Genomic DNA, 50,619 nt, shown 5'->3' with positions numbered 1-50,619 from the left:
GTAGGATTGCCAACAGCATCGCGTGCCGCAGAAGCTCGAGCTTAGAGACCGTGCTCGGTGCAACGCTCGACCAATCATCGGTCTTTCGTCCAATATACCTCCTTTATGATTGGTGGAGGTGCTGGGTAACCCCTCAACTCTACCATCCTGGGACTCCGCACTCGGACGCTAACTTCCACCATGCCAGACTCTGAACCACAGACTCTCCCGTCACCGCCCGTTCTCTGCGCTGGGGCTATCCGCCAGCGGGATCCTATACCATCTTCAGCGGGACCGACGACAACGACGTTGAAGATTGGCTTGCGTCGTATATATACGAGCGGGTACGTAAGCGCTCATAACAAATGGGACGACTCGACCAAGCTAACCAGCGTCGCTTTCTATCTCGCGGGCGTGGCCCATCTCTGGTTCAGGAACCATGAGGCGGATTTCCGAACATGGTCTGCGTTCAAAACAGCCTTTACAGAAGTATTTGACCGTCCCGCCGTCCGCGAACTTCGAGCTGAGTAGCGCACTTGCGCACACGCGCGCAGGTAACTGGTGAAACATTCACCAGTTACATCGAAGACGTTGTCGATTTGTGCAAACGCGTCAATGCCACCATGTCGGAAGCGGACCGAATTAAGCACATCACGAAAGGCATTGATGATGATGCTTTCCAAATGCTCCTGGCCAAGAGCCCGAACAGTGTTGCCGACGTTATTACCATCTGTCAGAGCTACGACGAGCTACGACGAGCTACGCAAGCAGAGAGCTTTGAGGAGGCCTTCTCCTGCAACCGATGCGTATATCTCTAGTCTGGCCATTGGTTCCGACCAGGCGTCGCTGCTCACGCAGATCAAAGCCTTTGTCCGCGAAGAAGTCGCACGACAGTTGTCCCTGCAGGTACCCTTCACCCAGGTGCCTGCCAGTCCATTGCCTATAGCTTCCACTCTGCGCAACGTTATTCAAGGGGAAGTCGCTGAAGCACTGCCGGTTGCGCCCCAGTAGCCGCTTGTGGCCGCTCCGCTCACGTATGCTGCGGTAGCTGCCAGGCCACGCCACGAGCCGGTACCAGCTTTTTCAGCAGCCGATGCGCCGTCCTCCTCCTCCCGTCTCGTGGGTCGGCGCTCCTGTTGCCAACCCGTGGCACACGCACGACAATCGGCCTATATGCTTCGCATGTAGATATCCCGGACACGTCGCTAGGTTCTGCCACCGCGTGCAAACGTTCGGCAATGATCTACAGGCGCTGATCGTTACCCGGTCGAGTCCAATGCTGACTACACTCCATCCGACCCACCGCGAACACGTACTCCGATTGATCGTCCTCATTTCGACCATCGCCGCTCGCCATCCCCGCGACGCCGGTCGCTTTCACCGATGCGTCGGCGGCCCGTATTTAGCGACGAGGGAAACTAGACGACGCAGTTCCCGAGGCAAGAACTGCGCCAGCATCGAAATGCCCAAGTCCTCGTTCCTTGCCTGCCAATGTTATTGACGTGTTTGTTGAAGGTGTCGCTACAGTCGCTCTACTCGATACCGGCGCAGCTGCTTCTGTTATGGATGATAAATTTTGCCCATCACTTCGTAAGATGGTGACGACGCCTAGCTCTTTCTGGATTGTCACTTCGGACTGCAAGTTCTCAACCCATCGAACCAACCGCAGCCTGTACGCCTCGCGGGAAGATTCAAGACGTTATGTATATACACCGTAGAGTTTGTAGTACTATCATCGTGCTCCCACGCAATAATTCTGGGATGGGATTTTCTGTCTCGCCACAACGCTGTCATCGATTGCGCTCGCGCTGAGGTTGAATTCTTTCAACTCAGTGACCTCGCCTTCATAGATCCTCATTCTCCCGCTAAACTTGTAGTCAAGGAAGACACCAGTATACCGCCAGGCTCATCGTCGCAACCGCGGAGTCGTCCACGTCCAGCGGCTCAAGCCGTATCATGAATCTGTGCCCTCATCTTCAGACTAAATCGCCAGGATGGCTCCTTTTTCCGATGGGGCAATTGTAATGAAGAAGAACGCCTGGACTTAGACAGCAGGATTGCCAACAGCATCGCGTGCCGCAGAAGCTCGAGCTTAAGAGATTGTGCTCGGTGCAACGCTCGACCCGTCATCGGTCTTTCGTCCAATAAACCTCCTTTATCATATATATATCCGTGTGTGTGCGTGCCTGCGTGTGCACTGAACAACAAAATTCTACACACGCCCGGAAGCGCAATAATTCTCTGGGCAGCCTCTCGCGTGGTGTCACGGGCGCCAAACAGAGCACGCAAGAGACACCCCGACGAATCTGTCTACCAAGTAGCCCAAATTTATTTCAGTTCATGGATATATATCTGCAAGTGCTCACGTAGGCCTCTGCTTTTTCTTCAATGCATTATTTGAGAATTGGCAGCAGAAACTACACGTGCAGAACAGCGAAATACTGCGGGTCGCGTCAGCCAACCGTAAAAGAGAACCGGAAAAACAAGGCTCCTCCCATTGTCCGCCTCCAATCGCCCTCCGCGCGATGCCGACCGAATGGAAGCTTGACGGAAGGTCTATTGTAGTGTGTCACAAAATATGGGTAGCCTCTCCTCCCTTCCCTGGAGCTCGGGCAGCTCACTACCGCCGACCGCTACCGAATCGATACCACGTCAACGATTTACTACTTCGCGCAACGTTTTATAACATGCACAATTTTGAGTTCACTTCATTCTATAAGTTATTTCGTGTCAGAAACAAAGTGTACCCGATTTTTGTGTCGCCGTCAGCGGCGAAGAGGCCAGCGTCTCGACCAGGAAAAAAAAAAAAAAAAAAAGCGCCGGGACGATCGGAGCGCTTGCTCGCCGGCCCCGCCCCGCCGGCTCTACCACGTGACCGTGACGTACACGCTGGCGGCGCTGTCATTGGCTGCGGCCGTCGGACCGATCGGGCAGTCGTACGATTATATCCAAAAGTTGGTCGCATGCGGCGCCGGCGATAGGTTGGTCGCATGCGGCGCCGGATCGCCGGCGCCGCATGCGACCAACCTGTTGGATATAGTCGTACGACTGCCCGATCGGTCGGGCGACCGCAGCCAATGACAGCGCCGCCAGCGTGTACGTCATGGTCACGTGGTAGAGCCGGCGGGGCGGGGCCAGCGAGCAAGCGCTTCGATCGTCCCGGCGCTTTTTTTTTTTTTTTTTTGCCGCACGCGCCGCATGCGGCAGATGTTGAGAACTTGTTGAGTGCGGCGGCCGATGAGGCGCGTCGCACGACGGATCGCACGCAAAATCGCACCGTGTGTCTTGCGCTTTACGCGCGTGCGTGGGTCATTGTTAGATAAGGGCCATTATTTAGCATCGGTCAAGTTCTTCAAACGAGTCACATTCCAATTATCGTGCGCGATCCGGTAACCATGTTACCAGACCCGTCAAAAAGGGTTGGCGATCCCACCCTCGTGTGCCGCGCTTGACGCTTTTGTCTCCCCTCTACGTGACGCTTCCCGAAAAACCGCTGGACGCCGGCACGGTTCGAGGTCGTTGACCCCCGTCACACGAAAAGCTGCCTTGCTACAGTGTAATGTCGTTCGAGAACCACCCGTCCCCTCCAGCGCCTCTGAGCGCCTACCAGGCGAGGAGGAAACGCCGGACCAAGGCAGCCATCGGAGAAGAGAGCCCTCGGAGTGTCCCCATTGGCCGAACATGAGATGCCACTTCACGGGCTCTATATACGATTGGAAGAAGATGACCTCTGCAAGGTCCTCGACGATTGGATGAAAATTACGACACCTGTACAGGCTCGACGATTGGCTGAAAATGACGGGACCACGACGGACTGAAGGGGTCAGGAAAGGTCGAGAAGAGAGACGTTCTGCTTGTCGTGGGTCGCCGCGTGCGATTTGCTGCCGGACGTAACGATGACTCTTTCACTGTTAAATGCGTAAGCATTTCTATGGTTACCCAACGAAAAAAAATTGTCCGTGTGTCCGTCCGTCCGTCTTATCCGTAAGACGATCGCTTTCAAGATAGAGCCCTCAGCGGCGAGAGACTTTACCTTGGTGCTGCCTGTCGCTTCAACGCCAACGACTTTACCTTGGTGCTGCCAGCTGCAAGTCCGGGAAATGTGCGTCTGCTTTTTTGTGTACGTACGACAATCGCTTTGCATACAGCATAACGATACCTTGTAGATGAAGTATATAACTTGTAGATGAAGTAGTTCTTGCGCTATTCTCGTTTCCTCGTAGTCCCACTAATAATAAGGTTGTACAAGCATCATGTCAAGGTGTACGCGACAGTGTACGGGAGGCCAGCAGAAAAAATCTGCGAGAACAGTTTGACAAGCCTGCAGGCCGCGCGCATTGGCAGCTTGCAGCAACAGGAAAGCAAAGGCGGCGCCAAGAAAAATCTTGGCGCCGCCTTTGTTCCGTCAAGCTCGAAAAGGGTCCCTGCTACGTCAACAAGTTTGGAACGCGCTCACGGAGTGGCGCAACTAATGGACAATTTCTTATTTCTTGGAACGATAGATCACAATCGAAAGCTTGGAAATATAGTGCGCATCAACCTTCAGCCTTTTCCTTCACTTTATTTATTTATTTATTTATTATTATTTATTTATTTATTTATTTATTTACAATACTGCCGCTCTCGTTCGAGAGCATAATAGGTGGGCATATTGAGGGTACATTGTACAATAAAAATGATTAATATTTATATATATACATGCATGGGAATATGCAATTCCAACATACATATTCCACACATATTTACGCGCGTGATTGCGACACTTTATACAGTAACATACATGAGGGAAAAAAGTGTTCTCTGAGTAGTACATATACGCTTAATTAAAAAAAAAAAAAACGAGAGCCTACAATAAAATTTAACATGCAAAAAAAAAACACACAAAAAGAAAGGCAATCAAATGAATAAAATACGTACATTCTTCACGATCATACAGTCTGCTTGTTCAAATGCGTAAACATGCTGGTTAGTGCCTCTACTTTCGTGCGGAACTCAGACAGAGTGTTAGCGCTTGTTATATCGCGATCTAATTAGTTCCATTTCCGTATTGCAAATGAAAAAAAAAGTGTTTTGAATGCGTCGACCGTGTGAGAATATTCTGCCAATGTATACAGATGCTTATGTCGGCTTTCACATTATTGTGAATAAGCGACATATTTGGACTGGTCAATTTTATAACCTATTTTTTTTTTACTTATTACCACATCCGAACCCATTCCAGTGGTTTTTGAGTGTTAATCTTTTTTATTCGCTGAGTCACTGTAATTTTGCTGAGTCATGCTCATGACTTCTACCATCATCCTTTAGTGTTTCCTTCACTTAGTACCCACGTCCGAACCCATTCCAGTGGTTTTTGAGTGTTAATCTTTTTTTTCGCTGAGTCACTGTCATTTCTTTGTCAGGTCATGCTCATTATTGAGTCGTTATTGTATTCTACTATCCTTATCGTTACTATCATAACCATACTTGCATCCATTACCATCACTAATTCTCTATTCTTTGCCGACTTTGGGGTTTTTTTCGACTCATTTCCCCGCTTTGTCACGCTCATTATCATATTTAATTTAATGACTATCATGGTCATTTATCGTTATTTATTTTCCTCATGTAATTACCTATCGATTGATATATAATGTTATGTGGTTTGTGATGATCTTAGTGAGTTATCAATTTTTGTACATATTTTTTACCGATTTTTTGTCCCCCCAATTTTGGCTCCATTTTTTCAAGGTCACCTCAAAACGAGACATATAAGACTTTCGCTTTAGTACAGTGACCGTGTTGTTCCGTTTTCCGTACTTCGTGATGGTCTAAAGTGTGCCGATAGAACGAATGAATGAGCTACAGGCTTTCGTTTCACAGGCTGCGTTTGCACAGTGAAGCCGTGCGACACCAAATATCCCAGCAAATATACCCTCAAACTTCATTCCCCTTCTGTCAATCTGCCTGTGCCAGACTGGAACGTAACGAATCGCACGTAATTAATGGTAATCAATTACATTTTTACTAATTTTGTAATTTATAGATAACACACGGTAACGATCCCTGTAATTCAATCACGCATTAATTAATTACACATAACCAGTTATACTTTATTCACGAAACAAGCTGTAACAGGCGACGCATCTTTGAGCACTTAAATCTTGCGGAAATTACATTAAAATGCACGCGGCCTGCATGTGACAATTTCCGAACAGATGAAAACATCATCATTGATTTGCTCTTTCCTATACAACCAACCTCCAGCAGATTTGCACACGTATCTACAAGTACGACCTCCAAGCTTTTTTTTTTTTTTTTTGTATATAATATATATTTTTCTCTCTTGGAAGCGCTTTTAAGCGGCCTTCATAGGCGGTTTAAGAGCTGCTGCCCATTTCTTCATCGCTTAGTGCCGTCTCTGATTTCTCTCACATAGAAGTTCTTGGCCGTTAAACGCATATGATATTATCTGTTTGATATGTGACTCATATACACCTCTTTCTGCAATTAAAACACATTATCATTATTTTTAGGGCTGAATAATATGCAGCTTTATTTTAAATTACATTACGGATTAAATTACCTCCCTCCAGCGCGCACATCGAGCGAGATTTTAGTGTCGTTGCTGGTGCTTTCGCACGAAAACGACGGTAGGTAACAAACGTAAAATTTTAAATGAAGATAAACGAATTGTGAAGGGTTACAGCCAGGCCAGCTTGTTCTTTTTACTGTATTTGTGCAGTGTCAATACACGTTGGGAGGAAACTAACGTAAAACTAAGACATTTTAGTAATTGTTTAATTACTTTCGGGGGCTTTTTTTTTTTCTACTGTAACATGTACAAATATAGCCTACGCCTCCTGAAAGTGGCTTTCCCGCAGAGCTTCGTCGTCCAGTGGCAGAGCTTTGCAAATATTACGGGGGGGGGGGGGGGGCAATTTTGTGGCGAAAATCTCGAGTAATAATTATATATCGTTGTCACGGACATACCTGGTGCGCGTGCAACTGTTGTATGCGTTTCGCATTGGAACAGCCCTTTGACTATATGCACTCGCGTGCGAAAACCGCGTCTACCGGGGCGGTGGGAGCAGGCAAAAGAACGCGGTACCAAAATACGAAGCCGTGCTCGAATTAGAGCTCTGGCTCCTTTGTGAGCTGCGAAATGATATTTAGGTCTGATTTTTGATTAATATTTTACCCACCCCGTGGGGTGAGTGGGCCGATCCCGGAGGCTGTGCAATACCGGGCCAACCCGTGGCGGAGGTGAAGCAAGCTTCAAGCACTCCGCCCCATTCCAAAAATAAGTTTAATATCTTGGGTCCAAATAGGACCCGTATCAGATATTAAGCTGAAGAACAGATACTGTTTAGAAAAAGTTTATTTACACTATGTACATAAATTTACTAAAGTAGTCATATGTACGAACTTGTGTACACACATATACATAATTAGACACTATAACGCTGTGCTCATAGATTGCACATAGGTATAAACTCTATAGCTATGTACACAGATAATATACGATACAATTATACAATAATACAATACAATTATACAATATAAAATGAAGACTTTGCATGTGCGATTATCGAGAACATTTTAATACCAGGAGTAGAAATTTCAAAATGGAAGCAAGGACTGTTGGAAAGTGGCTATTATCGCCACTCCGGGCGGAAGATTAAGTGGACTCGCCCGTTTTTAACCGTAACAAAAGGGCACGACCAGTGGCGGAGAAACTCGCATTCTCCAAGAAAAGAAGAGTTCCTCTGAAAGGAAGATAAGCATCTCCCGCCTCAGGAGGCCCATAATAGGCCATATCGCACGGCGGCGACAGTTGCCCGCGACTGCTTCACACCGATTGTGCCATAGGCTGAACAGGGCTGCTACCACCAGAAGGCCCGCGAAACGTCCGCGCGGAAACCTTCCAGCTGCCACAAAGTCCCGTACGGTCTGGCCTCTGAACCGTGCATGGACGGCGCGCCAAAATACTCGTGCGACGACACACTCGATTGTTGCGTGTCTGTTGGTTTCCATCGACACGCAGTTGGGGCATGTGGAGACACGTACCACTCCCCAACGCTCAAGCCTGTCCCGAGTTGGAAGTAGTCCCCAGCCCAGTCTCCAAATAAAGTCACGAAGGTGGCCAGGCAGCGTGGTCGTGGCCATGCGCCTCCATTGGAGTCGGTGCGCTACGGGACGCCGGTCAGGGGGTATCAAGGGAAGCAGGACAGCGCCCATTATTTCTACGACCTTATCAGTAACAATGTAGACGCCCGGACACGTATCCGACAGGTGTCTGCTGAAGGCTACGCTTGTCTTGTATATTGCAGGCATATCCGCCGACTGAGGTCCACGATTTACCGGGCTCGTTGGAAGCAATACTCGCAATGACGTGCCCAGGAAGTACTTGGCAAGAGTTTGTGCCGGAGTGTCATCATTTGCTAAATTTCGTCTTATAGTGCGTAGTAAAAGTATAGAGGCTGTGACTGAAACATTCGGGAAGGAGAAGCCACCGCGTTCGCGGGGCTGCCCCAACGCCGGTCGCGCCAATAGTTCGGTGCCACCCGCCCAGAAAAAAGAGTTGGCACTGCTTTGCAAACTCCTCAAGACTCGGAGAGGTGGTTTAGCTACATGACAAATGTACCATACGCTTCCTAGGAAGACTGCCTGAATCAAATATCACCTTTCAAGTAGAGGAAAATCAAAATCCCGGGCTGCCTCAACATTGTTTTTGAATGTGTTCACGACTGGAGTCCACATGCCATCACAGATGCCCCATGATGTATAGGAGATTCCCAAGATTTTGATTACGGGATGCCACTGAAGTGGTGAAGCGATATGAAGCCGTGCACTTGGAGCACCAATAAATAAATATTTACTTTTTGAATAATTGAGTTTCGCACCAGATAATGATGCGTATTCATGGGAGACATTGAGGGCATATAAAACCGATTGTTCATTGTGGGCAAACAGTGTAATATCGTCAGCATACGTTGTTACTTTTACAAAGGAGTTACCAGGGAGCGGCAGGCCCCTAATGTGCGGATGACGCTCTATAGCTATTAAGTATGGTTCTAGGGATAAAATAAACAACAGTGGAGAAAGTGGGCATCCTTGACGGACACCTCGTGTAACTCGGAAAGGTTTGCTTTCCTTCGAATCTAGTAGCAAAGTGCTTTCTATATTGGCATAAATTGCTTTAATCAGTTGAACAAAGTTTTGGGGGAATCCGAATGCATCTAGCATGCCAAATATATATTCGTGTTCTAAGTAATCAAATGCTTTTTCTTGATCCAAAGAAACTAGCAGACCTTGAGCGCGGCGACTGATCGTATATTGCATGATGTCACGTGTGACACAAGAGTGACTGTGAATTTCGCGGCCCGGAACGGAGCACATCTGGTGCCACGAAATAAGTGATGGAAGTAGCTTGCTAAGTCGACGTACAATTATGCCGGTTAAAAGTTTATTATCAACGTTTAGCATTGTTATGGGTCGCCAGTCTTCGGGGCTCGTTGACGTGGGGCTATTCTTAGGCAGAAGTGTTATGCGTCCCTCGCGGAAGGAAAGCGGCAAGGTGCATTCTTCAAAGCATCGCCCTAGAACTCTCGTCAATAGGGGTCCAATGGCATCCCAAAACTCCAAGTAGAACTCTACTGGGAGACCGTCTGGGCCTGGGGCCGATCTACGCTTCATTTTATCCAGCGTTCCTTTTATCTCGTCTCTGGAGGGGGGAGTAAGGAGCATATCATAGGATTCGCGGTAGTCGCGTGGCAAAGCGTTCAGTAGGGGATGCGCGGGTATTCGGGCAGCGTTTATGGTGAGCTTCGACTGAGCCATATCGCGGAAATGCCCGACAAAGTCGTGAAAATCTCGAGAATCGGCATCAGCCAAAGCGTTCGAGTCCAAGGAGTAGGGCGGTGATCCCGCTGGACGGATTATTGCGCGTCGTGCGTAGCGAAGCACCTCGGGTTGCGCACACGGCGAACGCCTACAGCGCCACGCGGCAGCGGACAGCGACGAAGCGCGCACCAGACGTTGGTAGCGTTCCACGAGTTCTACCCTCCAAGCGTACATAACGGCCGTCGGGTGTGGACTGCGTTGGGCAATGCGCATCTTCGCCACTAACCCCGCCATTTCTTGGGACACGCGAGCCCGGAGCGCTCGCCCAGACGCACTACAGTGATGACGCCACTGCACCTTAAGTCCATCCCAGTCATCTGGATCGGCACCTACAAGCGACGCCGTCACAGCCCGCAACAATCCGTATTTGGACTGAACGTCATGTAGGACGCGGCAGTCGAGACGCCATGGACCTCTAGATGACGATATGCCTGTGGGTAGCTGTAATGCCAACTCAAAAGGGCGGTGATCGCTAACATACACTTGCGATGGTGGGAGCGAACGGACATCGGCAATACGGACACAGCCTAACAGACATTGTGGTACATAGGCCCTGTCTAACCGACTGGATGATGCCCCGCGTCTCCATGTGCACGCATACGTGTTTCCATGAAGCAGTTCATACGCGTCAGAAAGCGCAAACTGCTGCACCAGGCGACCTAACTCTTTGGCGTTGCCATTTGGCCTGCCCCTGCCAGGGCCCTGGACATCTACGTCCGAATCGAGCACACAATTGAAATCGCCCAAAAGAATTACCTGGGGTGAATCGAGAAAATATACGTCTAGAGATTGGAAAAAACTGTTGGATTTTATAGACTGTGCCGGAACATGAATGCACAGGAATCTTAAGCGTAGTGATTGAAAAACACAGTCGAACACCAGCACGCGTCCGAGTGCGTCGAAACATACGTGATTGTCACGCAACAGATTATAACACACTGCAATTATAACACACTATCATTATTTTTAGAGCTGAATAATATGCAGCTTTATTTAAAATTACATTACGGATTAAATTACCTTCCCTCCAGCGCGCACATCGAGCGAGATTTTAGTGTCGTTGCTGGTGCTTTCACACGAAAACGACGGTAGGTAGCAAACGTAAAAATTAAATGGTGAAGATAAACAAATTGTGAAGGGTTACAGCGAGGCCAGCTTGTTCATTTTACTGTATTTGTGCAGTCTCAATACACGTTGGGATGAAAGTAACGTAAAAGTAAGGGATTACTTTTGAGTAATTGTTTAATTACTTTTGGGGCTTTTTTTTTTCTCTAACGTGTACAAATATAGCCTACGCCTCCTGAAAGTGGCTTTCCCGCAGAGCTTCGTCGTCCAGTGGCAGAGCTTTGCAAATATTACGGGGGGGGGGGGCAATTTTGTGGCGAAAATCTCCAGTAATAAATATATAGCGTTGTCACGGACATACCTGGTGCGTGTGTGCAACTGTTGCATGCGTTTCGCATTGGAACAGCCCTTTGACCATATGCACTCGTGTGCGAGAACCGCGTCTACCGGGGCGGTGGGAGCAGGCAAGAACGCGGCACCAAAATACGAAGCCGTGCTCCAATTAGAGCTCTGGCTCTTTTGTGAGCTGTGTAATGATAGTATTTAGGTCTGATTTTTGATTAAGATTTTACCCACCACATGGGGTGAGTGGGCTGATCCCGGAGGCAGTGCAATACAAATATAGCCTACGCCTCCTGAAAGTGGCTTTCTCGCAGAGCTTCATCGTCCAGTGGCAGAGCTTTGCAAATATTACGGGGGGCAAATTTGTAGTCAAAATCTCCAGTAATAAATATATAGCGTTGTCACGGACATACCTGGTGCGTGTGTACAACTGTTGCATGCGTTTCGCATTGGAACAGCCCTTTGACCATATGCACTCGTGTGCGGAAACCGCGTCTACCGGGGCGGTGGGAGCAGGCAAAAACGCGGCACCAAAATACGAAGCCGTGCTCGAATTAGAGCTCTGGCTCCTTTGTGAGCTGTGTAATGATATTTAGGTCTGATTTTTGATTAAGATTTTACCCACCCCGTGGGGTGAGTGGGCCGATCCCGGAGGCAGTGCAATACCGGGCCAACCCGCGGCGGAGGTGAAGCAAGCTTCAAGCACTCCGCCCCATTCCAAAAATAAGTTTAATATGTTGGGTCCAAATAGCACCCGTATCAGATACTAAGCTGATAAGAACAGATACTACACAAGGAGAAGTTTATTGTCATCTCTACATTTTTTACAATTCACTGGTGCAACACCATTCATTTTTCTTGATATACTGGTATCTGTTTACACACTATTACACACAATTATACACTAGACATTTGTAACATAAAATTTGATCAGTTTCGAACAGTTATACAATGTTTAGGCTATTACATTGTACTTCCGTTCAGCCTTGCACAGTTATACAATGTTTAGTTTGACTCGCAATACATTTGAAAATGCACTTGCAAATGGATCAGCCTTGTATTTTTATACAATGTTTAGGCTGCCCCTTATTTCTCACAAAATTGTTATTCTTTAAATGTTGTTGGGGTCACATAATTCCATTTTTTCCCCTAAAGTTCAAAGACTTAAAGGCGTGTTAATATGAAATAATTGGGATTTCAACTGTTTTCTTTTACTATCCAAAATTTCGTATGCCATTTTTAAAGAAAATTGTCTATTCCGTTTTTTTCTAGCTCTTTATTTAATATTTTGCACATCATGATTCTGGTGTTTTTTAATACCGGATACACCGCTTTTTGGGGCTTTTTCTTAATTTGAGCAAGCCCTCTTCTTTTCCACAAATTATACATTATTACTATGGTCAGTATTTTTTCAAAGAGGCTTTTCTTCTTCTCTTCTTTGGCTAGATTTGTTCTGAACTTGGTATTGGCTATCTTCCAAACAACTTTTGCTGAAGGGCATTCTTTGAATGCATGTCTTTGCGATTCAGGTTGTTTGCAGTTAGGACATTCCTCTGATGGTGTGATCCCGAACCGTGCAAGTCTTATTTTTGTCGGGAGAACTCCCCACCGTCTTTTCCATTCAAAGTCTTTCACTTCCTTCGGTAATTGCGCTTGTTTCCAAAATTTCCACTTAGGTGGTAGACTCCTTCAGAGCCATTGTAGCGCTTATTTCTGCGGTCTTTATGTCTGCTAGTGGGGTTTCTGGACAGAGTTCCTCGATCGCTTTTTTTGTGTTCACTGCTTCTTTGTAAAATTGAAGCGGGATTTCGGCTCTTGGGCCTTTCCAGATCTCTGTTGTGACAAAGCGATCAAGAGTGCTAATCCAATATCTCAGTAAAGGTTTTCCAAGGAAGTTATTCTCGTTAATTAATGAGCTTACTGTTTTTGCTGCCAGAGTTCGTGCTGTTAGAGAAACGTTTGGTATCCCTAAACCACCTCGTGATGGGGATATTCTAGTAACTGTTTTTGTAACTGGTGCTGGTTTCTTTCCCCAAAGGAAGCTCCCTATGAGGGTAGTCAGTCTGTTTGCAACCAGTCGAGGCATTTTTGCAATTCTTGCTACATAGAAGGCAGGAGAACATAGTTTTGTTTTCACTACTTCCGCCTTCTCTATTAGGCTTAAATCTTGATGGCGTGGGTTTTCGGCCACTTGGGCAGCTTTTTTTAGGGGTTCGTCCCAACTTTTTGGCGAAATGTCTCCTGGTTGAAACCACAATCCGAGAACTTTTGCAGCTTGCACAAATTGTACTTCACCAAGTGATTCTTCCCTAAAATCCCCAAATCGCAATGCATTGCTTTTTTTAAATCAATTCTTGCTCCAGATATTATAGCATACTCTTCGAAGATTTGCAGAAATGTCTGGTAGCTGCATTCATCTTTAATAAATAAAGATATATCATCCGCAGAGGCTGAAATTTTTATTTCCCCCAATCCTGGCAAAGGAAAACCTCTCATTCTTTTTTCTTGGTCGACTCTTCTCAGTAGCGGATCCAAAGTCAATACAAAGAGTCCTGGTGAGAGTGAACAACCTTGTCGCACCCCTCTCGTAACCGAGAAACAATCTGTGAGCGTGTTGTTAATTTGTATTTCACTTGTAATATCTTTATATAGTAATTTGATGATGTCTATGAAGTCCTGAGGGAAACCGAATTGTTTCATAGTCTCACATATATAATGATGGTTCACTTTATCGTATGCTTTCTCTTGATCTATCGTGATGAAGGCACCTTTAATTTGTTTTTGTTTGACATATGTGAATATATCGCGTGTTAAAGTCAAAGACGCGAATATCGATCTCCCTGGAACTGCTGCTCCTTGTAATTCTGATATAATCATTGACAATACATCATTTAGTCTATTTGTTAAGATCTTTGCTGCTATTTTATAGTCTGTGTTTAGTAATGTGACGGGTCTCCACCCATTCACATCTAGTAGGTCATTGTTTGGTTTAGCTAGTAGAATAATTCTTCCATTTGCGAAAGAAGGAGGTTTCTTCTTTTGAATGATAAAATTGTTTATCATTTTTACTAGTCTTTGTCCGATTATGTCGAAAAAGGTAAAGTAAAATCCTGTCAAAATACCGTCTGGTCCTGGTGCTGTTTCTCGCGTCATTTTCTTGATTGTTTGAAATACTTCTTCTTTGGTGGCAGGGGCACACAGTTGATCGTGGTCTTCTCGTTGTACTTGTGGAAGGTTTTCAAATAATCTGGTTGCATTGCTATCCTGTATGGGGTTGATTCCTTGTAATACTTTTTGAAAGTGATCAAGGAATACTTCCTTAATAGATTCTTCATTTGTGGTGATTTAACCTTTGTCTGTCCGTATTGCTTCTATTCTTCTCTTTCCTTCGGTGTCTTTGTTTAGTTCATGAACTGGTTGACTTGAGTTCATTTGATCACATTGCTGTGATTCTGTGTGACGTTTTCCGTTTTGTCTTATCTCACTCAAGTGATGTTTATATTTGGCACGTAAACACTCGAGGTATTCTTGTATGCAGCAAGTCTGTTCTCCTCCCCGTTCTATTATACGTATTCTACGTAATATTTCATTCAGGATCTTAGTGTTTCTTCTTTTCATGTTTTTCCCAGCTTCTATTAGGATTTCTTTCCATTCTTCTTTTAGATCATCCCAGTTTTCATTTGTGTCATTATTGTCTAAGCTTTTCTTTAGTTTCATTTTTGTCTTCGCATGCTGTTTGGTCACGCAATATTGATGAATCCATACGCCACATTCTTGGTGTGTGGGTTGATCCTTCTCTTCCCTTTAGTGTAAAAATAACCGCTTTATGGTCACTAAAAGTTTTCGTTCCTTCTGGGCCGCTCATAGTCTTTATTTCCTCCAGATCTGTTAGAAGACAAGGAGACATATAAGCTCTGTCAAGTCTGCTTTCTGTTTTTCCGCATGAACGCGTGTATTCAATTGTGTTACTATGCAACCATAACCATGCATCTGACATATTGTAGTATGTTAACAATATTTTTAATTCTCTCGCGTGGTAGTTTGATTTCCCCTGTCCTGGTCCGCGAATATCTCGATTGCTATCCAGGACGCAGTTGAAATCTCCAACCACTACGCAAGGTGGTTTTTTAGGCATGTAATTCCATAAAGTTTTAAAATACTCGTTAGTTGAACTCCTTGTTACAGGGGCATACACATCAATAAATCGCACTTTCCGGCCACCTAAGAATGTATCCACACATTTTATCCTGCCATCAGAGTCGTAGGTACAAAATGCCCCTTTCCGGTATCGGTTTGAGACGAAAATAACGTTAGTACCGCATGATCTATTGCTCGTTAGTGAAAAGAAGCCTTCTACCCCGTTGGTTTCCTTAAAAATGGCCACATCTTGTGGCGTGCGGAAGTTTGTTTCTTGTAAGAAAATAATATCAATTTCCTTTTCTCGGGCTAAACTAATCGATTGTTTCTGTTTCTCTGGATTTCGGAAACCCCTAACATTAAAAGACATGCAATGGAGTCTTTCAACTATCATTTGAAGTGAGAATTACATTTAATACAGTCACAATTATTGTACGCAAGAGTTGTAATTTTAACCTTAGAGATCTTAATTTTAGGGTAAAAAGCTTCTCTCACTTGCTCCCCACACTCTATAGTTTTATCATTTGAATGATATGTTTAGAGCAAAGGGCTTCCACCCTTTGCTCCTGCTCGCGCATCTGTGACTTCCATGTCACTAGCCGACGAGTCAGGCGACGGTGAATGTTTTTTGATTGGTATCACCATCACTGCTGGTTATTTCATCTTTTGGTCGCCGAAGCGTGTTTGGGTTTTTTCTCTAACGTGTACAAATATAGCCTACGCCTCCTGAAAGTGGCTTTCCCGCAGAGCTTTGTCGTCCAGTGGCAGAGCTTTACAAATATTACGGGGGGCAAATTTGTGGTCAAAATCTCCAGTAATAAATAGATAGCGTTGTCACGGACATGCCTGGTGCGTGTGTACAACTGTTGCATGCGTTTCGCATTGGAACAGCCCTTTGACCCTACGCACTCTCTTGCGAAAACCGCGTCTACCGGGGCGGTGGGAGCAGGCAAAAACGCGGCACCAAAATACGAAGCCATGCTCGAATTAGAGCTCTGGCCCCTTTGTGAGCTGCGAAATGACATTTAGGTCTGATTTTTGATTAAGATTTTACCCACCCCGTGGGGTGAGTGGGCCGATCCCGGAGGCAGTGCAATACCGGGCCAACCCGTGGCGGAGGTGAAGCAAGCTTTAAGCACTCCGCCCCATTCCAAAAATAAGTTTAATATCTTGGGTCCAAATAGGACCCGTATCAGATATTAAGCTGATAAGAACAGATACTGTTTAGAAAAATTTTATTTACACTATGTACATGGGTTTACTAAAGTCGTCATATGTACGAGCTTGTGTACACATATTATACATAACTAGACACTATAACGCTGTGCTCACAGATTGCACATAGGTATAAACTCTATAGCTATGTACACAGATAATATAAGATACAATTATACAATAATACAATACAATTATACAATAATACAATACAATTATACAATATAAAATGAACACTTTGCTTTTGCGATTATCAAGAACATTTTAATACCTAGAGTATAAATTTCCAAATGGAAGCAAGGACTGTTGGAAAATGACTTTTATCGCCACTCTGGGCGGAAGATTAAGGGGATTCGCCCGTTTTTAACTGTAACAAATGGGCACGACCAGTGGCGGAGAAGCTCGCACTCTCCCAGAAAAAAGAGTTCCTCTGAGAGGAAGCTAATTATCTCCCGCCTCAGGCGGCCCATGATAGGCCATATTGCGCGGCGGCGACAGTTGCCCGCGACTGCTTCGCATCGATTGCGCCATAGGCTGAACAGGGCTGCTACCACCAGAAGGCCCGCGAAACGTCCGCGCGGAAACCTTCCGGCTGCCACAAAGTCCCGTACGGCCTGGCCTCTGAACCCTGCGTGGACGGCGCGCCAAAATACTTTTGCGACGACACATTCGATGGTTGCGTGTCTGTTAGTTTCCATCGCTGTGCAGTTGGGGCATGTGGAGACACGTACCACTCCCCAACGCTCAAGCCTGTCCCGAGTTGGAAGTAGTCCCCAGCCCAGTCTCCAAATAAAGTCACGAAGGTGGCCAGGTAGCGTGGCCGTGGCCATGTGCCTCCATTGGAGTCTGTGCGCTGCGGGACGTCGGTCAGGGGGTATCAATGGAAGCAGGACAGCGCCCATTATTTCCACGACCTTGTCGGAAGCAATGTCGACGCCCGGACACGTAGCCGACAGGTGTCTGCTGAAGGCTACGCTTGTCTTGTATATTTTAGGCATTTCCGCCGACTGAGGTCCACGATTTACTGGGCTAGTCGGAAGCAATGCTCGCAATGACGTGCCCAGGAAGTACTTGGCTAGAGTTTGTGCCGGAGTGTCCTCATTTTCTAAGTTTCGTCTTATAGTGCGTAGTAAAATTATCGAGGCTGTTACTGAAACATTTGGGAAGGAGAAGCCACCGCGTTCGCGGGGCTGCCCCAACGCCGGTCGCGCCAAAAGTTCGGTGCCACCCGCCCAGAAAAAGGAGTTGGCACTGCTTTGCAAACTCCTCAAGACTCGGAGAGGTGGTTGAGCTACATGACAAATATACCATACGCTTCCTAAGAAGACGGCCTGAATCAAATATCGCCTTTCTAGTAGAGGTAAATCAAAATTCCGGGCTGCCTCAACATTGCTTTTGAATGTGTTCACGACAGGAGTCCACATGCCATCACAAATGCCCTTGATGTATAGGAGATTCCCAAGATTTTAATTACGGGATGCCACTGAAGTGGTGAAGCGATGTGAAGTCGTGCACTTGGAGCTCCAATAAAGAAATATTTACTTTTTGAATAATTAAGTTTTGCACCAGATAATGAAGCGTATTCTTGGAAGACATTGAGGGCATATAAAACCGATTGTTCATTGTGGGCAAACAGTGTAATATCGTCAGCATACGTTGTTACTTTTACAAAGGAGTTACCAGGGAGCGGCAGGCCCCTAATGTGCGGATGACGCTCTATAGCTATTAAGTATGGTTCTAGGGATAAAATAAACAACAGTGGAGAAAGTGGGCATCCTTGACGGACACCTCGTGTAACTCGGAAAGGTTTGCTTTCCTTCGAATCTAGTAGCAAAGTGCTTTCTATATTGGCATAAATTGCTTTAATCAGTTGAACAAAGTTTTGGGGGAATCCGAATGCATCTAGCATGCCAAATATATATTCGTGTTCTAAGTAATCAAATGCTTTTTCTTGATCCAAAGAAACTAGCAGACCTTGAGCGCGGCGACTGATCGTATATTGCATGATGTCACGTGTGACACAAGAGTGACTGTGAATTTCGCGGCCCGGAACGGAGCACATCTGGTGCCACGAAATAAGTGATGGAAGTAGCTTGCTAAGTCGACGTACAATTATGCCGGTTAAAAGTTTATTATCAACGTTTAGCATTGTTATGGGTCGCCAGTCTTCGGGGCTCGTTGTCGTGGGGCTATTCTTAGGCAGAAGTGTTATGCGTCCCTCGCGGAAGGAAAGCGGCAAGGTGCATTCTTCAAAGCATCGCCCTAGAACTCTCGTCAATAGGGGTCCAATGGCATCCCAAAACTCCAAGTAGAACTCTACTGGGAGACCGTCTGGGCCTGGGGCCGATCTACGCTTCATTTTATCCAGCGTTCCTTTTATCTCGTCTCTGGAGGGGGGAGTAAGGAGCATATCATAGGATTCGCGGTAGTCGCGTGGCAAAGCGTTCAGTAGGGGATGCGCGGGTATTCGGGCAGCGTTTATGGTGAGCTTCGACTGAGCCATATCGCGGAAATGCCCGACAAAGTCGTGAAAATCTCGAGAATCGGCATCAGCCAAAGCGTTCGAGTCCAAGGAGTAGGGCGGTGATCCCGCTGGACGGATTATTGCGCGTCGTGCGTAGCGAAGCACCTCGGGGTGCGCACACGGCGAACGCCTACAGCGCCACGCGGCAGCGGACAGCGACGAAGCGCGCACCAGACGTTGGTAGCGTTCCACGAGTTCTACCCTCCAAGCGTACATAACGGCCGTCGGGTGTGGACTGCGTTGGGCAATGCGCATCTTCGCCACCAACCCCGCCATTTCTTGGGACACGCGAGCCCGGAGCGCTCGCCCAGACGCACTACAGTGATGACGCCACTGCACCTTAAGTCCATCCCAGTCATCTGGATCGGCACCTACAAGCGACGCCGTCACAGCCCGCAACAATCCGTTTTTGGACTGAACGTCATGTAGGACGCGGCAGTCGAGACGCCATGGACCTCTAGATGACGATATGCCTGTGGGTAGCTGTAATGCCAACTCAAAAGGGCGGTGATCGCTAACATACACTTGCGATGGTGGGAGCGAACGGACATCGGCAATACGGACACAGCCTAACAGACATCGTGGTACATAGGCCCTGTCTAACCGACTGGATGATGCCCCGCGTCTCCATGTGCACGCATACGTGTTTCCATGAAGCAGTTCATAAGCGTCAGAAAGCGCAAACTGCTGCACCAGGCGACCTAACTCTTTGGCGTTGCCATTTGGCCTGCCCCTGCCAGGGCCCTGGACATCTACGTCCGAATCGAGCACACAATTGAAATCGCCCAAAAGAATTACCTGGGGTGAATCGAGAAAATATACGTCTAGAGATTGGAAAAAAACTGTTGGATTTTATAGACTGTGCCGGAACATGAATGCACAGGAATCTTAAGCGTAGTGATTGAAAAACACAGTCGAACACCAGCACGCGTCCGAGTGCGTCGAAACATACGTGATTGTCACGCAACAGATTATAACACACTGCAATTATAACACACTATCATTATTTTTAGAGCTGAATAATATGCAGCTTTATTTAAAATTACATTACGGATTAAATTACCTTCCCTCCAGCGCGCACATCGAGCGAGATTTTAGTGTCGTTGCTGGTGCTTTCACACGAAAACGACGGTAGGTAGCAAACGTAAAAATTAAATGGTGAAGATAAACAAATTGTGAAGGGTTACAGCGAGGCCAGCTTGTTCATTTTACTGTATTTGTGCAGTCTCAATACACGTTGGGATGAAAGTAACGTAAAAGTAAGGGATTACTTTTGAGTAATTGTTTAATTACTTTTGGGGCTTTTTTTTTTCTCTAACGTGTACAAATATAGCCTACGCCTCCTGAAAGTGGCTTTCCCGCAGAGCTTCGTCGTCCAGTGGCAGAGCTTTGCAAATATTACGGGGGGGGGGGGGGGCAATTTTGTGGCGAAAATCTCCAGTAATAAATATATAGCGTTGTCACGGACATACCTGGTGCGTGTGTGCAACTGTTGCATGCGTTTCGCATTGGAACAGCCCTTTGACCATATGCACTCGTGTGCGAGAACCGCGTCTACCGGGGCGGTGGGAGCAGGCAAGAACGCGGCACCAAAATACGAAGCCGTGCTCCAATTAGAGCTCTGGCTCTTTTGTGAGCTGTGTAATGATAGTATTTAGGTCTGATTTTTGATTAAGATTTTACCCACCACATGGGGTGAGTGGGCTGATCCCGGAGGCAGTGCAATACAAATATAGCCTACGCCTCCTGAAAGTGGCTTTCTCGCAGAGCTTCATCGTCCAGTGGCAGAGCTTTGCAAATATTACGGGGGGCAAATTTGTAGTCAAAATCTCCAGTAATAAATATATAGCGTTGTCACGGACATACCTGGTGCGTGTGTACAACTGTTGCATGCGTTTCGCATTGGAACAGCCCTTTGACCATATGCACTCGTGTGCGGAAACCGCGTCTACCGGGGCGGTGGGAGCAGGCAAAAACGCGGCACCAAAATACGAAGCCGTGCTCGAATTAGAGCTCTGGCTCCTTTGTGAGCTGTGTAATGATATTTAGGTCTGATTTTTGATTAAGATTTTACCCACCCCGTGGGGTGAGTGGGCCGATCCCGGAGGCAGTGCAATACCGGGCCAACCCGCGGCGGAGGTGAAGCAAGCTTCAAGCACTCCGCCCCATTCCAAAAATAAGTTTAATATGTTGGGTCCAAATAGCACCCGTATCAGATACTAAGCTGATAAGAACAGATACTACACAAGGAGAAGTTTATTGTCATCTCTACATTTTTTACAATTCACTGGTGCAACACCATTCATTTTTCTTGATATACTGGTATCTGTTTACACACTATTACACACAATTATACACTAGACATTTGTAACATAAAATTTGATCAGTTTCGAACAGTTATACAATGTTTAGGCTATTACATTGTACTTCCGTTCAGCCTTGCACAGTTATACAATGTTTAGTTTGACTCGCAATACATTTGAAAATGCACTTGCAAATGGATCAGCCTTGTATTTTTATACAATGTTTAGGCTGCCCCTTATTTCTCACAAAATTGTTATTCTTTAAATGTTGTTGGGGTCACATAATTCCATTTTTTCCCCTAAAGTTCAAAGACTTAAAGGCGTGTTAATATGAAATAATTGGGATTTCAACTGTTTTCTTTTACTATCCAAAATTTCGTATGCCATTTTTAAAGAAAATTGTCTATTCCGTTTTTTTCTAGCTCTTTATTTAATATTTTGCACATCATGATTCTGGTGTTTTTTAATACCGGATACACCGCTTTTTGGGGCTTTTTCTTAATTTGAGCAAGCCCTCTTCTTTTCCACAAATTATACATTATTACTATGGTCAGTATTTTTTCAAAGAGGCTTTTCTTCTTCTCTTCTTTGGCTAGATTTGTTCTGAACTTGGTATTGGCTATCTTCCAAACAACTTTTGCTGAAGGGCATTCTTTGAATGCATGTCTTTGCGATTCAGGTTGTTTGCAGTTAGGACATTCCTCTGATGGTGTGATCCCGAACCGTGCAAGTCTTATTTTTGTCGGGAGAACTCCCCACCGTCTTTTCCATTCAAAGTCTTTCACTTCCTTCGGTAATTGCGCTTGTTTCCAAAATTTCCACTTAGGTGGTAGACTCCTTCAGAGCCATTGTAGCGCTTATTTCTGCGGTCTTTATGTCTGCTAGTGGGGTTTCTGGACAGAGTTCCTCGATCGCTTTTTTTGTGTTCACTGCTTCTTTGTAAAATTGAAGCGGGATTTCGGCTCTTGGGCCTTTCCAGATCTCTGTTGTGACAAAGCGATCAAGAGTGCTAATCCAATATCTCAGTAAAGGTTTTCCAAGGAAGTTATTCTCGTTAATTAATGAGCTTACTGTTTTTGCTGCCAGAGTTCGTGCTGTTAGAGAAACGTTTGGTATCCCTAAACCACCTCGTGATGGGGATATTCTAGTAACTGTTTTTGTAACTGGTGCTGGTTTCTTTCCCCAAAGGAAGCTCCCTATGAGGGTAGTCAGTCTGTTTGCAACCAGTCGAGGCATTTTTGCAATTCTTGCTACATAGAAGGCAGGAGAACATAGTTTTGTTTTCACTACTTCCGCCTTCTCTATTAGGCTTAAATCTTGATGGCGTGGGTTTTCGGCCACTTGGGCAGCTTTTTTTAGGGGTTCGTCCCAACTTTTTGGCGAAATGTCTCCTGGTTGAAACCACAATCCGAGAACTTTTGCAGCTTGCACAAATTGTACTTCACCAAGTGATTCTTCCCTAAAATCCCCAAATCGCAATGCATTGCTTTTTTTAAATCAATTCTTGCTCCAGATATTATAGCATACTCTTCGAAGATTTGCAGAAATGTCTGGTAGCTGCATTCATCTTTAATAAATAAAGATATATCATCCGCAGAGGCTGAAATTTTTATTTCCCCCAATCCTGGCAAAGGAAAACCTCTCATTCTTTTTTCTTGGTCGACTCTTCTCAGTAGCGGATCCAAAGTCAATACAAAGAGTCCTGGTGAGAGTGAACAACCTTGTCGCACCCCTCTCGTAACCGAGAAACAATCTGTGAGCGTGTTGTTAATTTGTATTTCACTTGTAATATCTTTATATAGTAATTTGATGATGTCTATGAAGTCCTGAGGGAAACCGAATTGTTTCATAGTCTCACATATATAATGATGGTTCACTTTATCGTATGCTTTCTCTTGATCTATCGTGATGAAGGCACCTTTAATTTGTTTTTGTTTGACATATGTGAATATATCGCGTGTTAAAGTCAAAGACGCGAATATCGATCTCCCTGGAACTGCTGCTCCTTGTAATTCTGATATAATCATTGACAATACATCATTTAGTCTATTTGTTAAGATCTTTGCTGCTATTTTATAGTCTGTGTTTAGTAATGTGACGGGTCTCCACCCATTCACATCTAGTAGGTCATTGTTTGGTTTAGCTAGTAGAATAATTCTTCCATTTGCGAAAGAAGGAGGTTTCTTCTTTTGAATGATAAAATTGTTTATCATTTTTACTAGTCTTTGTCCGATTATGTCGAAAAAGGTAAAGTAAAATCCTGTCAAAATACCGTCTGGTCCTGGTGCTGTTTCTCGCGTCATTTTCTTGATTGTTTGAAATACTTCTTCTTTGGTGGCAGGGGCACACAGTTGATCGTGGTCTTCTCGTTGTACTTGTGGAAGGTTTTCAAATAATCTGGTTGCATTGCTATCCTGTATGGGGTTGATTCCTTGTAATACTTTTTGAAAGTGATCAAGGAATACTTCCTTAATAGATTCTTCATTTGTGGTGATTTAACCTTTGTCTGTCCGTATTGCTTCTATTCTTCTCTTTCCTTCGGTGTCTTTGTTTAGTTCATGAACTGGTTGACTTGAGTTCATTTGATCACATTGCTGTGATTCTGTGTGACGTTTTCCGTTTTGTCTTATCTCACTCAAGTGATGTTTATATTTGGCACGTAAACACTCGAGGTATTCTTGTATGCAGCAAGTCTGTTCTCCTCCCCGTTCTATTATACGTATTCTACGTAATATTTCATTCAGGATCTTAGTGTTTCTTCTTTTCATGTTTTTCCCAGCTTCTATTAGGATTTCTTTCCATTCTTCTTTTAGATCATCCCAGTTTTCATTTGTGTCATTATTGTCTAAGCTTTTCTTTAGTTTCATTTTTGTCTTCGCATGCTGTTTGGTCACGCAATATTGATGAATCCATACGCCACATTCTTGGTGTGTGGGTTGATCCTTCTCTTCCCTTTAGTGTAAAAATAACCGCTTTATGGTCACTAAAAGTTTTCGTTCCTTCTGGGCCGCTCATAGTCTTTATTTCCTCCAGATCTGTTAGAAGACAAGGAGACATATAAGCTCTGTCAAGTCTGCTTTCTGTTTTTCCGCATGAACGCGTGTATTCAATTGTGTTACTATGCAACCATAACCATGCATCTGACATATTGTAGTATGTTAACAATATTTTTAATTCTCTCGCGTGGTAGTTTGATTTCCCCTGTCCTGGTCCGCGAATATCTCGATTGCTATCCAGGACGCAGTTGAAATCTCCAACCACTACGCAAGGTGGTTTTTTAGGCATGTAATTCCATAAAGTTTTAAAATACTCGTTAGTTGAACTCCTTGTTACAGGGGCATACACATCAATAAATCGCACTTTCCGGCCACCTAAGAATGTATCCACACATTTTATCCTGCCATCAGAGTCGTAGGTACAAAATGCCCCTTTCCGGTATCGATTTGAGACGAAAATAACGTTAGTACCGCATGATCTATTGCTCGTTAGTGAAAAGAAGCCTTCTACCCCGTTGGTTTCCTTAAAAATGGCCACATCTTGTGGCGTGCGGAAGTTTGTTTCTTGTAAGAAAATAATATCAATTTCCTTTTCTCGGGCTAAACTAATCGATTGTTTCTGTTTCTCTGGATTTCGGAAACCCCTAACATTAAAAGACATGCAATGGAGTCTTTCAACTATCATTTGAAGTGAGAATTACATTTAATACAGTCACAATTATTGTACGCAAGAGTTGTAATTTTAACCTTAGAGATCTTAATTTTAGGGTAAAAAGCTTCTCTCACTTGCTCCCCACACTCTATAGTTTTATCATTTGAATGATATGTTTAGAGCAAAGGGCTTCCACCCTTTGCTCCTGCTCGCGCATCTGTGACTTCCATGTCACTAGCCGACGAGTCAGGCGACGGTGAATGTTTTTTGATTGGTATCACCATCACTGCTGGTTATTTCATCTTTTGGTCGCCGAAGCGTGTTTGGGTTTTTTCTCTAACGTGTACAAATATAGCCTACGCCTCCTGAAAGTGGCTTTCCCGCAGAGCTTCGTCGTCCAGTGGCAGAGCTTTACAAATATTACGGGGGGCAAATTTGTGGTCAAAATCTCCAGTAATAAATAGATAGCGTTGTCACGGACATGCCTGGTGCGTGTGTACAACTGTTGCATGCGTTTCGCATTGGAACAGCCCTTTGAACCTACGCACTCTCTTGCGAAAACCGCGTCTACCGGGGCGGTGGGAGCAGGCAAAAACGCGGCACCAAAATACGAAGCCATGCTCGAATTAGAGCTCTGGCCCCTTTGTGAGCTGCGAAATGACATTTAGGTCTGATTTTTGATTAAGATTTTACCCACCCCGTGGGGTGAGTGGGCCGATCCCGGAGGCAGTGCAATACCGGGCCAACCCGTGGCGGAGGTGAAGCAAGCTTCAAGCACTCCGCCCCATTCCAAAAATAAGTTTAATATCTTGGGTCCAAATAGGACCCGTATCAGATATTAAGCTGATAAGAACAGAATTTTTTATTAATGCTTAGTTACAAAACATCATAAAATTGGGTTACAAAACCAAGGCCAAACGGGGTAAAATTGTATACAATAAAAGACAAACAGAAATGGCTAAAAAAAGGGCTGGTTAGTGGTGTTAGTATTAAAAGGTTAAAACTGTAAAGGTGTAAATATATCACTTCTCTATAAACAATAAATACATTAGGCTGAGCCTATGTGGCCTTTGTATATCTGCGTCGAGAAGCGGATCGTGTCGCTCACACAAAGTCTTTTCATGGTCCGCAGGTACTCCTTGCTGCATATCCTGCGGAGGACACGATCGTTCCCCGGGTCCCAGGTGCCAAGGCAGCCAACCACTACGGCATCCACCGTCACTCGCTGGAACCGCCGGAGGAGATGTCGTTGTACTGGGACGTACTTTTCCTCCTTGGCCTTCCGGGCGTCCTGGAACGCCTGCAGCCGGTTCTCGAATGGGCAGCAGACGTCCAGGATGAGAGCTTCCTCCCCACGGGCCAGCACCAGGTCGGGCTTGAGAGAGGTGTTGCCAACGACCTGGTTTTCCGCTATCACGGTGAACCTCACCAGGGCAGCCTTCTTTACTCGGTCGACGATGGCGTTATGGCGCTCCGTCATCACCCGGCTCTGCCTCATGCAGTGGCAGAGGACATGTGGTAGTGTCTCCTCCGCATACCCGCAGCGCCTACATCGCTTGTCAGCTGCGGGTGCCCATACTCGTGTGGCATTCAGGGGAGGAGATTGAGCCGGGCTCGGTGAATGAAGCGCCAATCTGTAAACCGAGTGTAGCGGCCGGACCTCATGAAGTGGGCGTTGGCCAGGTCCGCCGCTACGCACACCATCGCCTTGCCCTGGTTTGGCTTTCCGTGTAGGGTGCTGTCCCGGTCCTTGGAGAGGAGCGCCCGGATGGTCCTCGTCAGCTTGTGGCGGTTCCTTGCAGACACGGAGGCCTCTCCGCAGGTGATGCGGGCCCCCTGGTCCGTGATCTCCCAGGCGATGGAGAGGCGACGAGAGGCTTTTCTGGCCTCCGTCCACACAGACTGCAGCTGTGTGGCTGTTTGCCTGAACTCGCCCTCCGTCTCGCCCGAGAGGTAGACCTCCATGTCCTCAGTGTCAGCTGGCCGCCTCAGTCGCCTGGTCACCACCTGCTGCAGCTCGTCCCTCGCTCGCTGCCGGACTTCCGAGTCGGTCGACGTGAGAAGCTTGAAGGCTCCGTCCACCCGGCATATGTCGCTCAGCTCCGCCGCAAGGGGGATCCCTGCAGTACCAGCCTGTGTGCTTCCATGTAAGTATTCGTTTGAAGCTCTGGCTGGCACGTACAGGGTCTTCTTGATCAGCGGGCGGAGCTCCTCGTCCAGGCGCTGCCACTCTCCTTTGCTGGCGACGCCCACCCGCATGGCGAAGTTTAAGGCTGGATATAGGAACGTTTTGATAGCGTCCAGCCTTTGCCATGGGGCGAGCATGGACGAGAGCAGCTTTCTGCCCAGGTGGATGGCCTCGTCGACCGTGGTGTTGTCCGACAGCACCCTGAATCCCACAGGCCGGCCCAGGAACCTGTGCCCCTCAAAGTCTCCAAGAGCCGGAATCGGGTCGCCACCAACGGTGAATGTGGTGGGCCGTGTGCCCACGGGGTGGCGGCCAGACAGGTGTAGAGACCGGCACTTGGAGGCGTTCAGCCGCAGCCCTAGCCGGTCCGAGAGCGTAGCCACCGTGTCCATGCGGCGCTGCAAGGTGGTGGGATCCGCGGCCAGCAGCGTCAGATCATCGGCGTAGGCAAGGATGTTGTGTTGCCTATCGCCTCCCTGTACTGCACGGATGACCGGGTCCACCACCAAGTTGAAAAGCAGGCCGCTTAGAGGGCAGCCTTGTCTCAGCCCGGCTCCGATGGCGATGGGCTCCGTTGTGCCTGCAGCTGCCACGACGCTGGTGGTATTGGCGCGGTAGAGCTCCTCCACGATGGCAGCGAAGGCCTCCCCCGCGCCGGCGCCGCGGACAGCATCGACGAGGGCCTGATGGGCGACCGACCCGAAGGCGTTGGCAAAATCGAGGAACCCCACACATAGCTCCCCACCTCCCGTCCTGGCATCATCCAGACGTCCCTGCAGCACGAAGTTGTGTTCAAACACCCCATCGTGCGGCAGGAAGCCCTTCTGACACCTGGACAGTACCGCATGGTCGCCCAACCACCTCTGCAGCCGGGTGGTGAGACACCCGGCATACAGTTTGGCAATTGTTCGACCAAGGGCTATGGGGCGCCAGTTGGTGGGGTCCTCGGGGTCACCCTTCTTGTAGATCAGGATAGTCCTCGTCGACTTCCAGCTCAGGGGCGTGCGGCGGTATTTGAGGCAGATGTTGAACACCGCCGCCAGGAACCTGCCCTCTGGGTCCACCTGCCTCCAGTGGTGGTAGGTCAGGCGGTCCTCCCCTGGCGCTGTGCTTTCGCACTTCCGGAGCTTGGCTGCGACCTCATCTGGGGTGAAGGGGCACAGGTCCATCTCCTCTGTTGCAGCCGTCCTGGAGCGTAGCAGGCTCGTGTCGACCGCCGCCGGTGACCAGAGGCTTGTGTAGTGGGCCTGGAGTGCGTCTGGGTTGATGGGGCAGAGCTGCGATGGGCCCTCGGTGATCAGCCTCACCGCTCGGCGCCGGTTCCGCCTGTACAAGGTCTGAATCTGCTGAGGATTGTCGGGGTTAACCTCGCGCCTCCGGAGTTGGCGCGAGCCCCCTTCTGGCAGCCGCAGGTGTTTGGTAGCGGCTGCAATGGCACGGTCGATGATGTTTTCAAACCGTGCCCAATCCCCAGCAGACTCCGGCAACCGCCTTAACTCTCGCAGCTCCGCCGTCTCCTCCCTCAGCATCCAGGCACTGTCCTCTGGTCCCATGGTCCCGGCAGCCTCCTCCTGTGTCGCGTAGGCCTGGCTGTCTCCGCTTTCCTGGCTTCCCGCCGGCTCGGGAGAAGGCTCTCCACTGGCCGCCGGCCCCTCCATGCCCGCCAACTGGTTCTCGGGGCTGGTCTGGTCGGTCGGTGTGGCAGGTGTCTCAGGAAGGGGGCTGCTGGCCGTGTCAGCTAGCGTTGGCGCCTGCCATGGAGGATCCTCGTCAGCTTCCCCGCTGCTGTCCTGCCTCAGCGCCTCATCGACAGGCTCCTGGTCCGCCACCTCTCCCGATGGTCCTGGTGAGGCCCGGGTGCTGTCCTGCTCAGGTAGGGGGTTTCCGCTGTCATCCTGTGTCGGCGCACCATCGTTGCTGGTGGTAGGCGCACCTGCGGTGGGGTTGCTTCTGGCCGCCAGTGCCGCTTGCATCCTGTGCCATTGCTCATGATTACTCATGCCCATTCTTGTGGGAAAAGACATTGGGCATTGCCTACATTGATGTGGCTGGCTGACAGGAGCTGCGGAGACGCTGGTGGCGGCCAGGCATGCGTGGGTACTTGCTCTCAACCCCAGGGTCGCGCCGCAGATGCTGCAAAGGTTGATGGTGCGCCGAATTCTGCAGTTGTGCTGTTGTTCCAGGTGCCTTTGGAGTGACTGCCGCCGCGATGTCCATTGGGCTGCTCCATAGGCAGCTCGGCAGCCCCTCTCGCGGCACCGGAACGTGTGTGGTACCGGGAAGTAGACCGTTAGGGTGTCGCCATCACGTGTTGGCTGGCGTCCCTGCTCAGGAGTAGGGTCAGGATCGCCGTCGTCCTCACTGTCGTCCATTTGATGGAACGCCCTCAGACCTCGGCTTTCCTTACAGGAGGTGAGGTCATGTCGGGCTGTTGGGCCACCGCCGAAGTGAGAGTGTAGAGGCAGGGCCCATTACGGACGACGGCGAGGGCGGGAGCCAGCCATCTGTACCACAGTGCAGAGAGGTAGCAGGGGCAGCAGGAACCTCGAGGGCAGCACCACCATGGGGCGTCAGGACAGGGGCAGGCAGGGTAGCAAGGCTGCACTAAGGGGGGCAGGAAGCTCGGGGTAGCAGGCAGCGCCAGGCAGCAGCAGGAAACAGGCGGGCCAGGTCACGCAGGAGCAGGTCCAGAGCCGGGCGTTGCAGTAGACACCAGGAGGCAGCAGCGGCCGAAAGAAGCCCCCCAGCGAAGTGGGCCGATCCTGGAGGCAGTGCAAGAAGGGTCCGGGCCGGTACAGAGGGAGGGTACCGAGAGAGAAAGACGCTGCTGTAACCGGGCAGGTGACCGGGTGCTTCTGCAGAAGACAAAGGTAGTGAAGGCCGGACAAGCCAGCTGCATGCACTACACTTTGATCTTAGCCAAAAGGCCGAGAAGCGATAACAGAATCACGGACCGCGGTCTCAACCCACCTTTTAAAACCACAAAAGAAGCTCAAGAGCCCGCATCAGCCTGTACCAGCAAAACACCGCTATTACGGCACAACATCTCAGGCGCTCGCTCTGAGAACTGCTGGGTTTACCTGGATGCAGTACTTTTAGTTTAAAATGTTCCAATATTACCTAATTTATTAATAAATTGGTATTAGAGACGCGAGATTCCACAAAATGCACGTAGAGGTACTCTCGACCTCTCGGTGGCGTCAGACAGAATAACGGTCGATAGTGTCAAGTTTCATACAGAAAGGGCAAAGAGCAAGCACTTTTTTTTCTCCCAAATTTTAATTTGATTGGCAAAAAGCTAGAGATGTCCAAGCCAAAAAAAAACCGACTAAAACCATTATCGAACGCAACAAGCGACAACGTCACATTCAACATGGCTTCTCCCATGGCGTCTCCGTGCATGACTTCCCCCTGTGCGCGTCGGCCGTCAACGCGACAAGTTCGTATCGTTGCCTTTATCGGCGATATTTATCATATCCAGCAGAATCGGTTCCAAATGGGCGCTGACGTTATCGACAAAGTCTACGATTGCAGGCAAGAAAAAATTTCTTACGGGGCGAGCGAGCGCCGTGAATCCGTGCGACATCTCAACAGTGTATTCTATATTCGCTGATTGGAGTGGTACAAAGAGGTTTTTTTTTTCTTTCTATAGTCTCCTTGGAGTGATACAACTCACGCTTGTAACGCTGTTCACTGCGTCAGACCTCAAGACATTCTTTTTTATTTTGCCCCCAACAATCACATGAGCGGAAACGTTTGCGCTGAGCAGGTTAAGCTACGATAAAGCGAATTTGTTTGGAGGCGAGCGCGGAAGCCGAGCAGCGTTTCACTTGCGTTGCTCTTTGATCGCGGTAATTCGTGTGTGTAGCTCATTCGAACAACCCTATGAAGTGCACCTAACTCGGAGATGCGTATTGTTCTTCAACCGTATCGTTTGCAAGGGAAGCGGAAACGTCGTTAGGAGTGTATGCATGGAATTTTGGGTGAGCGCCGAGCCCTGCTCGGAAGTCCCGTTTGTTAGCGCAGCAGCCGCTGAACCGGTACGAACGAAATTTGTTGAGGCCGAAAGTGAAAATCAGATTGTAGTGAGGTATGCAGTCGCATTACTTTGATTTTGACCAAATTTGATTCATACCAGACACGGTAGTGTGGTGTACTGGAACTGGTCAGTGTGTCGTCCGTACAGCAATGAGAGAACCGGGGACGCCTCTGCGATGATGCCACCAGACTACGTTGCGATCGGCCGGTGTGCGTAGCGCGCGAAGTTTTAAAGATGTGGTGCAAAACTTTCTGCATTTACAAACCAAAACGCTCTCAAAACACATTTCAAATTACAATTTGCAAAAAATAACACGTAACTGTTGAGATATATCAGTAACGTCGTCTAAGCTTGCACGTTTGTAATCAGCAGTGTTCCTGATTATCTGCTCAGCGTTTCGGTTGCAGAAGACAAACACCCGTGTGCTCGTTCCGTTCGGTAAGCACACATGCGTTTTTTTTTTGTTATCAAAGTATTTCGAAACACACGAGGATGCGCAGCCCGGAAGGAGCACCTGCACGGTACCTGGTGGGTTGCGCGGGATTCCTTTCATGTTGTATCAGCCAGAAAAGCGGTCGCCAGGTCTCATTGAATAAATAAGTATAATAATAGTGCTCTGTGACGAATGCAGCCACCATCGTTTGGACACTTCGCTCCGCAAAAGGGCGCCGAAGGTCAAGAATACAGCCAATGTTCCCAGTGTGCCCGATCATAAGCCCGGAGTTGTCCCGATCGTTGTGCAGGAATCACAATGCACACACATTAAAAGACTTTCACAAATCCAGCGCTTACCGTGTACATAAAAAATGTGCGAACGCGGCAGGAAAAACCGCAGCAAGCAATCGGCGAGCTAGGCACGGACATCCATGACCTCCGCGACAACCATAATCGCGGATCCCGGAGCCCCTGTGTTGCACCATTATGGCTCCACTTGCCAGCAATGACTTGACGCTGCAGCGATAGATGACGCTGCAGTAGACCACAGTGGAGCCGTCATGCAAAAAGAGCCACATTTTCGCCCCCGAACGACACACTGCCCTATTCCAGTACACCATAACGGTAGCATAACGGAAGCGACGTTGTATAGTCTGCTATAAAAGTCCGCCGTCTCCGCTCGCCGCTGTGGCGTTGCGAGCACTCGCGACCGCGCTGAAGCGACGAAATGCGGGCTGCTTGGGCGGGTCCGGCTAGGTCACTCAAGTTCGGCCGCTGTAAATTGCGCACTGTCGGCACTGCGCGACATAGCAAGACCGTTTCTCCGTAGAAAAACCGTTACAGCCGAGTACTGAACGTTCGTGCTCACTTTTCTTGGGTGGAGCCGACCGGTGCCGATGACAGAGCAAATAATTGTGATGCACTTTCCGTAGCTTCACTCGTCTTCAACAATTCTTTCAACAATTTTCACAATTTCAACAATTAAACAATTGTTGTTGTTGTTGTGTGTGTGTGTTGTTGTTGTTGTTGTGTGTGTGTTGTTGTTGTGTGTGTATGTTGTTGTTGTTGTGTGTTGTTGTGTGTGTGTGTTGTTGTTGTGTGTGTATGTTGTTGTTGTTGTGTGTATGTTGTTGTTGTTGTTGTGTTTGTTGTTGTTGTTGTGTGTATGTTGTTGTTGTTGTGTGTGTATGTTGTTGTTGTTGTGTGTATGTTGTTGTTGTGTGTGTATGTTGTTGTTGTTGTGTGTATGTGTTGTTGTTGTGTTGTTGTTGTGTGTGTATGTTGTTGTTGTTGTGTGTGTATGTTGTTGTTGTTGTGTGTGTATGTTGTTGTTGTTGTGTGTATGTTGTTGTTGTTGTGTGTGTATGTTGTTGTTGTGTGTGTATGTGTGTTGTTGTTGTGTGTGTATGTTGTTGTTGTTGTGTGTGTATGTGTTGTTGTTGTTGTTGTTGTGTGTGTATGTAGTTGTTGTTGTTGTGTGTGTATGTTGTTGTTGTTGTGTGTGTATGTTGTTGTTGTTGTGTGTGTATGTTGTTGTTGTGTGTGTATGTTGTTGTTGTTGTGTGTATGTTGTGTGTTGTGTGTATGTTGTTGTTGTTGTGTGTGTGTGTTGTTGTTGTGTGTGTATGTTGTTGTTGTGTGTGTGTGTTGTTGTTGTTGTGTGTGTGTGTTGTTGTTGTTGTGTGTGTGTTGTTGTTGTTGTTGTGTGTGTATGTTGTTGTTGTTGTGTGTTGTTGTTGTTGTGTTGTTGTGTTGTTGTTGTTGTTGTTGTATGTTGTTGTTGTGTTGTTGTGTGTGTGTTGTTGTGTGTGTAGTTGTTGTGTGTGTGTGTTGGTGTGTTTGCTGTGTTGTGTGTTGTGTTGGTGTTGTGTTGTTGTTGTTGTGTGTTGTGTGATGTTGTTGGTTGTGGTGTATGTTGTTGTGTGTTGTGTGTATGTTGTTGTTGTTTGTTGTTGTTGTGTGTGTGTGTTTGTTGTGTTGTGTGTGTATGTTGTTGTTGTGTGTGTATGTTGTGTTGTTGTGTGTGTTGTTGGTGTTGTTGTGTGTGTGTTGTTGTTGTTGTGTTGTGTGTTGTGTGTTGTTGTGTTGTTGTTGTGTGTATGTTGTGTGTGTGTTTGTGGTTGTTGTTGTTGTGTGTATTGTTGTTGTTGTGTGTGTGTGTTGTTGTGTGTGTGTATGTTGTTGTTGTTGTTGTGTGTGTGTGTGTTGTTGTTGTTGTGTGTATGTTGTTGTTGTGTGTGTATGTTGGTTGTTGTTGTTGTTGTGGTGTTGTTGTTGTTGTTGTTGTGTGTATGTTGTTGTTGTTGTTGTTGTGTGTGTATGTTGTTGTTGTGTGGTTGTTGTTGTTGTGTGTATTGTTGTTGTTGTTGTGTGTGTGTGTGTGTGTGTGTGTGTGTGCGCGCGCGCGCGCGTCAAAAATTGCTACACACGCCCAGAAGCGCGCAATAATCCAGTGGGCAGCCCCTCGCGTGGTTTAATGGGCACCAAACAGAACACGCAAGAGACACCACGAATCTGTTTACCAACTAGACCAAATTTATTTGAGTTCGTGGGCATATATCTGCAAAATTAGCATCGGAGCATGTCGTAGAATTCTTCCAGTACACATTAAAAAACACATATATGTTTCATTATTTCAATCACACATTGCCTATTGTCATCTTGTTTGGGGCACGGCATCACCGACTAACACGAAGAGAATTGTGATCCTGCAAAAGAAAGCGATTCGTATCGTTGCAGACGAAGAGTACTGCGCACACTTCAAACCGCTTTTTATTCGGTTAAAAACTCTGCCCGTCAATATGATGCTACCGCATATTATTTCTTTATTTACTAATAAAGCCACGCTTCGCACTAACCTCCTTATCGCAATGTCAGCGCTCAAAGAACGCGTACCGGCAGCCAACACTCGACAATGAGAAAAGTGGCGTCTTCCTAAAACTCGAACGAATTACGGTCAACAGATGTTAAAGTATGTAATCCCTTACACCCTGAACGCAAATACAACCTTAATTGATGTCGCCGCAATAAATAAACGTGCTTTAATGGAACACTTTTTAAACAGAATTGCTTAATTGATAGCACATTCATATCATGTAGATTACATTCGGCGTTGCGTGTGGTTTCGTGTGCATTTATTTGGAATGATTTTGCAGGCAATTGTCTAATTGTACTTTTCCACTTTGGCATTGTCTGATTCACTTTTTTTTCTTGCTCTCCGCTTTTGTAGCCCTTCATTCTTCATAAAATATCTAACCTGAAGGTATACATGCGTGCACTTGAGTGGTGTGTATATATGCCATGTGCGTGTGTATATCTGTGTGTGTAGGTGTATATATATATATATGGGCATATGCGCGCCACTTCTATGGCTGTTTGCGCGTGTACGTGTGAATATATATATATATATATATATATATATATATATATATATATATATATATATATATATATATATATATATATATGGGCATATGCGCGCCACTTCTACGGCTGTTTGCGCGTGTACGTCTGAATATAACATGCCAGTGTACAATATGGTTTGTATTATTGTATATATATGTAAACTTTCTTTTTACACATGTGTAAATACATACACATATATACCATGTTTTTTTTTCGCAGCTTGGTGCGAACGGTTTCTTTCTTTTTTTTTCTTTTTTTATTGTGTTGCTTTTGTTCTCATATTACTGTTTACTTTTATTGTTTTATTGTTTTTCTCCCATTGCTTTTTATCGTAAGGGTGTACGACAACCACTGCTGATTTTCCACTGTTGCCGCTGCCTGTAGGGCCCCAGGCCTCGTCAAGCTGCTCAATGAGCAGCTTTTTGTCTGGGGTCCATTTTTCCTTGAGGAAAATAAAAACTGTTTCAGATTCTGAAATGCCCGCGTAGACCTTTCGTTGGATATTCATTGTGACAGACGTGAAGCACCCGATCATCGGAGCCCATTTTCCTCGCCACTTCGGTCTTCTTGTGGACATACAGAACTCCCGGCTACGAGATGCTACAACGCACTTGAGTATTCACGGCATCACATCGTGCACGCAGATGATGACCGCAACGCTCCTTCGACCGGAAGGACCGAATGTTCATCCCGAATTCACGGACTTGTTGAAAGACTTTCCCTGCCTCACATCTCCCGTGAACACCACAGCAGGGGCGGATCCAGGTTTTTTCTAAAGGGGGGGGGGGGGGGGGGTTCAGATACTGTCAATGATGACGTTGATAGTAGCCTTTCTTATTTACCGAAATTCACCGTTTCTGCTCACGATAAACCCGCGTTTTATACGGCTAGAGCAACACCTGTAGCCCACCCTGGTGGCTCAGTCAGCTCAGGCGTTGCGCTGCTGAGCATGGGATCGCGGGATCGAATCCCGGCCGCGGCAGCCGCATTTCGATGGAGGCGAAATACAAAAACGCCCGTGTGCTTGCGTTATAGTGCACGTTAAAGAACCCCAGGTGGTCAAAATTAATCCGGAGTCTTCCACTATGGTGTGCCTCATAATCAGAACTGGTTTTGGCACCTGAAACCCCAGAAAGAGGAAGAAGACCTGTAGCGAAGCCAGGTATCGGTTTCTCCGAGCTTATAGGAAAAGGACGTTACCCAATACAGCCATGAGCTTGGCGGCTGTGCCTGATAATACAGGGTGTTGAAAACTAAGCTTTATGCTTTTCTTAAAATTAGGCACTGGGAGGCACGCGAAGACCACATGTGCTATGTGGCTATGAGTTATGTAGCCTGGGGGGCATAAAGTGAGATGATAATTATCGCTGTGAGCAGCCCAATTAACTAAAATTGAAGAATTATTTTTTGTCGACTGCAGTAAGCGGGTATGTTTGTATTTATTTATTTATTTATTATTTATTTATTTATTTATTTATTTATTTATTTATTTATTACAAATACTTTCAGAGCCCGAAGGCATTACAGAAGGGAGTGGTTAATAAATGAAAGTGTGCGATAATACAATTTATGAAAACAAAAGTTAACAAAATAAGTAATATTGAATGGAACTTCTGAACTTAGTGTCGATAACGGCAGCGATGGAGGCAGGAAGGTGGTTCCATTCTGCGCTGGTTTTGGGAATAAAAGAATCATTATATAAGTTGGTTCGGCAAAATGTGCGTCGGTTGAAGAAAAGGTTGCTTTTTAACACTTCATTTTGATGATAAATTTTGTGAAAGAGGCAGAGACGAAGACATTTACGACGTAAGGACAGATCTGGCAGGTTTAGTGTGTTCTTCATTGTGGATACAGAAGCGTAGCGGGAATAATTTGAGAGAATAAACCGGGCTGCGCGATTCTGAACAGATTCGAGGGTAGCGATTAGTATGGATTGACTGGGGTCCCAGATGCTAGATGCATATTCTAGTGTTGGACGGACTAAAGTTTTATAAAGAATTAATTTTAAAGAAGATGGCGCTTTGGAAAAGTTACGGCGCAGGTAGCCAAGAGTGCGGTTAGCATTGTGGGTTACGTAATCAGCGTGCATGTTCCAGGATAGGTCGTTAGTAATATTATTGCCAAGGTATTTGTAGGAGTTAACGGAATTCAAGGGGGCTCCTTTACGGTAATAACTGTGGTTTGTACTGTGAAGGCGCCGGGTTATTCTCATGGATTTACATTTCTTAACGTTTAATTCCATAAGCCATTGGCCACACCATAGAGATAATTGGTCTAGATCTTTTTGGATATTCAGTGGATCAGATGAGTTTGTTATTTTGTTGTAAATTACGCAGTCATCTGCAAAAAGCTTAATTGATGAAAAAAAAATACTGTCAGGAAGATCATTTATATATACAAGAAACAACAAAGGGCCCAGTACAGACCCCTGTGGTACGCCGGATGTAACAGAAGAAAGAGCAGAAGAATAATCGTTAGCAGTAACCAGTGGCGTAGCCAGAAATTTTGTTCGGGAGGGGGGGCTCAAGTTGCAGCGCGGCCTCCTCCTTATAGAAGTTGTCGAGGCATCAAATACATGAACAATAACTGCATTGCCATTGCCAATGCCATTGCATATTAGATGCTGCAAACGAATTATTGAACGCTACGCACTGTGAAGACAAGTAAAATATGTATTTTTTCCTAAAACAATATGTTCGTATGTCCCACAAATTGTGGCAGAAATAGCTGATATCAATGCTTCCGCGTTTTTTTTTTGTCTATTTAATAAGTAAAGAACATATCACGCGAACTTTAGAACTATATCAGTTCGAAACGAGCAAAGCAGTGCATGCAGCTGATATGAAAAACGTAAAGGCCATAAAATGAACTAAGTTGAGGACAAATATTTTGATGAATCTTCGTCATTCAAAAACCTTGTTTACATTTTTGTACATATGCAAGGGCCAGTGAAAAACCTCAATGACGCTGTCCTTCGTTGCAATGGATTGCGCAGGAGCAGCTGTTACCGGTCGTGTATTGTAATTACACCGAGATTATACTCGCAACAGTGAGTACAAATAAAAAGTAGGAGTTCTGCAAAATATACATTAGAAATGCGAAGATAGAATGGAATATACAAATGCGAAGATAAAGGGCAAAAAAGAGTCGCTGGAAACTAAGTTCACTGCTTGTATACACAAAACCTCGCAACAAGATATTTAAATATACGAATAAATCTGCAATAAATCTACGTATCTAAGGAAACGTCACTGTATATAATGCGTCAAACAAGACAAATAAACATGTTGCGCAGTGACAGATAGTAAACTTCATGCATACGAGTATAAAGACAGACGATCCAGGCAGGAACAAAACTATGATATCAGAAATCGTGATATGCATTTGGGCCATGCTGCGGTCGCGACAGCACCATGTGGCTAGAATAATAGAAAAAGAATGCAGAAATCAATACGAAAATGCGCATTTTAACTGCCTGCACAGCGGCAACGATTATTCTGCACCCAAAATAAAAGAAGGGTATTGCTTCGTTTCAAAAAAGAAGTAAAAGCATGTAGCTAAACAGGAAAGAAAAGGACAAACGAAAGCCACAGATGATGCTGCAAGTTGATTTACCCAACATCCGAGTGCGTTTTTGGCAAACGCCGCGTGTGCCGGGCTTTCAATGAGCAAGGTCGGTCAAAATTGGTTATTGATGTCCCCGTAATTTTTGTATTCGCATGATAATTTTGATAACCATGCTGTTACAATAAACGGTGAAAATTTCTGTGGTTTTAAAAGCTAATGAACAGTCATACGTTTTCATAATTATTATAATAAGAAATATAATAATTATTATTTATAATTATTATTATAATTATAGGAACGTGAAGGAACAGATATTTTTACATGCATTTATTTTTGCTGCTTCGCTATCTAAACGATAAACTTCACTCGGCGGGGAAGTTTAGCGAAGCGTTTAGTAACTTCGGACACGTTGATGGCGACGTCTCTGTGGGCGTATAGAAGCGCCAGCATAACCATGCGTTCCTCAGACATTGTAGAGCGCAAGTGATTTTTTAGTAATCTCATGTTTGAAATTCTCTCTGCGCTGGCTGTGGCACTGGAAGGGTGACTAGAATCTGCAGCAGTTTGTACACATGTACATGTAACCTGCAGTCTCAATGAGAGAGGGCATCTATTCCTGTGATAAAACCTAAACACACTTCTTCGATATCGTTTGCTCAGCACCACGCTCGACAAGATAGACAGCCGTCCCCTCACGGAAGCCAGAATTCTTGGTCCCTGGTCCCAGCCGACGTCAGAACGAACTGCTTTAAAAGCGCTAGTACGCTTTTTAAAAGAAACAGGACTTAGTGAAAAACTATAGAATGTGCGGACTGATACGTTTCTTTTTCTTTTATTTTTAATCTTCTCTTGTTTTCTATTTTTTTCAGCCCTTACCCTATCCCCGTGTGCAGAGTAGCCAACCGGACCCTTAACCTGGTTAACCTCTCTGCCTTTCAACTCTTATTTTCTTTCCTTCCTTCCTTCCTTTATTCATTCGATATCGTTGTCATCTTTGTTTACGTACCTTGCGCAAACAGTAAGTTGTTCGAATCCAGCAATATCCGTCGTTTCGTCAGCAAGTACGGAGAAGCAGCCTGCAGTGTTCACTTTTGCATCTAGGCTTTCTTTGATAATTTCACCACAAATTCCTATAATTTGGTTTTGTACATCTGGTTTAAATACGAGGCATTACTGGGGCAACTTTCTAAATGGTTCTTGAGATATGTATCTCCACAATCAGCTCGCATGCGAAGAAGCGCTCTGGAAATGCCAGTATTTTCAGCGGGGGCTTTGCTTAAATCCATAGGACCAGTGTCCTATCGCCACGGAGAGCCAGACCTTGCCACCCGCAAAAAAGAACTGTCTCAAATTTAATAGGCCGTGAACTTTCTTATGTTTTCTCTTATTTTACTTTTGCCTGCCTTGGTCCAGCTGATCGATCACATTGGGCGTGCTTCCTGAAAATGTTTGGAGAAAATTATCCGTAGCCAGCTGGCAGCTGACAGTCACGGTGATATTTAATATTTTCGTGTGTGTGGAAGATTGCGAGCGCGTGCTTCCATTTCTGGAACGGCTTGGATACGCGCGTTCGAGTGCGCGCATGTTGGCCCAAGTTTATAAGAACATGAAACCCACAAAGTTCCAGAAATAAAAATCAGAAGCACGCCTTGGAAGTGTCAGTGCACCTTTCGCGTCAAAAGTTTGAGAACTTCATACCCATCAAGTTTCGGAATTTAAATCAATGCGCTCCGTAGATTCCGGTGCCGCTGCGAGATGCCGCGACGCGCCCGCTCGCTATCGAAAAGCCCTTGAAACTTTGTGCTCGGCTGGGGCTCCTTACGTTATGTGACTCCAGGTGCATGGGCGTTGCCACGAAATCCAGCCCGAGTTCGCAATTTTGGCGCCAAAATGTCTTTCCGAGCGTCAAAAAGACATTGTAGACAAAATCCAGAATGATCCCCGGCGCCGGTGGTTGTTTTGGTCGACGGTGCACGACAGCACGAAAAAATTTCGGGGCGGGGGGGCTGAAGCACCCCCTCCATTGGCTACGCGCCTGGCAGTAACATATTGAGCTCGGTTTGAAAGAAAGTCTTTAATCTAGTTAAATACGCTAGTGTCGATATTAAGTTTACTAAGCTTGAAAAGGAGTAAGTCATGAGGTACTGAGTCAAATGCCTTTGCGAAATCGAGAAAAATGCAGTCTATATCAAAACCAATGTCAGTAGCTATAAATAGATCATTAGTAAACGTTAGTAGTTGGGTCTCACATGAAAGCATTTTCCTAAATCCATGTTGAGAGTTATTGAAGAAAGAATTGTTCTCCAAAAATTCAATTACATGAGAATGTATGATGTGTTCTATGATTTTGCATGGTATGCTTGTCAGTGAGATCGGACGATAGTTATCTGCTGAATGAGCATTACCTGATTTGAGGATTGGGACCACCTTCCCCACCTTCCAGTCGCTGGGTAATGTGGAACACTGTAACGATTGTTCAAAAAGTTTTGAGAGGATTATTGCCGAGTACACTCCAGTTATCTTTAGCATCTTTGAGTTGAGTAGGTCAGCATCAGCGGAAGAGATCTTCAGATTGTCAATGAGCTTGGTAACGCCAACCCAATCTATAACAATGGGATCCATGGGGGGAAAGTTTTGGTCAGGTAAACGGGGTAATAATGCAGGAGCAGCTGTACTGAAGAAGGAAACAAATGCGTTGTTTAATACTGTGCAAGACTGGCTAAGCGGAAGGATAGTGTCATCGCTATCAGATAACTCTACGAGTCGTGTTGTTGAACCGCAGACAATGCTCCAAAATTTGCAAGGGTTTGTTTGAAGTACCGATGGCAAGGTGTTATTAAGAAAAGAATCTTTTGCGCACTGAATCGCACAGGTATATTCCTTGTGAACTCGCTGATATGCTGCCCAGTGATCAGTATTGTTAGTTTGCTTTGCGCGACGGAACATTCTTTTCTTTTTATTTGATAGGCGCTTTAAAGAAGAGTTGAACCATGGTGACCGGGGATTACAGGCGATTTTCTTTTTCGGAATATGTCGTTCAACCAGATGTAGAATCTTTTCTTTATACATGGTCCAGTTTTCTTCTACAGAATGTTTGTCGAAGTTGCTGATATAGCCTTCTGTAAATAATTCTAACTCAGCTATTATTGAACTTGTATCAGCTGTGTTGTAGTCTCGTATTATTTATATTTTTTCGCATTACTGTGTCGTGTTTTTAAGGTAAAGTGAATCAATGAATGATCACTTAATCCTGGGAGGTAAGTTATCTCAGAAACTAACTCTGGAATCGTAGTAAATAGTAAGTCAAGAATACTGGAAGATGTTGCGGTTGTGCAAGTCGGCTCATGAACGAGTTGAGTAAGGTTGAAGTCAGCACAAAGATTAAGGAATTGCATACATTCGGAGGAAACATTCTTTATGGTAGTGGAATCGTTGCTCCATAGTATTGTAGGAAAGTTGAAGTCGCCTAAAATAAACAGAGGCGAATTGGGAAATCTAATTATAAGGCTATTAAGGACATCATAAAGATCGTTACAAAAAGAAGATGAGGTAGCTGGAGGACGGTACAATGCACAGAAAATAAATTAACGATTTGCAAAAGATACATTAATACAAACAAGTTCCAGAGACGATACGACTGGAACAGCCAAGGATGCGAACATGTCACTAACAGCAATAAGTACACCGCCCCCAGATCGAACGTCACGGTCCCAGCGGTATATATTGTAATTCTTTTCACATTGGAATATTTCGGAGTCCTTTATCTTCGCAGAGAGCCAGGTCTCAGTTATAACGACTATATCAGCAGTGCAAGAATCTATGGCTGATGATAACGCGACACGTTTGTTAAGAACGCTTCGTGCATTTGTAAAGAGCAGCGATACATCGTTTCCGTCTTTCTTATCGGTTCTTAGCTATGATGAACTTGAAGTTGCGCCCCCATTGCCCCGCGCGTGCGTCTTAGCAACAGGTTCTATTTCGCGCACTGAGTCAGTAACTGCGCAGTAAGCATACATTTTATTATTCATGATGAGTTTATTGTATCGCAGTGAACCTGACTGGCCCTTCGACTTACTAAATTCAATTAATTTCTTACGCGATTGACGGGTTGATCTACAAAAATCTTCACCGACAGTTATGCCGGAGATTTTAATTTTACTTCTTTGGGAGAAGATCGTGTCCTTGAGCTTCGCTGAAGAGAATTTTGCAATAATAGGTCGGATTTTGCTGTCATTAAAACTGCCTAGTCTTTGTGCTCTAGAAAGTAGAAATATCGCCATCGGATAATTGCAAGTTAAGCTGTCTTGAGAGCAAATCACGCACAAAGCTTTCTGACTGAGCCCAGGTTTCAGCTGAATTGTGGGGGATGCCGTAAAACAAAAGATTGTCACGTGTGGAACGTTCTTCCAAGTCGTCCAGGCGGGATTGTATTAAGACGTTCTGTCTCTGAACTGCCTCCGATACTATGCTCGAGATTTCAGTTTCAGATCTATTGCATTCAATATTTTCAACGATTGCCTCAAGAGCAGTCAACCGATTCGTCACGTCGCAAACTTTATGTGCCAACGCGTCTTGGTTATCTTTCAGTTTGTGGAAGGCATCCATTAATTCCTTGTGGCGTGTATCAACCTTTTCAGAGAGGGCTGAAATGGCAGCTAGCACATCACTATGGGTAGGTCCGGGATTCATTTCAATATCACCGATGACCAGCAGTTGTTTCGTAACAAGTACACATTCACATATTGTTATGAACAAAACACTTGGGCACGGGAAAAGCAACAGGCAAGCATTGTTCGTACGTTTGGAATAAAGCGTTAAGCTATTACTAACCTGCACATAGTAGAAAAGAGGATTCGTGAGCGACGACCGCATGGCTGCCGCTCTCCCGTGCCCACTGAAGATAGGTAGTCGTGGTCCGTGTCTTATACTTTCGTAGGATAGCGCTGTCGATGATGACGCCCTTTCGTGGTCAGTTATGAAGCAGGTGGCTCTGCGCATGTCCTTGTCGTGTAGGCCACAACAGTCGATCGTCGGTTCCGATACCAACAGCTGAGGTAGTAGTGGTGCCGACATCGCCGCTGACAGCTCAGGAGACCGAGGAAGCCATGGTACAAGCAGCACGACAAACTGCACATAGTAGAAAAGAGGATTCGTGTGCGACGACCGCATGGCTGCCGCTCTCCCGTGCCCACTGAAAACTTAGAGGCAGTCGTGTTTCTTATTGCAGTCAATAAAAAGTCAATTATTCAATTTTAGTCAATTCGGCTGCTGACAGAGATAATTATCCTCTCACTTTGTGTCCCCCTGGCCACATAACTTATTTGCGCAGGTGGGCTTCACGTGCCTCCCAGTGCCTAAGTTTTCCTTAAGGAGATTCTTTGTGTTCGGCTGAGACACCTTCGTTTGCTTTGGAGCTCCAACGCGGCAACCAATATACGCTGGTTGTTTACGATATGCGAATCACCGCGTATGAAGACTCGCGACACCACCTACAAGAACGATCTGGTGTAGTAGCCGAGAGCGCGAGCCAGCGTCTTCATGTTTTGTTTCCCACGCGACGCCATCCTTTTACAGAAGGCACGCATCTGCTCCCGTTTCTCTAACCACGCGACGCCATCCTAGGCCCGCGCGCTGGCGTTGGCCGCTGACGTCACGCTCCCCCACATCGCAGCCGCTGCTCGAGACTTCGCCACGCTCCGCGAGAACGCCCACTCAAATAAACGGAACCAGCGGGTTTGACCCTACTATGCTTAATGTACGGCAATAAAACTGCGAAGTTACAATTAAAAACTTATAGCGTATGAACGGTACTGTGCTCGTAGTGGATATTGTCAACGTGTAACTGTGATCACAGTGAGTGCTACAGTTAAAAAAAGTTGCCCATGGGTAGTTCTTAGTTTACCTGTTAATTGTTATTATTTCTACAGGGTTTGTCCGAAAAGTAATGTCCGTGAGTCGATTAAAAAGAAATTATTGATCAAATCGGTACAACACAATAAAATGTTTGAAAATAGGCTCCTCCTGCGTCGTTACATTGCTTCTAGCGAGATTTCCAACCATTGAAGGCGTCACGGTAGGTCTCCTTAGGAATCTCCTTTAGAGCCTTGGTGCAAGCCTCTTCGACTTTGCCGACTGTCGCGAAATGATGTCCTTTCATGGCAATTTTGGAGCTCGGAAAGAAAAAGCCTGGGAGAGCCACGTCAGGACTGTAGGGCGGCTGGGGAACCGTTGGCATCTTTCAATCAGCCAAGAAGCGGGTCACGAGGAAGGCGGTGCAGGCTGCATGGTGCGTTGTCATGGTGAAGTTTCCAATCGCCCCCGATATCAGGCCGGCTGCGGTGGTATCAGGCAAGCGACTTCGTTTGAGTCGCTTGAGCACTTTCACATAGAATTTGGCGTTCACCGTTGTGCCATGGGGTACAAACTCATGGTGGACAAGGCCGCTGATGTCAAAGAACACAATCAGCATGGTCTTGACCTTTGACTTGCTAATTCTGGCTTTCTTGGGGCGAGGGGACGCCGAGCTGTACCACTTGACACTTCGCCTTTTTGTTTCGGGGTCGTATTCAAACACGTCTTGTCACCTGTGATGACATTGTCCAAAACGTGGGGGTAACTTTCGCACAAGTGCCAAACCTCCTGGCACGTTTCAACTCGGCTCGATTGTTGGTCGTCCATTAACATTTTGCGCAAGATCTTCGCGCACACTTTTCGCATCTGAAAATTATTCGTCAAAATCTCGTGAACGGTACTTTTTGGAATCTTTACTGTCTGTGCCACTAAACGGACACTCAAACGAGGGTCTGAGTACAAAAGATCTCTCGCGCGCGTCACGTTATCGTCGGTGATGGTCGTTGATGGCGGTGAAGCGCGGGCTTCATCGCTGACCTCTTCACAACCTTCTAAAAAGACCTTGTGCCCCCGGTAAACTTGACGTTCTGACAAACAATTATCACCAAAAGCCGTCTTTATCATAGGAAAAGTTTCCACTGAAGACTTGCCGAGTTTCACACAAAACTCGATGGCAATCCTTCGTTCCAACGAGCGCTGCATTACGGCTTGCAGGGTAAATGAAAATGAGTTGACGAAAAACCTTGTCCGTACTCTCCAGATGGTCGCAGACGACTGAGCGACAGCGCGTGCGTAAGCCAACTTCCCCCTCCACCAATCCCAACTGGTCTTAGCGCGCTGCGACGTATAGTCGCTTCACAATATAATCACTGACATTACTTTTCGGACAAACCCTGTATATGAACACTTCAGCAAGTGATCTCTTTCATTATGCAGGTTGGTCGCGGAACCGATGACAGCCAATGAGGCAACCGATGACACCCCAAGGGGCAACTAAGTTGATCAGGCGCGAAGGCGCTCGCGCGGACATCGGTGTGCTTGGCAAAGGGGACGTCCCCTCGTTCATTCGACGCCGCGACGGGACGAGTAAGGCACCGCCGGCGCCAGGGGGTCCAAGGTGTTCATGAGAAAGAATAACTACGGCAACTTCGCGACACCACACCCCGACGGAATACAACTAAGCTTATGAGCAAGCTAGCTTTACTTCTATATGGCTGCTACCACTGGTACTCGCGAAAAATACTTTTGAGGAATGGCTGGTGGCCATATTTTTTTGCGACAGGGCCATCCCCCTGTCAGCGAGGGGGCGATGCAGAAATCTGAGGGGGAGGGGGGGTCAGGACATCCGGACATCCCCCCTGGATCCGCGCCTGCACAGGCCCTGTCAAGCACAACGTTACACACCATATCGTGACATCGGGACCTCCAGTGCACGCACGTCCTCGCCGCCTTCCACCTGAGAGGCTCAACATTTCTCGACGAGAATTTGAGCATATGCTTGAACTCGGTATTGTGCGCCCATCCTCAAGTCCATGGTCATCCCCGCTCCACGTAGCCCCAAAGTCTACTCCAGGTGACTGGCGTCCATGCGGCGACTACCGTTCTCTCAACAAGGTAACACAGCCGGACCGCTATCCAGTTCCCCATTTGCATGACTTTGTCGGTACCCTGCCCGGAGCCACTGTGTTCTCCAAAATTGACCTCATTAAAGCTTATCACCAAATACCGGTGGAAGAGGCTGATATTCCCGAGACAGCAGTCACGACACCCTTCGGTTTATTTGAGTACACCAGAATGCCCGTTTGGGCTGCGTAATGCATCGCAGACTTTTCAGCGCTTTATCGACGAGGTGGATTTCTGCTATGCATACGTCGACGACATCTTGGTCGCTAGCACTTCGGCTGAAGAACATGCCACCCATTTGCGGCAACTATTCTCTCGCCTGGACGAATACGGAATTGTGATCAACCCAGACAAATGCCTCTTCGGAGCAGCAGAAATCGATTTTTTAGGACATCGCGTGCGACGGTATCCAACCACTGAATGACAAAGTCCAAGCTGTTCAAAACTTTCCTCTTCCGGTCAACAAGCGAAAGCTTCGACAATTTCTTGGACTGGTTAATTTCCATCGCCGTTTCCTACCAGCTTGTGCACGCACGCTGAAGCCGTTAAACGATCTTCTCTCAACACCTGGACCAGGCACATCACCATTGGAGTGGACCGATAAAGCTCGCGCCGCCTTCAACACAATCAAGAATCATCTGGCGACTGCAGCTCTTCTCACTCATCCACAGCCTGACGCACCGACCCGCCTCCTGGTAGACGCTTCCAGCAATGGTGTGGGTGCCGTACTGCAGCGATGCATTGGGGATGAATGGAAGCCTCTCGCATTGTTTTGAAAAACGCTCTCCCCTGCACGAACCCGCTACAGCACCTACGGACATGAGTTACTCGCTATGTATATGGCAGTGAAATATTTACGCCACTTTCTGGAAGGCAGGTCATTCTATATTCTCACTGATCACCAGCCACTGACCCACACTTTCACAACCAAATCAGATGGATTGTTACCAAGAGAAATTCGACAGCTGGCATTCATATAAGAATTCTCCACTGATATTCGCCATGTCACTGGCTCTGAGACTCGCCGCAGCTGATGCACTCTCACGTGCACAAATGAGCAACGTCACTTTGCATTCAAAATCAATCTACTTCGACAAAAATGGCATTGGAACAAAAGGATGATGACGTGCTCCGAGATCTAAGAAATTCTTCAATGACTCTCGTTTTTCAAGAGCCGCCCTTGCAAACATGCACGCAGCTACTCACATGTGACATGTCCACTGGCACACCAGGCTCATTTGTACCGAAATGTTTTCGCCGTGGTGTATTGGACTCTCTACACTCTGTTTCGCACCCGGGAATCTGTGCAACGCAAGCACTTGTGACCACGCGATACCTGTGGCCAGGCATGAATAAAGACATCAGACATTGGTCGTGCACATGCACTCAGTGCCAGCGTTCAAAGGTACAGCGTCACACTGTGACTCTATTGTCAACCTTCCTGCCACCAGACGACCGGTTCAGAGAGTGTGCTGGTCTGGGCTGGTTGGTACATCATTAGGACGGGAACAAACAGCACTAGGACGGGACGAAGTGAGTAGACATCAGCGCCTCGTCTGTCTACTCACTTCGTCCCGTCCTAGCGCTGTTTGTTCCCGTCCTAACGGTTCAGAGAAGTCCACATCGACATAATTGGCCCTTTGCGACGTTCCCAAGATTGTTGCTACATTCTTACCTGCGTCGATCGCTTCACTCGCTGGCCGGAAGCCGTTTCTATGCGAGATGTGTCTGCTGAGACCGTCGCAAAGGTATTGCCTGCAGATATGGATTGCACGCTTAGGAACACCATCTACCATCACAACAGACCGCGGACGCCAATGTGAGTCCTCCCTTTTCAATGAACTTCTCGCTCTCCTTGGCACACATCGTATTCCGCACCACCGCGTACCATCCAGCAGCTAACGGCCTAGTTGAGCGAATGCACAGGCAGCTAAAATCTTCTATAACTGCCCATGGAGACCCATCTCGATGGACCGAAGTGCTACCACTTCTTGTTCTCGGCATGCGCACAACGCTGAAAAGCGACTTGAAATGCACCAGCGCTGAGTTGCTCTATATGGCACCACCCTTCGCCTCCCTCGCCAGTTTATAGAAGCAAGAAATAAAAAAAACTGAGCACTTGCCCGACCCTCTCCAGTACATGTCACGCTTGCGGACTATATGATGGACAGCCTCCGTCCCACACCGACTCGAGCGAAGCAGACTGCTCTTGTTTACGTGTCCAAAGACTTGGATAACTGCACCCACGTTTTCCTGCGCCGCGATGCTGTGAGGAAACCCATTCAGCCACCGTACGATGGCCCATTCAAAGTACTTCGTCGCAACCCAAAAAATTTCACAATTGAAATTCGTGGACGATCGGAAGTCAACTCCGTGGACCGACAGAAACCTGCGCACGTAGAGCAACAGCTCCACGACACCGCCACCGAGCCATGCCCAAGACTCAAACATCCGTACACCACGCGTTCAGGAAGAACTGTGCGTCAACCTGTGCGATTTGGGACATGACTGACTGTTAGCCTGTACTTGTGCTGCCAACATCCTTGCCTAACATACTCCTCTATTCACTTTATGAGGAAGGGGAGTGGTGTGGGAGCACACAGTTTCGGTTTAGCGAGTTTCGGTTTCGCCTTCAACGTCTGGCAACCATGAGCGGCCCCGGTATGCCACCGGAGGGCGCGGGTAAAATATATATTGGATGATGTTGCACGCGGACGCGGGGAGCAGACCAGACGCTTCAGAGGGCAACAGACGCGCTCGCGGGGGCTTCTGCCACGCAGTCATGTATACCTATAATAATAAACAGTTAAACAGTTCAATGTGACCATATAATCATCCTCCACAAGTTCTTCACAGAGATATAACAGATCAGCGGCTGCAGAAAAAAATGGAACGACTGTTCCTCTTTCAAGCTTCCTATGTTGACAATATTCCGCCAGTATTAACTGCCGTTTAATGATATCCTTTAGGAAATAATCCTTTTATAGGTTGTCATTTGACTCGTTTTAGCTTTTAGTTTATGGAGGGTAGTAGCTCTCGGGGAGTATGGAGAAGCACGACGTTTAAACGTTCGAGCATACAAATCAATGTTGCCCCAATGATAACTGAACCGGACTTATGACTGTTACCACCCTCGCGTTCGACATGTGTTGCGGAAGCTTCAGTGTTGCCAGGACTACGAGGCGAGACCTCTGCCGATGGGTATTTGTCTATATTCTCATCAGTAACTGTGATCCCAGAAGTAACACTAGGTCGTCCAGTAACATGCAAAAGTTGCGACAACTGAGAAGTGAAAACTTGCCCAATGGTCTCTGAAAGGTTCGTAAATAGACGGTCAAGGGCTTTTGCCATAGCTTTCTCCACAGCAGCAGCTGCATCACCAAGAGATGCATCCGTAGCTTTCAAGTGACGAGCAGCAGCTTCAGCATAACCACATGATTCACGACGCTTCACGAGGCACAACATCACTTCCGTTCTATAATTTGTAGAATTTGAAGCTCTTGGTCTCTCGCAGGGCATTTCGTACAGTCCGCAGGGTGGGAACCTTCACACAAACAGCATCGCTCACTCTGAGAGGGACACGTTTTTCCATCGTGGCCTTCTCCGCAAATGCGGCACCGACGATCTGATCTGCATCCCTTAATACTGTGGCCACATCGCCAACACTGATCGCATTGGGTGGGGAGAAGGTGTTTCCACCCTGTATGTTAAGGGCCACGCCTTGATCTCTGACGGCTTAGTTGTGCCTACAAAAGTGACAATGACCGACTCTGTGGGGACTCTCTGCTTCTCAGAAACTCGTGAACATCAGTAGATGGAGACAACATCTGTCGTGGAAAGCATCTACAGGACCTCGGAAGCACATAGACTAGCGTCGACTACATGAACTAGTCCCTTAACGCAAGCTAGATGA

The 50,619-nt window shown here is 46.7% G+C and overlaps 2 non-coding genes and 3 pseudogenes across 2 annotated transcripts; all 5 read right to left on the bottom strand.

Annotated features, from left to right (window-relative positions):
- Positions 1–7,170: 7,170 nt before the first annotated feature.
- LOC119459849 (U2 spliceosomal RNA) lies at positions 7,171–7,340 on the bottom strand (annotated as a pseudogene).
- Positions 7,341–11,903: 4,563 nt separating this feature from the next.
- On the bottom strand, positions 11,904–12,076 carry LOC119459840 (U2 spliceosomal RNA; annotated as a pseudogene).
- A 4,397-nt stretch (positions 12,077–16,473) lies between these two features.
- LOC119459833 (U2 spliceosomal RNA) lies at positions 16,474–16,656 on the bottom strand. Its single transcript, XR_005193829.1, has one exon. It is a non-coding gene; the product is annotated as a U2 spliceosomal RNA (small nuclear RNA).
- A 4,576-nt stretch (positions 16,657–21,232) lies between these two features.
- LOC119459839 (U2 spliceosomal RNA) lies at positions 21,233–21,405 on the bottom strand (annotated as a pseudogene).
- A 4,397-nt stretch (positions 21,406–25,802) lies between these two features.
- On the bottom strand, positions 25,803–25,993 carry LOC119459836 (U2 spliceosomal RNA). The gene has a single exon (XR_005193832.1). It is a non-coding gene; the product is annotated as a U2 spliceosomal RNA (small nuclear RNA).
- Positions 25,994–50,619: the final 24,626 nt, after the last annotated feature.

This window comes from Dermacentor silvarum, chromosome 7 (assembly GCF_013339745.2).
Source record: "Dermacentor silvarum isolate Dsil-2018 chromosome 7, BIME_Dsil_1.4, whole genome shotgun sequence".
In the NCBI taxonomy this organism is placed as follows: Eukaryota; Metazoa; Arthropoda; class Arachnida; order Ixodida; family Ixodidae; genus Dermacentor; species Dermacentor silvarum.
Note: the sequence above shows the minus strand (reverse complement) of the source record. Positions and strands in the feature narration are given on the sequence as shown.